Source organism: Canis lupus, chromosome 17 (genome assembly GCF_048164855.1).
Source record: "Canis lupus baileyi chromosome 17, mCanLup2.hap1, whole genome shotgun sequence".
Taxonomy (NCBI): domain Eukaryota; kingdom Metazoa; phylum Chordata; class Mammalia; order Carnivora; family Canidae; genus Canis; species Canis lupus.
Genome location: NC_132854.1, coordinates 24,381,353 through 24,453,441, shown reverse-complemented (window position 1 = coordinate 24,453,441; position 72,089 = coordinate 24,381,353). Strand labels below are relative to the sequence as shown.

Here is a 72,089-nt window from a genome sequence, read left to right as displayed (position 1 = left end):
GCTTTTGTCAAACAAGATGTTGCCCTGCCTTCTTGTTTTAGTTCTTATACTACAAACAAGTAAGTGTCCTTTTCCTGTCAATTTTTTTCCCATTTTTGTTTCTCTTGTTGATGATTTCACCTTTAAAATGTCTCCCAAGCATAGTGCAGAAATACTGTCTAGTGTACCTAAGTGTAAGAAGGTTCTCATATAGTTTATGTATAAAATACATATGCTAGATGAGCTGTTTTTCAGGCATGAGTTCTAGTGCTGTGGCTTAAGTTCCGTGTTAATAAATCAACTATATATTAAATAAGATGTCTTTAAAAGAAACACACACAAAACAAAGTTAGGTGTTGATTTGTTGACAAAAAAAAGTGTTATAACCTGAACCTAATCCTGGATTTATCCTAGAAACAATGGTTCAGTATTTCCTAATTCAGCTTTTGTGGTGACTTCATAGAACTATTCGGAATAACAAAATCGACTACAATTAGCATTTTTCCAGATCAGAGTGAGTGAATCTAGGTTTAAATGTGCTGATAAGGACTAGAAATTTGAGATTATGCTTTATCCCAGTCCCAAAGCAAGTACATTCTATCAGTTGTAACAGTCTAGAGAAAGAAAACACCATCCTAATGAAAAGGAAAGATTTAAAGATCAGCAGAACACGAATAATACAAATTCTAATGCAGGTCCATGACACATAATGATATCCTGACATTATTATTTGCAAATTATCCTCCTTATTATTTTCTTTCTCCCTCATTCTCTATCCTTGCACTCCATCTCACGGTATCAGTACTCATCAGAACTTTTTGATTACTCCTTTATAATTATTTATCTTTTCTTCATACTTTTTTCTCTTACTGGATATAAACTAGATTCTGTTATTTCACACAGATTATTGACATAGAGACTTACCCTAAATATTCAATTAAAAATCATTCCTCATCCCATCTCATATTGTTATTGAAGGTAAGAAATTTAAGCTCCCTGAATATGATTTTTTGAGGCCATATACAGAAATCTAATATGTGCACAACTATATATTTGTAAAATGCCACCTTGTTTATATTATTCGTTTGGTAAGAAACCTCTATGATTTACCACTGGATGAAGAATGATCCCCAAAACTATTGAACAGTTTGTCAAGGGCAAAACAAATTTTGTCCTTGGTGATAATGAAACAGATTTTCCTAGTGTTTGCTTACACTGTACAGAAACACCTGTGTTGTTTCATGGTGGGATGCATGGAAGCCATAATTACCTGGAGGGGGGACCTATGCTCCATTGACAGAAATTAAATAATTCCAACTATATTTTAATATCAAGGGCCAGAAACACTTTGTCAAAAAAAAAAAACAGTTTGGATAATCTGCTTATAAAACTTAAACTAGAACAACTGAGTCAAAGTTTAAATATCAGTCCTTCATCAAGATATTTCATAATTTGGGGATCCCTGGGTGGCTCAGCAGTTTAGTGCATCTGCCTTTGGCCCAGAGCGTGATCTTGGGGATCCGGGATCAAGTCCCACGTTGGGCTCCCTGCATGGAGCCTTCTTCTCCCTCTGCCTGTGTCTCTGCCTCTGTGTGTGTGTGTGTGTGTGTGTGTGTGTCTCATGAATAAATAAATACAATCTTTTAAAAAAGATATTTCATAATTTATCTCATACCTCTCATCTCTGCCTCCTGAAAATTGAATCACTGCAGTTGAAAAACACATGCTGTCATAAGGTTCATATAAACCCCAAACTAAACACAAGCATAAGTGAAATATATTCAAAGCCTGCTTCCCATTGGCACTGATTAGGCTGTTTGTCCATTTTTTCCCAAAGAGAGAGACACTGAATATTTTGATTATTTATGACAGTCACATCTTACATGAACTAATATAATTTATTTCCATTTAATCTTTCAAGTAGCTCAGTGAAACTTTTATTCATTTTAAAGATTTAGAAACTCAGGTTTAAAGGCATTTAGTGACTTAGCTGGTAAGAAGCAAATTTATGATTAAACTTAGCTTCATTGCTTCCACAGATCATGATTTACTAGCTGCTTTTCCAAATCAGAAGGTAATAATATGTTTTGAAGCCCAATTGCATAATGAAAACCATATGATCCCAGATAACACCATAGATTGTCATCTATGTGTCATGAAAGGCATGTATTTAAAATTGAACTTCTCTAACTCTTTGCTTTCAGAACTGGGCATTATTATATGATTAAAAGTGTGACTTACATTGAATACTAAGATTTATTTTTCTTTATAATAGACAAACACAAAACACGAGAGCAAAGTGTTCTGCATATATATGCATATGTATTTATGTTATGGGTTTTTAAAAATATTTATAATCTTTCATGAATCCCTGAAATATTACTCAATTGTTTGGTAATGTCAAAGTTATGATATCTTTCTATGCTGACTTCAATTTTCAGTTAAAACATTGAGTAATTAAGATCCTGATTTTTAAAAAGGAAATACTTTTATGTAATAAATAACTCATGCAAACAAAATATAGAAAACAATGAAGATCAGATATATTGTTATTCTGAGTATATTTCAGACATAAATTGTTTCTCCGGGATGAATGTCTATTTGTAAAGAAAAACATGAAATGAGAAATATTTCTAATTACATTATTGGTTAGCACATGGACAATACATAAACAGTAATTATAAGTCAGGGTAGAAAAATATGCAAAAAATCGCCATGGCTTTTGGTCATAGTTACTCAACATATTTTAAATATTTTTTTTTCTTCTTTCAAAATTATTTGTTTACATGTATATAAATTCTTATTAATATGCTTTATATTTAAACCATCTAGATTTCGGAGCAGAAATTTGTATTCATTTCATATTTTTACTTGATTCAAGCTGACATTTCTTAAATATACATTTAATTTAGTGTTATTTGATAAATCACTATTTCCGCTATGTCTTTTATCACATAATCTGACGCCAATATCCATATCCATTTTTCCCAAATTAAAGTCCTTTTTTTTTTAATGTTTATTTATTTATGATAGTCACAGAGAGAGAGAGAGAGAGAGAGAGAGAGAAGGCAGAGACGCAGGCAGAGGGAGAAGCAGGCTCCACGCACCGGGAGCCTGACGTGGGATTCAATCCCGGGTCTCCAGGATCGCGCCCTGGGCCAAAGGCAGGCGCCAAACTGCTGCGCCACCCAGGGTTCCCTAAAGTCCTTTTTATTATTTTATCAGGTTTCTTCTCTATTCAACATGACAAGGGTATAGCAGTTATTATTCACTCTTTGACCATTGGACCCAACTTCTGTAATAGTTTTTATAATCTGGTCTCAGAAATCATATGGCAGCTTATCTTTTAGTGGAGGCAGTCACAAAGGTCCACTTAGATTCATGAGAAGGCATAGATTCTTCTGATAGGAGTGTGGTAAATTCTTAAAGTACATGTGCAATGGGGAATACAGCCATTTTTGGAAAATGCATTCTGCTGCTGCAGCTGTTTTCTTACTAAGTGGGATCTCAGAGATCAGCTATAATTGAATATGGGTGTCACAAGTGTAGTGGTTTTCCTGGTTTTTTTGTAAGCTTAATTTTTTTTTTTTTTTTTTTGGCATGGTTCTTTGTTACTAGCTGTTGGGTCATAGTGTTTTTTCTCTTTGCTTTCTTAGAATTTTTCTTCTTTGTAGGCCTGTAATTTTCAAACTTGTTGTTTCCTAGTGAATTAAAATAGAAGTTACTACATGTTTGAAAATTTAATATGATTATTTGAAAAATATTCGCAAGGTATAACTCCCTACAATTCTACTGTTATATGTTATTTAATTTAGCCTCAAACTTTTGAAAGATTTTGCTGCATTTAGTATAATCCATATTCCACTACAATTTTTTCTTTAAATTATGTTCTTTTAGCAAGTGTGGCTACATTGTATACTAAAAATGTATGATTATTGATATTAAATATACCTGAGTATATCACCCAACCAATCTTTTTTTTTTTAATTTCCTCTTTGCTTTTTTTTTTATTTTTATTTATTTATGATAGTCAGAGAGAGAGAGAGAGAGACAGAGACAGAGACACAGGCAGAGGGAGAAGCAGGCTCCGTGCACCGGGAGCCCGACGTGGGACTCGATCCCGGGTCTCCAGGATCACGCCCTGGGCCAAAGGCAGGCGCTAAACCTCTGCGCCACGCAGGGATCCCCCAACCAATCTTTTAAATTGATGAATTATTAATATAAAGTACTAATAGATTGAACTAGATGCCAAATGTTGCCTACCTGGTTAGTGGCAGAAAAAAAAGCCATTAATAAAACACCTATTTTGATATACATTTGGTGCTGCATGCTGTGAACATAAATAATGTATAAAGTATTCTTCTTTTCTTCTTCTCTCTCTCCCTCCATCTTTCTCTCTCTTCCTTCATTTTATCTTCCTTGTCTATAAGATTTTTTAACATTTTTAATGAAAAAAAATAAGCAATCATAAATATAATTTTCTATGAATAAAATATAGGCGATGATTTATAAATAACTGGATTTTTCCTCCCAATTTAGCTGTTGATTAAATTCTCATTTATATAATTTGTGGGTGTATGAAATTTGAGTCATTCATACATACAGTTATAATAATAAAACTTTAACTAAAAATGTTAAATTTAACAAAAGCAATTGTACTTAAAAATATATAACTCTCTATCTATACATCTCTGAGAGAAATTGCTTATCAATTCTTCCTTTGCAGATTGTAGTTGAAGAAGATAATACAAATCAGATAATGTATTTCCTTCTAGTTTTGTTGGTGGAACAAAATACTTAAGACAAGTCTACTGTGATGCATTGAAAGTGCAGAGCTTGTGCAATTTTAGATAAGCTAGTCATGAGCTATTTGGTAATTACATTATATTAACCATCTCTTCTTGGTTCTATTCAGAGTGTTGCACAAAACTGACTAAATAGAAGGATTAGTTCACTGTTTGCAGAAGGATAGACTATTGTTTGGAAACTTGAATCACTAAAAAACCCAAATATTTGGACAAACAATAAATGCACAAGAGACTTCACAAAATTTATGTACAAGATTTATTTACCTAATAATTCTATTCATGATTTTTATTTATAAAATTTCCAAACCAATATATTCTTAAGCAAACCTGTTTGAACAATTACAAATGGATGTTTTATATTCTTTATGCTTAAGCCCTAAGGATTATAGAAAGATGTAATTTTTTTTCTTCTTAAGGTATGAATTGTGTGATTGTGGTAAGGCATAGTTACAATTATTGGCAAGATAAAGCTACATAGGAAGATTAAAGTTTTAGGAGAGTCACTTATTTCTCTGAATCTTTGTTTTCTCATCTATAAAATGAGGATAATAAACATAACTATTTCACAGTGCTACTGGAAGCAAATTTATAATCACAATGCCTAATATTTAATAATCTCTTAAAAAGTGGTTTATATTCTAAGCCATACTATTGTTGTCAAAACTGAAAGCTATTTAATCCAAAGCAAATTTAGCAAAACAATGCAATTTTTCTGTAAGTGGCAGAGAAGATAACCATCCAATGATGAGGGTTGAGTGGGGTATTAAACTATCACCGCCTGAAGCCATATCATTTTATATTAAACACAAATATTTGTAATGATAACGATTATAATTATTTGGCCTAAGAGTGAACCAAAATTGCCTTTAATCTAGAAATGAAACCTTTTTCAAAGATTATTCCCTATCCACTATGGTCCCTGGACATATTGTATGTATTACATATTGGAGAACAAAAAATAAAGAAGAAAGATTGAAAAGGAACAAAGATAAGATGATTGTTCTTATGTATAATTAGAAACCACACTGGTTCAGGAAGGAACAGACTGACATACAGAGATGTAAGAAGAATATACTCAATAACTTTTCATTCCAGGAAAATCAGTAGCTGAATTCTTTTTTCTCACTGTATGGAAAGTTTTTCAACTTATCCAGTTGACTGCAGTCTTGAAAACAATGGAACTACATGGGCTCTATTTTTCTACTTGTAAAGAAAAGCAGACTTAAGTTATTCTAGCATAAACACTTTTTGACCGACAGCTTATTGCTCTCCATTGGCTCAATGAAAGGGCAAAATAATGGATAGTATGTTCAGTTTATGAAACAATGGAAATTATATAAGTAGCAATGTATTTCAAACCTTTGTATTTATGAATCAACTGGAGATGTTGCTAAAATGCAGTAGGTTTGGTTTAGTACCTGAAAATGTGCATTACTCACAAGTCCCCAGGTGATACATATGCTACAGGTTTGTGAACCAAAATTTTGGTCAGCAAGAGCTTAGGAAAGAGTATCAAAAAAGAATCACATTAGTCTGAGCTCCAGTACTCTTTTCAAACTCAAATCCTTCGAATATACACATTTTTATTTGATTCACATCTTCTTTTTTTTAATCATTCATGCATCTTTTTAGTTTTTGTATTTCCTGATTAAAAAAATGTGTGGCCTAAGGTTGGTAATTTCCTGGATAATTCTTCCTAAAGGAAATAGTGAGTAAACCAACAAGTCGCCAAGTGCATTAGCCAATGTATATTTTAGAGCAAAAGATACATGTAGTTACCTCAAACACATTTTGCAATAAGCAGAACATTATATAATAAATAGAGTTACTTGCAGCATTTTAAAATAATTCAAAAACACGTTTCCAGTCTATTTCCTGAAGAAGCTAGAGATAATCTATGTAATGAATGCTTAGTCATGGTTTCCAGACATTTCAATTCTAGGTCTTCTGCCAAATAGGCAATTGACAGTGGGATTGTTTGGGCATTATTTTTTCTTATTTTAAGATGAAGAAGCCTAGGCTTAAAGGGATAAAATCACTTGTCCAAGTTCCCAAAACTAGCAAAAACAAAGTCAGCATTCAAAAATAGATCGGCTAATTCCAAGTACCTTATTCTTTGGACAAATGTGCCTGAGATTATTGGAAAGACTTCTGATGCATTGTTGCATCAAATTAGACATTTGTAGCTTCCAATCTGAATTCTGTGAGGAATTTGGGGTCAAAGTTTGTGCTTGTTTTAGGTATTTTTTCTAAAGTTTTATCTTCTGACATAATTCTTTATTTCTCTTTATTTTTGACTATTTGGATAATATATTTTATTCTTCGCCAATGGATTTTAACCTTATATAATTTTTATTGCATCCTGTATCAAATTTTATAAATCTAATATTGGTCAGTAAATATTTGTCTTAAATTTTGTTCTCACAAGCCATATATAATAATTTATGATCTCTTTTTTTTTACTACCCATAATAGATCAGTATTGACAAAGATAACTCTTGATTTCAAACCAAATTAAACCTTAAAATAAATTAATTTTCTTTATATTTTATAATACATTAAACATTTTGGGGACATTTAAAGAAAATCACAATTTTTTCTAGGAATATTTTATTCCTCTTATACAATATGTGTTTCACGAATCTCAAAGTAACATAATATTTTGCTTCCTTTTATATCACATTATACAGTAACTGATTAGAAATATGAATACTAAAAATTTACCTATTTACCAGTGTTAACCATAATGGATTTTCCCCATTTCACATTGTAAAGAGATTTATGCTGTGAGAAAGAAATGCTTCAATGCAGTATGACTCTACTTCTCTTAAAGAGTCAAACTTAAATGTGCAGTCAGAAAAAAAAAAAAAGAAACTGTAGTTATCAGCAAAGCCAAAACCATTCAGAGTTCACCCGTTTTTACATAATAATTGGAGTCATGACCTTAGCATAGAATAAGAGATAAATATATTGACTTTCATCCATAGAAAATGCTGGCTTCTAATATAGAATATTTCTAAGTAAGTATTGGCTATCTTTAAACGCTTGCCTTTCTCTAGCAGTGACATTAGCCCTGCTAGAAGTCTTCCCTAATGTGGTCTAATTGACAGTCTGAATGTGAGGCCGAGACACCTCACCGCCCCTTATGCTAACCATCCGGGCCTCTGTCCCTGGACAGAGAACAGTTGACGGTTTCAATTATGCCAGGGTCAGAAGTTCATTGGCTCGTTACTTTTCAAATGCTCATGATCATATTTCCAAAAGTTCATTTTTATCATTTCATATGGAATGTCATCACTTACATAAAAGTAAGGCAAGAGAGTACTCGGTCTTTTTATGAAGCTAAAAATCTCCATAGAAACCATGAATTTGATGGATTTAAGCATCTGGAAATGCAGGAATCATGTGTTATCATCTGATATTTGAGGAAGCCCATATAGAGTTATATTTGAATAGGAAAACATATTTTAGCAGAAGTACATTCTTTTTTTTAAAGATTTTATTTATTTATTCATGAGAGACACAGAGAGAGAGAGAGAGAGGCAGAGACACAGGCAGAGGGAGAAGCAGGCTCCATGCAGGAAGCTCCACGAGGGACTCGATCCCGGGTCTCCAGGATCAGACCCTGGACTCAGCTCTAAACCACTGAGCCACCCGGGCTGCCTGAAGTACATTTATTTTTAAAGTTTCCATCTCATTTGTGTATCTATGGATACAAAAAGTAATGTTTAATAAGGTAGCTTTTTAAATGGTGACAAAATAATTTTAGATTTACAGAAATAAAGATGCTTTAAATATTTTTATATTTGTAGATATATATAAATTAAGTTCTAAAATGAAAAATTTAAGCAGAAAGTTTGAAAAGTCTGTAAGAAATATTTTTCAAAAGCCATAATATGTTCCTTATACTTTACCTTTTTTGTTCAATTATATTGGCAATCATTATTAAAAAAAATAAGTATTGGTTTCCTTAGTTATTGCTGGTAGATGGTAGAAGAAATAGCAAGTCTGTAAATGGTGAGGGAAGTGGATTACTTATTTTGTATGATGAATTCTTTATAAAACACAAATTGAGTAGCTTCTAGTTGAACATATATTACAGTCTAAATTTAGAGTGCCATCTAGTGATGAATAAAAGTTTCATCATTAAAGAATTCAAGAAATATTAATGTTTGGATAATGTTAACTTCAACGTAGAATAGATTCATTCCATTGTTAATATGGTCAATATGATTAAGACTCTTCAGTATGAATCTAGCAGACAACATGATAATTTAAGAAACTTTATAAGAACTTTCAAACTTGAAAAGATTTAGAACTCTTTCCACATGTCTAAACTTAGTAACAGAAAAGTTATTTTTATGTAAATAAAAACTAAATAAGATACACCAACATTTGCCTTAAAACGTTTGCTGTTAATTAACACTAACTGACCATATTCAGGGTCTTTTTGGTACACAAATGGTCCTCAACAAATTCTTTTTTGATGGATTAAATCATAACAAATGAACAAATATTTCAAAACACATTGTTTAAAATGTCAGTTTATAAAATAGTAACAACAGTTTTAAAAATACAACTCCTCTTTTACAAAATTTGACAGCTTTGTATATTTTCTCCTTATTTTGAGTGACTAAGTACTTTTTCTAGGGTATGAAAATATGCATTGTCTTTGAGATTAAATATTAATAATTCTTGAAAAGAAAAACAGGGTAAAGAAATAAAGAGGGTTAGCAAGAAAAGAAATAAAGGAAGAAAGAATGAAAAAAGAAAGATAGAAATGAGAACAAAAGAAAGATCAAGGAAGAGAGAGCAGGAAAAGACAAGGAGGGGAAGACAACTTTATCATGCTATGTACCAGCTATTGTAACAAATGCTATATCACATATCACTCCGTTTCTTTCCACATCACAAAACTCATTTAAGTATGAAGGCAACTAAAATGTAGTCAGGTCAAGTAACTTTTTCACCTGCTTTACATGTTTATTTATTTCATTTAATTTTATTGTTCTTTGAAAATAAGGGTTGCATAATGCCCATAGTCAAAATCTGTACCATGAATATCAGTTAAAGAATTCAAGAAATATTAATTTTGCAAGTTTTACTCATTTAGAGGTCTAGATTCAGTTCCAGATTTGCATTCCGGTCTTGAGTTTATTATTTATTTTTCATGGGATTTTACCAAAGCATTGGTAAAGGTGACAGCTTTCAACCACGTGTCCATGTGTCCACCTTAGATTTAGTTTATAATGTTAATTTAGTATTTAAGCCCATTCCCTGTGGTCTGGGTGACCCCATGTTGCTTAATTATGATTTTTGTCTGTCAACAAACAGAATGATCCTTTTGCTATAGATTAAAATAATTAAGCCAATCAAAGAAACAAAAAAGCATGTGAACCATCCTGAAAAGTGTCAGGACTGATTTTCCTTCAAGTTACTTAAAGCTCTTCTTGTCATAAATGTCCTCCCTTTAAAATCACTCTGGTTACTATACAGTGAAAAAGCAACAGGTTTCAGAGGATTTCCACAGGTCTCAAAGACTCAGTGGCCCCTTAATCTAACCTGACTCAGTAACTGTATCCTAAATCAATATGCTGCCACAATCACTGATATTAATGCTCTCCTATTATGCTCATTCATGGATTCTAACCAATATTAGGAGTGATTTTTCCTCAACAGGTTACTATTTTTCAAAACAAGTAACATGGGATTCATATCCCAAATGAAAGAATAAGCTTCTCTACTATTTTTAAAGAGTTCCTTAATCTGACCAAGTTAATGAAAGAATAATATAGTTGATGCTTTAGGGGCACTTTCTTGAATGGTACTGATATGAGATCTATTTTATGCCAGAAAAATGGTTTCAACTCCTATCAGGCCAAATAGCATTGTTCTAATTTAGTATCAAACTCAGTGTGATGATATTTCTGTGGAGATTTGCCAATAACCTGCTGTCATCATAGGAGTGACTTTGGCTCAGGCATTTAGTCAGTGAGCAAGTCACAGGGGACATTCCAAAATGAGCAAGGCAGTCTCTGCCTTCAAGGATATGGAGAATTTTCTGTACAGTATTACTTTATTCATTCCACCTTGAGAAAAAGAAATAAAAAAGGAAGGTCATGCTAAACATGTTTTGTTTTAGAATGCACTGTTTTCAGGAAATAAATTAGGGAAAACTTTTTACTTGTCAGTAAAAGCTGGCCTTGAGCAAATATTCTCTAGCAAAAGTTGATATTTGTTTTTCAGTTCCCATTTCTAACTCCACTTTATTTTTGGAAATCACTGCTTCCCAATTTGTGTAACTTTGATAGAGTTGTAAATCTAGCTGCCCATCCTACATGCAGAATCCTAGGGGAGTTCCTAGAAGGTCCCTTTGTCTGATCAGTTTTTCCTAATCCCTTCTTCCACTGTCAAACTATAATTCATGTTTAGTTAATTTGATGCCCTTTTTAAGGATCTTAAATTTTTACAGTGCAACCATGGACAGAGGAAAGAAAATGTCCTGAGATCATGGTTCCCAAATAAGAAACTCTGAGCAAGCTTTTGGTCTCAACTGTATTAACATGATTCCTTGCTAATCACACAGAGCCAACATGAGGATTGAGATTTGGGAATGATGTTTTGTATTTCATTATTAATCACAAATGTTCACCAGAGCCCATAAAACCTCATTTTGAATAATCTGTGGCTTGCTCATAAAGTAGCAATGCATCTTCTAAGGGAAGGGAATGGGCATTAACATAAAATAATTTCAGATAGGTAGTCTTAAGAATTTCCTGCCAAATATTTCTGACTTCCAGACTCCAGAAAGACAGTATGACTGCACTCAGTTCCTTTAGAGTTGAATGGGGCCTTGTGGCTAAATAAGACTGAGTGTGAGCAGAAGAGATAAGTGCCATTTTTGGTCAACAATATTTAACTGCTAATGCAAGATCCTTCAGGACATTCTTTGCCTCTCACACAGTAACCAGCAAAACTAAAAGTGGTAGCTATTCTGTCCCACAGTTCCTTCAGGGACTATGTTGAACAGTGATCCCTGATATTCCATGACAGGTGTATAGCCTGAACAGAAGTAAGCTTTTATCATTTTGGCTACTGAGATTTGGGGATTCATATTTCAACATCGTAACATTACATAGGATACTCTGACAAATACAATTAGCTATCTTCACTGTTCAAGTATATGTCAAGGGCTCAGCTGAGCTGGAGAGAAAGAATGGAGCTGTCAGCTATCAATTAAAATGATAAGCCAAAATGAGAGTAGTGGTCAAGCCTTTAATCACTTACTGTGATAGTATAAATAAGAAATTAAGAGAATGCACTGAGTTCCTCTGTCCCATTTTCCCTCAATTGAGGATTAGCTGGATCAACCCAGTTATGGGTATGGTATCACTGCTGAGGGAGCCTCTAACAAAAGGCTCCCAGGGTTTTATGAATCCAGGTGCCGGGGGAAAGAGAGTAGATGGCTAGGAGTAGAAAAATACTGGGAATTGAGTCAGAATGGAGAAAAATGTTTTCATATTTTCCTCTCCTTCTCCCTATTAGGACATCTCCACAAAAGTACCTGAGGAAAGCCTTGTCCAAAGGACCTAGATAAGGAGGCTTCTGAATGAAGGCAATTGGATGAGGAAGGTGGTATGCCTAAGATCAAGGCCTGCCTGGTGGTTCTGAGCCCCTTACTAAAATTCCTTTAGAGACTGCAATATAAAACACAAATTGAGTAGCTTCTAGTTGAACATATATTACAGTCTAAATTTAGAGTGCACTTGCTGTGCACCAAGTATGTTGTCGCGAGGGCAGATTTCCTGAATGAAGCTGTCAGATAAAGACTTTGTAATTTCCTGTGGTCAAGCCTGAAACATCACACATGATTTTTTTGTCCAGGAGCTGGACGCCATACTGTAGACTCACAACATCAAGAATATATCTGCTTTGACACTAGAGGTAGAAGATTGCTGGTGATTGATTGATTGGTTGATTTTTTTTTTTTTTTTTTTTGGTCAGAGGTTTTTTTTTTTTTTTTTTTTTTTTTATTGGTTTCTTTCAGTTATCTATGATTGCAAAACAAACTGTCCCAGAACCTAGTGGCTTAAGCAACTATTTTTATTTGTTCACAATTGTAGGATAAGCAAATTAGAAAGGGCTAAGTTGAGCTCTTTTGGTATCATATGGACAGCTGTGACAGGTTGCCCTTCTAAGAAGCCTCTTCATTCGCTTATCTGTGGCCTCAGTATTTGTTAGTCTCTCTCTTTCTCTTTCTCTGAGTCTCTTTCCACAGTTAATCCCATGGTTTTATGGAATCTCATCTTCCAGAGTCTTTCCATGTGACTAGGGTTTCTCACAAATAAATTGTTCCAGGGTAAATAACATTTCTTCTATGGTGGCTGGCTTCCAAGAGGCAGGAAGTAGGAGCTAACAGGTCAGATAAGGAGCACACCTAGATAGCACCACATCACTCCTGCCTTGTTTTGTTTTGTTTTGTTTTGTTTTTTGTTTTGTTAGTGAGGTCATAAAACCCACTCAGTTTTAAGTGAGTAGGGAATTAAATTCTACTTCTTGCTGGAAGAGTGGCAAATCACACTGAAGTAGCACATATGGAATGGGAGATATTGTTGTGGTTATCTTTGGAAAACAAATCTGCCATATAGCCCATGTTGGTAAGTTTAGGAAGACTGGAATACAAACTAGCTCAAAGAACTTCTGTAGCAAGGTATTTATATGTCCTAAGGGTAAAGAATATATACAAATTACTACAATGCAACATATACAGGTATGTTATGCAAGAAGGAAGAGGATAAAATGTTTATTGTAAAAGGACAATATTTATTTCTAAGGAAGGCTTTATATTAGATTTTATTGCTGCTGTAAGAAATTTTCACAACCTTAGTGACCTAGAGGCCAATGCCTATTTTTTTTATCTTACAGATCTGTAGGTCTGAAATACTAGTGGGTTTAGCTGGTTTCTCTGCTCCATGTCTTAAAACGTCAAAATCAAGGTAATCAAAGGTCTGGGTTTAGTGAAGGATTCTTTTCAAGCTCATTCATGTTGTTGACTGAATTAAGTTTTTTGGAGTTGGTCAGACTGAAGTCCCTGTTTCTTTGTTGGCTGTTAGTTGGGGGCCATTTTTTGATCCTAGAGGCTTCTCTTACTCCTTATGCTTTCCATGTGGATGCCTCCAGCAACAGAGTTGAGTCATTGTTATGCTACCAATGCCGCTTTTTTATTCTGTGTCATAGCTCTCTAAATTCAGGTGGAATGTGTTTAGCTTCTAAGGGCTCATGTGAATATAGTGCACCCACCCAGATAATCCAGAATAATCTCACTATTGTATCATTTGCAAATTTAACCACATTTTTAATACCCCTTTTAGCATGTAACATAACACAGACTGCAGAAATTGGGGCATGAGCATATTTAGAGGGATTTTCCGTCTACTACAGATTAACAAAAAATCTATTTTTTGACAGATGAAGAGGATATTTCAGAGCCACAGAAGGTGAAGATACAGCAGAATGTGGACTGTCTTGAATTTATGCTAAAAAGTTTAAATCTGCTTCTACTCGAGTTAATATCAGTAGTACTGGGGGAGACAATAATACAATCTTTGTGTTTTTAAGAGGTAGATTTGGTGCAGATGTGAAAGAATCTTTAGATGCAGGTAGCTGGTTCAAGGTTTTTAAATTCCAGGAAAAGACAATAATGTTCTATATTGTGGCTTACTCATAAGACTGAGAATAGAAAAAGAATTTCAAGGGAGGGTTAGGAATGAAAGTATTTTGCAATTAGCATTTTCTCTTATAAAAGGGGCTTTATTGATTTTTAAAGTTTTTGTAAGTTTATTTAGAAACATGAGGGTGTTTTTTTTTTTCAAAATTGGGGAGAACATCGAAAATATTACTTTTTGTTGGAAATACAATGATTTTGAGATGTGTTTACCTTAAGGAGATATTCTTGAGGTAACTAGATGTATTCACAGGTTAAGAATTCAAGAGAGATAAGAATATACAGACTGTTTTCTTTTAAATAATAGAAATAATAATTATGTTGATATTTGGTGGACCCATGTTTTCTAAAAGTCTATAAGGAAAATTTAGGAAACATCATGTATCTTGTTTTAGTCCATTTGGCCTGCTATCAGAAAAAAATCACAGACTAGGCAGTTTATAAACATCAGAAATTTATTTCTCAGTTCTAGAGGCTAGGAAGTCCATGATTAGGGTGGCAGCATGATCTGGTGAGAGTCCTTTCCCTAGTTTCACTGTGACCTCACAAGATGGAAGAAACAAGGAAGAATTGTGGAATCTTTTTTTTTTTTTTTTTAAGCACTTATCCCTTATGAGTACTCCACTGTTGTGATTTAATTACTTCCCAATGGACTCCATCACTTTAGGATTTCAACTTATGAATTTTGAGGGGACACAAACATTCAAATCATACTACACCTTTTTCCCTAACATGCCCTAAGTGGCATGCTAAGTACTTTTCCTTATAATAATTGTTTTGATTTGGTTTGGTTGGTTTTAATAATGCTTGAACAAAAACATGTCTTGAAGTTTTTATAATTTATCTTTTTGGCATTTAAAGCTCCATCTTAATTGACAAGATTTTGACTATGAAATCGAAAATGTCCCTAGATGACTTATTTTGCTGCATAAAAGAAACTTGTTGTTTATTAGAATTGATCCCCAAATGGAATGAATAATGTTAAAATGCCTACGTGGGATAAGGTTAGATCTTCAGTACAGTTTGGGAGGTAAGTAAAATATCAAGAATTAAAATAAACTTTGATATTTATACTTAGTAACACACACAAACACACACACACGGACATGCTACTATTTGAATTTCAAATTGTGACGAGGTAATGAAAAGTCACAGAATTAATGGTACAAATACAGTTATGTGGACAATAAAATTTTGCAGTGGTAAAATTCTTTTAACCCTTATTGCCTATCAAACTGTTCTCTGACATCACAGTTACTCAGCATAAATGCTCAAAAATAAATGTTCTAACCCAGGCTATTGAACTTATGTAACTAATAATGTTTCCATGTCCCATTACTCTGCTTGTCTGTTTCCACATTTGTGTAACAATTATGGGTTAGTTAAGCTTTTCTACAAGACTTTCTCTTTGAGAAGAGTATAATGCATAAAAAAATGATCTATGTCTAAGACTTAATATATAGTATGTATATAATATATATTTCATATTATATATTTTTTCTTGAACAACGTGGGTTTAAACTGCACGGTCCACTTATAAGTGATTTTTTAAAATATGGTATAGTTCTATAAATGAATTTTCTCTTCCTTAGTTTTTTTTAAACATAGCATTTTCTTTTCTCTAGCTTGTTTCATAAGAATATAGTATATAATTCCTATAACATACAAAATATATGTTAATTGACTGTTAATGTTATCATTAAAGCTTTTGGCTAATAAGAGACTATTAGTAGTTAAGTTTCAGGAGAGTTAAAAGTTATACAGGAATTTTTGACTATAGGGAGTGTTATATGTATCTATCTACCTAGCTACCTAGCTACCTACCTATCATCTATCTCTCACCAATCTATATAAAGCAAGATTTGAGCCATTATTGGACAATTTTACCCTAGAAAACAGATAAAATATAACTATCATGGGAATTTTTTCATAGTGGGGACATTTGATTTTCTTTATTCCTGTTTAGTTTGGTAAATTCTCACATTATTTGAACATATTTGCTTTCTTTCTGATTTTTGTATGTTTTTGTTTTAGAAAATTACTATTTTGCCATGTGAAAAATTTCAGAAGAAATATTATGAAGCTTATAAACAACATTAAGTTACTTTATATACTTGCAAGTGTCTGAAAGTTAAATTAGTATTTATAAAATTGGCACTGAATAGATAAAGCCGTTAGGGACCCAGAAAAAAAAATAATGTGGGCATAAGCCCATCATTATTGATAATAGTCCTTGTTAAATGTCTCTAAATCTTAAGAGTCCCTGGAACAGACCTTCGATTTGGTCTACACCTGGGTTTTTTCATAAAAATACTGTAATATGTGAATATTGACTAATAGCAATGTGCTGGACACATTGTATGATTTTCTTATTTCTGGTATTCACATAATGCTGCCTAATTTTGATAGGTTTTCAATTATTGACCAAATATAGACTGATTGAAAATACACCTTCAAAATTTTCCTACATTTTATTCTACAACATTAGGCTCTACTTTTACTTTTTGCCTCATTCTCTGAAAAAAAGGGGGGAATAAAAATCAGATGACTTCTATCTCATAATAAAGGGGATTTTCCAACAAAAAGATCTAAAATTTATAAATATTTATACACTCAACAGAGCAGCACCCAAATACATGAAACAATTAATTAAAAAACATAAAGGAATTTAATTTATAATAACAATTCTAATAGAGGACTTTAATATCCCACTTACAGCAATGGAAAGATCATCTAGATAGAAAATAAACAAGAAAACAATGGCTTTGAATGACACATTGGACCAGATGGACTTAACAGATACATTCAGAACATTCCATCCTAAAACAGTAGAATACACATTCTTTTCAAGTGCACATGGGATATTCTTCAGAGTAGATCACATATTAGCTCACAAATCAGAACTTAACAAATACAAAAAGACTGAAAGCATACCATGCAATAAATATGAAAGTAAAATTCAACCACAAGAAAAAATTTAGGAAGACTACAAATACATGGAGATTAAATAGCATGGTACTAAATGATGGAAGACCTCAAATACATGGAGATTAAATAGCATGGTACTAAACAATGGATGGGTGAACCAGGAAATCAAAGTTGAAATTTAAAAAAAAAAAGGAAACAAATGAAGATGGTCCAGAACTTTTGGGATGCAACAAAAGTGGTCCCAAGAAAGAAGTATATACACTACAGGTCTATCTCAAGCAAGAATATCTCAAAAAAATTTTTAAAAAATCTCAAATAAAAAGTCTAATCTTAAAATAGTTAGAAAAGGAATAACAAATGAAGCCTAAAGCCAGCAGAAGGAAGGGGATAAAGATTAGAGTAGAAATAAATAATATAGAAACTAAAACACAAAAACAAAAATTAAAAAAAAAACAATAGAACAGATCAATGAAAACTGAAACTCATTCTCTGAAAAAATTAGTAAAATTGATAAGCCTCTATCCAGACTTATCAAAAAGAAAAGAAAAGGGACCTAATTAAATAAAAATCACAAATGAGAGGATAAATAGCAACCAACACCACAGAAATGCAAGCAATTATAAGAGAATATTATGAAAAACTATATGCCAACAAATTGGACAACTAGAATAAATGGATAAATTCCTAGAACATATAAATTATCAAAACTGAAACAAGGAGAAATGGAAAACTTTAACAGACCAATGACCAGCAAAGAAATTCAATTATTAATCAAAACTCTCCTAATAAGCAAAAGACTAGAGTCAGATGGCTTCACGGGCAAATTCTACAACACATTTAAGGAAGAGTTAATACTTATTCTTTTCAAACTAATCCAAAAAATAGAAAAGGAAGGAAAACTTCCAAACTCATTCTATCAGGCTAGCATTACCCTGATACCAAAACCAGATAAAGACTCCACTAAAAGGAGAATTACAGACCAATATCCAGGATGAACATGGATGCAATAATTCTCAAAAAAACACTAGCAAACCAAATCCAACAATACATTAAAAAAAGTATCACTCACTGAAATCAATGGGATTTATTCCTAGGTTGCAAGTATGCTTCAGTATTCATAAGTCAATCAACATGATGCACCACATTAATAAAAGAAAAATATAAGAACTATGTAATCATTTCAATAGATGCAGAAAAAAGCAGTTGACAAAGTACAACATTCCATCATGAAAAAATCCCTCAATACTGGAGGAGAGGTGAGTAGGGGAATGGAATAATTGGGTGATGGGCATTAAGGAAGGCACTTGATGTAATGAGCACTTGGTTTTATATGCAACTGATGAATCACTATATTCTACCCCTGAAACTAATAATACACTATATGTTAACTGAATTGATTTAAATTTAAAATAAATAAATAAAACAAAACAAAGTAAGTTTAGAGGGAGCATCTTCCACACAATAAAGGCCATATATGAAAAACCCACAACTAATATCATCCTTAATGGGAAAAACTGAGAGCTTTTCTACTATAATCAGGAACAAGACAAGGATGTCCACTCTCACCACTGTTATTTAACATAGTACTTAGAAGTACTAGCCACAGCAATCAGACAACAAAAAGAAATGAAAGGCATCCAAATCAGCAAAGAAGTCAATCTTCCATTATTTGCAGCTTATATTGATAGTCTGTATAGAAAACCCAAAAGACTCCACTAAAAAATTGCTAAAACTGATACACAAATTCAGTGAAGGGTCAAGATATAAAATCAATGTAAAGAGATCTTTTGCACCATAATGAAGCAAGAGAAAGAGAAATCAAGGACTCAATCTTATTTAAAATTGTACCAGAAACCATAAGATGCCTAGGAACAAACCTAACCAAAGAAGTGAAAGATCTGTAGTATGAAAACGATAAATAATCACTGATGAGGGGCACCTCAGTGGCTCAATCAGTTGAACATCAGACTTTGGTTTCTGCTCAGGTCATGAGCTCAGGGTTGTGAGAAGCAGCTCTGTGTCGGGTTCTGGCAGTAACAAGGAGTCTGTTTAGAGATTCTCTCCCTCTACATTGGCCACCCCCCTTTTCTTTTTCTCTAAAATGTAATTAATTAATTACTTACTAAGTAAGTAAATAAATAATCTTTAAAAAAGAACACTAATGAAAGAAATTGAAGATGACACAAAGAAGTGGAAAGACATCCCATGCTCATGGATTGGAAGAGCAAATATTGTTAAAATATCTATAATCCCCAAAGCAATCTACACATTTAATGCAATCCGTATCAAAACACCACCAGAATTTTTCACAGAGCTAGAAAACAACAATCCTAAAATTTGTATGAAACCACAAAAGACCCTGAATAACCAAAGCAACCTCGAAAAAGAAAAGCACAGCTGGAGGCATCACAATTCCAGACTTCAAGTCATATTACAAATCTGTAGTAATCAAAACATTATACTATGGCACTATAATAGATATACAGATCAATAGAACAGAATAGAAAACCCAGATATGAACTCACAACTATATGGTTAATTAATATTTGACAAGGCAGGAAAGACTATCCAGTGGGTAAAAGACAGTGTCTTCAACCAATGGCATTGGGAAAACTGCTTAGTCACAGGCAAAAGAATGAAACTGGACCACTTTCTTATGCCATACACAAAAATAAATTCAAAGTAGATTAAAGACCTAAATCTGAGACATGAAACCATTCAAATCCTAGGGAACATAGGCAACAACCTCTTTGGCATTGGCCATAGCAACTTCTTACTAGATATGACTCCTGAGACAAGGGAAATAGAAACAGAAGTAAACTATTAGAGCTTCATCGAAATAAAAGGCTTCTGCAGGGTGAAGGAAACAATAAACAAAACTAAAAGACAACCTATGAGATAGAAGATATTTGCAAATATGATAAAGGGTTAGTATACAAAATATATAAAGAATTTATAAACCTCAACACCCAAAAACAAATAATCCAGTTAAAAAATGGGCAGAAGACATGAATAAACATATTTTCAAAGAAGACATGATGATGGCCAACAGACACATGAAAAGATGCTGAACATTACTCATCATCAGGGAAATGACACAGACACATGAAAAGATGCTGAACATTACTTATCATCAGGGAAATGCAAATCAAAACTACAATGAAATACCACCTTACATCTGTCAGAATGGCTAAAATTAACAACATAGGAAACAACAGGTGTTGGATGTGGAGAAAGGGAAACCCTCCTGTACTGTTGGTGGGAATGCAAACTGGTGAAGCCACTCTGAAAAATGTTCCTCAAAAAGTTAAAAATAGAACTATACTATGACCCAGCAATTGCACTACTAGGTATTTACCTAAAGAATGCAAGAATACTAATTCAAAAAGATACATGCACCTCAATACTTACAGTAGAATTATCTACTATAGCCAAATTATAGAAAGAGCCCAAGTGTCCATCAACTGATGAATGGATAAAGAAAATGTAGCATATATATGCAACAGAATATTACTGAGCCATAAGGAGAACAAAATCTTGCTGTTTGCAACAAAATGGATGGAGAAACTATAATATTAAGCGAAATAAGTGAGTCAAAGACAAATTACAACTGATTTCACTCATATATGGAGTTTAAGAAATAAAACAAATGAGTAAAGGGGAAAAAGAAAGAGAGAGAGAGAGGCTAAGCTATGGAAAACAAACTGATGGTTACCAGTGGAAAGGTGGGTGAGTGCATAGGTTAAATAGGTGATGGGGATTAAGGAGTATACCTGTGATGAGCACTTGTATGGAAGTGTTGAATCACTATATTATATACCTGACACTAATATGACACTGTATTTTGACTAGAATAAATATAAACTTAAAAAATACAGGTGCCTGGTAAGCACCTGGTAATCAGGTAATCCTGCTTTCGTCTCTCATTCTTTAAACTGCACTTATTCACTATTTTTATAATCTCCTGAAAAAAGAGAGGTAACAGAGACAAAAATTAGTTGCATCACACTGATGTATTCATGTCACACTTGACATGTGACAGTTTATTTGATTTACTAATGGACACAAACAATAACATCAAAATACAGAGTATAAGAATTATTGGCAATATTGGCCATTATTATACTGAACAAAAGTGTTTAGAAGTTTGGGGAAAAAATCAATATCTTACTTGGAATTCAGTGGAATACATTAAATCTCTTTTTGTTTATTTTGGCAGTAAAAGTAAATTGCAGAGTAAAGAAAAAAACCCCGCAGTCAAACACTAATCTACTTGCTATCTAAACTTATACATATGCATATACACAGGCGCACAAATCAGTCACACATGTAAGATATCTAATGATTTTCTGTTGCTTAAAAGCTAGAATCTTATTTAATTCATAGAACATTAGAGCTGGGCAAACCTTAAACATTACATCATTTGAGCCTGTCTTTTTATTGCCAAGGTCATAGAGTGAAAGTGCTTAAAATGAGAGTCAATTCGTCTTCCAAGTCCAGTTTCCATTTTGCTGTAACACTTTGTCCCATCTATCTAGAAATCCCAGAAAGAATATAATAAAAGCACATTTCTAAAACCCCGAGATCATTTTAAGGGATAATGCCTTCTTCTACCTTCATGTTCCAGAAGCTTGTTATTCGATTTTTGATCCTCAACATATTAGAGGCTTTGCTAAAGGCTCTTTCCTGTGCTGAATCATCCAATATAAAAAAGTTTCTACATTTAGTGCATGAAAAGGTGAGAATGAGTTTGGAAACTTACATGCATCTGAGGAGAGTGACAGTTATTTGTTTAATATTTTTATTATAGACAAATTTATCTTAAAGGCTTTTATTTTCTATTGGTATTCCTAGACTAGTAACTACCAGTACTAATTGCTGAATTATGTGGTATAGGAAAGCCAATGATAAACAAGAGCAGTTCCATTTAGAGTATTATACTTAAAAAAAAAGTCTGATATAAGTCCATAAGGCTTTTAAATTATTCCATGATGTATATTGAAGTTAAGAAATTTAACTTTGTTAGATGAACTCCATTTTCCATCATCCTATGATTCATTATTCATTCACTCATTAGTTTATTCAACACATATTTTTGAGTGCCTTTTATGTGTATGAACTTTTTTTTTTTTTAATTTATTTATTTACGATAGTCACACTCAGAGAGAGAGAGAGAGAGGCAGAGACACAGGCAGAGGGAGAAGCAGGCTCCATGCACCGGGAGCCCGATGTGGGATTCGATCCCAGGTCTCCAGGATCGCGCCCTGGGCCAAAGGCAGGCACCAAACCGCTGCGCCACCCAGGGATCCCTGTGTATGAACTTTTATGAGTCATTTTATCTATTGAATAAAACAACTGAACTCTTTCTGACTGAGGATTCTTAGACACTCAAACCTGTAGTTTTCATAAACTGAACAAGAGCTATAAATCTTTAAACGAAATGTGATTTGGGTCAATTTATTTTTTTTTTCCAAAAGAGTACTCCATCTGACATAGGTAAATGAGTGTCATTTCCAAGTAATTGTACTAGTTTAGGGGACACAGAGTACAGCAATTAAAAATGAAGGCTCTAGATCCAATCTGCCTGGGTTCAAGGTCCAGGTCTTCCATACACTAGCTGTGTGACCTTGGCCAAGTTACCAATTTCTTCATTCTTAGTTGCTAATATGAAGGTTAAGATCATAATATTGAGTTAATTGATATAAAGACAATCAGATAAGAACCTTGCACACATATATATTAAGGTCCAAATTAGACACAACCACATTATAAATAGAAAAGGTCTCAGGGATTTCAAGGAAGAAACCATAAAGGAAGAATTTAGGGGATCTGGGTGGCTCAGTTGGTTAAGCCTCTGACTCTTGATTTTGGCTCAAGTCATGATCTTTGGGGTTGTGAGATCAAGTCCTGTGTTGGGCTGGGCACTCAGTGTGGAGTCTGCTTAATACTCTCTTTCCTTCTGCCCTTCTCTCAATTAATTCTCTCTCTCTCTCTCATTTATTTTTAAATCTTTAAAAAATAATTGTAGGATTAGGGGAGAAGAAACAGACTGACTTAGCACAACATTGAAAGAGACTCACTTTGGCACATAGTAATTCTTAGCTAACTACTGTATGCTCAGAAAAAGATGTCAAGAATACAGTCAAATACTCATGTGTAAAGCACTCGGAGGAATAGAGATTGTAAGTTTAAGATGCAAAAAGAAAAATGAGAAGAAACTGTCAAAGAAGCACCAAGATAATGAGGTCAAACAAAGAGAGTACAGACAAACAAGGGTCTAGAGTTCCGCAGTGCTGATAAAACCATAGAATGATACAGTTATACAAGGATAGAAATGCTTTTCATTAAATTTAGAACCTAGGAGGCTTATAATTTCTTTACAGAGAATATTTTGAATTCAGGCACGGAGAAAGAAATTAAATTGTTGCATTTTAAAATGTCAGTAATGAGATCCAGGAAAAGACTCAAAATAAAGAAGACATTTTCTGTAATTTGAATGAAAAGTGAAGGAGAAAGAATTTGAGGGTCAGAAGCATAGAGACATGTGTTCTATATTGTTGTCCTTGTTGTTACTGAAATGGGTACATACATGACAAATTGAGAGAGGATGAGAATTTAATAGAGATAGAAGTCTTTCCATGGAGCAATGTTCATGAGGAAATGGGTAATAACACTATCAAAAGCACATGCATCTAGAATAGGCTAATGGACAGAGGGGGTGACATCCCAAAGCAGATAATTTCAAACTTCTGGATTTATTCTCTTTCATGCTTCACATAATTATTGCTTCATAGATAAAATTCAGGATGCCTAGTGGCTCAGCGGTTGAGCATCTGTCTTTGGCTAAGGTCTTGATCCCAGAGTCCCGGGATCGAGTCCGGTATCAGGCTCCTACAGGGAACTGGCTTCTCCCTCTGCCTATGTCTCTGCCTCTCTCTGTGTCTCTCATGAATAAATAAGTAAGTCTTTAAAAATAGACAAAATTCAATTCCAATGAGGCTGTAAATCCTTCAGATTCTCATTCTTCTTCTATGGAGACATTAAATGTCTTGCCCAAAGCCTTATTTGTGCTTTGGGATTTCATTTAACTTTTGAGAAAATAGTGCCCTAACCATCTAGGTAATTTTTAAAAATTGCTTCAATATAACCAGTTTTCCTCCATCTTAATGTTATGCACCACCTGATTTTTTCTTGTTTTATCTCTCCATGACAAAGAAAAAATAATTGGACATTACTAAATGCTCTAAATAAAAAGTGATAGAGACCTTAAGCAGTCCAAAGATAAGCATTGAATGCATGTTCATTGGAAGTATTTTTGAAATCCTTTCCAGTAAGCAAAATGGCTAAATATTCTCTCTCTTTCTCTCTTTTTTTTTTTTAATTTATTTTATTTTTTTTAAATTTATTTATGATAGTCACAGAGAGAGAGGGAGAGGCAGAGACACAGGAGGAGGGAGAAGCAGGCTCCATGCCGGGAGCCTGACGTGGGACTCAATCCTGGGACTCCAGGATCGCGCCCTGGGCCAAAGGCAGGCGCCAAACCGCTGCGCCACCCAGGGTTCCCTCTCTCTCTTTCTCTTAAAAACAGTTCCAGAAGACAAACCATATGACAAGCCTGGAATGTCTCAAGTAACAGTCTTAGAACTTCTCTATCAACATTCAATTTAGTTAAGGTACTGCTACTTGCCTTAAACTTACAATACAGGTTTCAGAGTCCATCTTCATGGGAACCCAGCTCACACTAATGGGTTCCAGCTTGATCTTTCATGAGCTCCCCCACTTTATATCCAACTGTCTTTCTTGACTTGCCCGCCCTCTCTGCTTTTATTTCCAGCATCATACTTTATTAGAAGAGTTCTAGGGACTACTTAATTAGCACCCCAAATTGCTTAAAGCTCAAGTTCCTATAACCAAAAATAAAGGAATAAATGAATGAATGAAGTCTATATGTGTATATATGCAATACAATATATATCATGCTAATTGTTTTGCTTCTCTAACAAAGCCTTGATTGATGAATCCAGTTTTTATCTCGAGCATAAATTCTCCTCTGTAATCTATACTGATACACAAACTGCCTATTGCAATAACCACTTTAAATTTACCACACTTCATTTTTTAAAATTAATTATTTTAGAGAAACAGAGTGAGTAAGCACAGAAAGGGGACCCTGAGATCACGACCTGAGCTGAAACCAAGAGTTGGTCATCCAACCAATTGAAATACCCAGGCAGCCTTATCATACTTTAAATTTATCAAACTTGAAGCAAAACTTCTGAATTCCATTCCAAAAGTACTATTTCACATACATGCTCATATGAATAAACAGATATTACAGCCTGTTCAGTTGCTCAGATTGGGAACATCTTCTATATTGCTCTTTTTCTTACATTCACTATCCACCTATGACTTTTCTAAGAAATAAAATCTGAAGCTCATTCAGTAAGTTATTTCTCTTTATATGCTAATGGAACAATATATTAATTAATGTAATCCATAATATTTTGACTACAGAATGATCTTGTTTCCAATTGTATTTTTAAAACAATAAGACGTAATAGTTCTCTTTACTATTTTAAAATCTAATTGTAGAAGAAAAGATCCAAATAAGAACAACAGCAACAACTATGGATCTTTGGAAGGCTGATGATGAGTCACCTTAATTACAGATGAAGGAGAAACACAAGAAGAAAAGATGGGAAAGAAAATAAAAAGAAGAACCATATTTGGGCACATTGACATAGAGCTGAATGAAAACAGGCTGGAGATTTAGAGGAGCATATTGTGGATTTTGAGATAAATTTTAAAGAACAAATATGGTTTAGATGAAAAGAAAGAGCGGGGATAGGCATACCATTCTAAAGTCCTCAGAAAAAAAAAAGTGCAAGAATAGCAAGTACTGCCAAATGTTTGCTAGTATGCAAGGTTAAGTGATTAAGTTGATATAACAGTAAAATCAAGGTGCTAAAGAGTACTTCAGTTCACGATGACCTCTAGTTACCACCTAATTTGTCATTAAGTTGATATTATTTTAGAGGGAATTATATATTAAAGGTTATTTCATTATTTATTTTATTATTATTATTATTTTAAAGATTTTATCTATTTACTCATGAGAGACACAGAGAGAGAGGCAGAGACACAGGCAGAGGGAGAAGCAGGCTCCATGCAGGGAGCCCAACGTGGGACTCGATCCCGGGACTCCAGGATCACACCCTGGGTCGAAGGCACCCGGGCTCCCCTATTTCATTATTTATTTTAAATGAGCTTTTTAAAATCAGTATATATATATTTTTTAATTTTTGACAGTACTGCTTTTCAGGATATTATGGGGTATATTACTACATTGAAGATAATGTTTACATAATCATTCCAGATAGATTCAACATGATTATTTGGTTGATATATTTTAGATGTTCAGGGAATGGATATTTAAACAAAATAGAAAAGATTTTGAAGTTTATAAATTAATAGATTAGGCCTTTGTAATCATATAAAGGATCAGCTAAACTGATAAATTGGCTGAGAAAAAAAAGTATTTATATGTAAAGTTGTTGATATTTCAGTATGTTCACTAAAGAATTATTTTTAAAAATCACAATAAAACTTTAGAAAAGCATGCTTCTATAAATTAGAAAGCTGAATACAAATAGTAAAGTATTCAAAAAAAACTTTCTTTCATGCATACAGTTTCATTGATCCAAAGTTCACAAATTTGTAAGAAAATAGCTTGAGTTTTCCTAAATCTTATATTCATATTTGATGAAAGCAAAGATTTGCGATGGTTCCATTGGAGGAAAGAGATATCAAGTAGAAGACTTCTGGGACATAACCTGAACTTCCTATGAACAAATGAAGTATTTGTATATAGTGACTTTATGATCTTAGATTTCATTAAATGCTCAGTTTTCTGACCAGAATTAGTAAGAACTTTTATTTCTATTTGAGGTTTCAAAGCTGGTTTAGTGCACCTTCACAAAAACGTCCCAAATTAAGCTAGCAAAACTGTAGATAATATATATGACTGAGTAGACAGAGCCTTCCTGGCCAGGAGAAAGCTGGGCTTTCATAAAATATATGTTGTTAAAAATCCCCCCAAAATTACTTATTTTTTATGTATGTTTGTGAGAAATATATTATCCATTCAAAATTTTATTTGTGAACTCATGCTTGACTAAATGATTAGTAATTATTATATTTTTAGTTAATAAATTTGTTTTTATTAGTAAATGGATTTTTAAAATAGGGATGGGGTTGAGATAAGAAAGAAGATGTGCAATTTAACAATAATTTACAAGCAAATGAGCTACCATTAACAACAGAATTAGAAAAATGCCTTAATAATCTAAATAAAATGTCAGACTACAACTTTTCATGTTAGTAATGGGGGATGGTGAGAAGGAAGAAAACAGCAGTACAGTAGTGAAAAAGAAAGATAGAAGATAGAAGACTTATACTGTTGGTACTTAATGTATGCCAAATATTTTATGCATATAAATCATTTCTTATTATTTATTACATTGATCTTTAAGTGCATATGTACAGTGGGACCTCTAAGTCAGTATGGCAAGAAAGCTATATAACAGTAGAGCTTAAGTCTAAACCTTGATTTGTTTGATGGAACTGTAATATGCTGAAGGATACTCAAAGAAGACATTAAAGGATCCTTCAAAGAAAATGAAAACAGGGGTACCTGGGTGGACCAGTGGTTCAGCATCTGCCTTTGGTTCAGGGCGTGATCCCAGGGTCCTGGGATAGAGTCCTGCATCGGGCTCCCTACAGGGAGCCTGCTTCTCCCTCTACCTATGTAACTGCCTCTCTCTCTGTGTCTCTCATGAATCAATAAATATTTTTTTTTAAAAGAAAATGAAAACAAAATATATTCTTTATAAATTGGGAGATCAGAACCGAAACCATAAAGAAAGAAGAACAAAAGAGCATCTTCCTTCATTTTGTCCTATGCAATATACTTACAACATATAGACTGGACTAAAAATCATTAAAATGTTAAATTTAAACTTTTGTGCATAAAACATACATATATAAAATATATGTGTGTGTATGAGACAGACTAAAGCAGGATGACTGACATTTTCAATATTTCAACATTTTCTAAACATTTGTAATGAATTTAACAACATAATATTTGCAAAAATCTTTAAACAGCAGAAATCTTTAAACTAGTGTGTTTAGTGTGTTTTCTGTTTTACTAGGCAGCTCTTTCTAAATGTGCAATTAATATGCTATTTGTATATAGCTGAATACATTATTGTGAATCCTCTCAACTAGGTACTTCATACACAACGATAAAGGCTATAAGTCCCACTCAGACACTTAAAAAAAAAATGTTTGTTCCTTCCTATATTTATCTATGGGTTCTCTTTTTCACCTGCAATATCCCCTGTGCTCTGACTGATATTTCAGCCTCACACTATTTAAAATTGCACTTTAGCAAAGGGTCAAATTTGGGAAAATTAAAAGTTGAGTAATAGTCACCTGAAGTAGTATTTCCCTTCAAAAAAATTTATGAAATTTTTATTATTGCAACTTAAACTCTTTAAATGTATGTTTCTGAATTTTTATGTAACTTTTAAGAGAGGAAAAAAGAACACATTGTTCAGATTTGGGACATGATATCACTATAGAATTACTGTAAGAAATCTGACAAAAAAAAAAAAAGAGGCTTAAATCTGAAGGTATCTCTCAAGGGAAATATATCTGAAAGAAGTTAGGCCATGACAGTATTAGCAAATTTTTGCCATTTACTGTGTTCTACTTAGCTATCCACACATTCTACATTCTTGACTCATTTTACCTTTATTTTGGAAATACAGACATGCAAACAAAGATGAGTTTGTAAATTCCTCAAATAAGTCACAAATTTAACAAATGTTGGAAATCGGATTAACATCTAACCTCTAACGTATATATACTGTAATAGTCGCCTTTCAATGGGAATATGGTCACCAAGCCTATATATAGTATTATCCAAGTTGAAGATAATACTATCTTCCTATTTCTTCATTCTCCCTACCGCCACTCTTCCCAATCCCTGTTTTCCTGTTTTTATTTTGTCTTTCCAATTCACTGTAGGTCGAACAGCAATTAAAACTGTAGTGCAGAGTTATAATCTTCTGATTTCTGCTTTTAGAGTAACTAGAACTGTGAAAGTTTCCACTCTAATGAATACTTTAGTACAAGTCATAATGAAATGGAAAATAAAAGTCCTGTAAAGATACTGATTTCTCCCAATGAACATAAATTGTGGCAGGAAATAACGGGACATTGTCATTGTCTATATTGTCAATATCTAAATGGGGAGGAGTGTTTAAGTAAAAACAAGGCCAGTCTTTGTTATGTCTTCCACATGGCAAATTGCCATTACTTTTAGGTTTTGAAGTTCAGACAGGTAACAACCTGCTCTCCATTTAGGTAATTTAGTCCTTGTAAAAGGAAGATTGGCAGAAAGGGAAGAAAGTGAAGTACTCTGTTTATCCAAAGAAAAATAGATCCTGGGCATTAAGTGCACAATCTTCTATCATGTTATCCTGACAAGACACTTTTCTTTATACATAGAAAGAATCATTTACAGGACAAAGGGTAATTGAGATATTGACCTTAACCACTCCTTGATCTTAGAAACCTGTCCACTTGGTATACAATGCCAAGGCAGCTGTTGCTACTTTATCGTCCTTCCAAAAAAAAAAAAAAAAAAAAAAAAAGTCCCTTCAAATTGTCAGAGATTGAATGTCTACACAATATAACATTTTTAAATACATACTTAAATTCTGAACTAGCAATGATGACTGGCTTTTAACACATTTAGCAGATGTTGGAAATGAAGTAAAAGCAACATGGGGTTGCTACTTATGAAAAAGTTTCTTAAATCATTATCAAGTGATCTCTGATTCTTTTACTGTTTTTTTTTTTTATCATAAGGTAACAAAGGAGTGCAATTCTAGCATCATGTGGAAGTCCTTAAGAATAATTTAAAGATTGTTAGCCACTATAATACCACCATATAAAATTTTGTTTGCAACCCTGGATTAAAAGAAAAACATTCTATGGTATTTAAAATAGATTGCTCCCTCATTAAGTATATATTAGCTTAGAAAGAACAAAAACATACGAATTTATTATTTAAATATTAGACATGTGTCCATTTCTAAAAGACATGGATTTAAATTTGAGTTAATAGCTTGAGAGCATTCTTTAAAAAATCAGAAAAGAAAGCTATTTATAACAAAGATAGCATTCTAAGACCTTAATTATTTATGCAATATTTACAAGAAGATCAAATAAACTGTGTGTGTGTATCTATGTTTCGGTGGGTCTGGGAAAAGTCATTAATATAACTGTGGTTGTGGCTAATAAAATGGCAAAGGAAAACTATTGATTGAGCATTTACACCATGTGCTAAGAACTTGAATGGAATTTAATGTAGTTTGTTTATCCCTATTAAATCCTCACAGAAGACCAATGGGGGACTGCTTATTACCTGACTTTTATTAATAAGAAAATTGAGTCTGAAATATTAAATATATTTTCACACTTCACAGATCACTGAAATTGAAAACAAGAGACTCTCACTTGTAAGCCTATATTTCTTCTCTGGTCATGTATTATTGTTTAAGTTATAGATCTTTCATACCACTACTTAAGTCATATTCCTACATCATTTTTTCACTGGTCCAAATATTTGAGATAATATACTGTTAAGAAAACTGATGAAATTGTATTTCAATCCCACCATTTCCCTTACTGTAAAATGGAAGTAATTATCCATAACCTGCCAATATCATATGTCTCTTTAACAAGAACTATGATAACAGTTTGAGAAAGTGTATTTTACAAATTCTAAAATGATAGAAAGTGCAAGATATCATATGTAAATTGTTTCTATTCATATGTTGTAATATTTGAAATTATTTTTATTCCTTAACAGAATTACACAAATGCAATGTTGTGTGACTTGTGTTCCTGATTCATATTCATTCAAATCTTCTATGAGTAAGACATTACTTACAACAGAATAATAATAAATAAAAGGTATAAAGGATAAAATGGCTATTTGGTATTATCAACAAATATTAAACATTTTGAATGTATTATTTAGAATATATATCTTTAACTTACATTCCAATATGGCAAAATCAGCATAAAGATGATGGTTTTTTTTCTGCCTTTTCCCAGTATATGAGTATTTTTAGGCATGATATTTCTCTTTACTATTAGACTTCTATGTTATTGGATATAAGGAAAGGAGTTTTATTTATTTATTTTTAGTTTATTTTTTATTTATTTGAGAGAGAGAGTGGGGGAGAGCAGAGGGAAAGAGACTCCAAAGCCAACTCCATGCTGAGAGCAGAGCCTGAGACAAGGCTCAATCTCACAATTCTGAGATCATGACCTGAACTGAAACTAGAGTCCATCACTCAACTGACTCCACCACCCAGGCACCCCTCATGAAGGTGCATTTTAAATCTTACTTTTGCAAAGGATAAAACTCAAAAGTGTTTTGTTGATAGTATTTCTTACTCTACAAAGCCAAGTAGCATATTTCAGATAGCATATGAATTTTTGGCATCCCAGCTTCACACACAGCTTGTGACTTGTACTTCATTAGCCCAATATATTTTGAATATTTATGATTTATATTTTCTTTCTTCTCAGTTTTTGACTTATGTCCTGAAAAGTTGGTAACCATGTAATAATAATAATAATAATAATAATAATAATAATAAAATGAATGGGGTTGTTTTGGGTTGCTTTATATCCATTATTTTAGGGGGAGGGGAACTATGTGTAATCAGATGATGAAGATTATTCTGTTGTGACTATATTTTATACCTGCTTAAATCTGAGTCAATTTCTATGTTTAGAGATTAAAAAAAATTAATGGAGAGATGTTGGTGAAATTCTGATAGGAGATAATGGCTTATAGCTGATGGAACTAGTATGGCTGTGTATTTTGGTGTAGACCTTTATGTGGAGGGCCACAAGTGATAAAATTTTGCAAACTGTCAGAAATAAATTCATCCTTCCTATCTCTCCATAGAAGTTATCAATGTTTGAGTTCTAAGAATACTTAGAAGTTTTTGTAACATTAGTAAAAATAGGCTGTGCATGAACTGTGCATGAATGCTAATATGCTAATAATGGACATCAGCAACAAGGAGGCTTCCAAAATAACTTTGTCACCAGTAGACACAAATAAGTAGAGTCAAAATGGGTGAGGGGGGGGGGGGAAGAAAGCAAACATTAAAGTGACACGGTTTGTTTTGGTTTGATTTTGTTTTTGAGCATCCATGAGATATTTCATTGGGAACTCTCATAAGAATGGAAAGAACACAATGAAGGATGTGTAATTCTCAGCAATAAAGTTCCAGAGGCCACCATAATTTGGGCACAAAAAGGGCAGGACATATGGCCTGGGTTTGTAGTCATAAGCTTGGGCATTCTAGCTAAAATTGCAATAATAGTATTTGCAATGATAAAAGAAATTATTGAGGCACTATTCCTAGTATTCAACATACACTTCCTGTTTTCCATCCTGACATTAATCATGTGATAGATATTACTATCACTGTTTTACAGATGAAAAATTTGAAATTCAAAGATGTTAAATAACTTTTCCAAGGTAACATAGCAAATGGATGGTAGTCAAGATTAAAATCAGTTGCTCTTACTCTAAACATCCTTTCAGTCAGCATTGCTCTAAAATTTGGACTCAATTGGTGCATTTTAACACAAGAAAAGAACTTGTTTTATACATCAGTAAATACAGACTAAAACTGACAAGATGGAGTCTGAAACTGAAATAAAGTAGAATATGAAAATAATATTTATATATATCCTCTATCATTAGAAACTATGTTCGATCAACTAAATTTAAAAAAAAAGATTTTCACTTGTAGCTGTAATCAGTTTATATTTTGTTGTCCAGAACTATATCATACTCCTACTTACAAAGGAAAAGATGTATGTGAAATGCACTTTATTCCATGTAGCCACATTGGGAACTAGTACTCTCTCCTATATATTTAGTGCAAATGAAAAGTGGCAGGGGAGAGATATATGATAGATAGATAGATAGATAGATAGATAGATAGATAGATAGATAGATAGATGATAGATAGATAGATAGATAGATAGATAGATAGATAGATACTGATAGATTCAGGAGCTATGGAGTATGACTACTTAATTAAAGTATAGAGTTAAAAATAAATCAATAGATTAAGCAAAAAAAGTCATTATTTTTCTCTTATTAAGTTGCACATTTTCTATTTTTGTTGTTGCTATTGTTTGCTTTTTAGTTAAATTGTTGCTTGCTTGTTTAGATTATTCACTATTGGCTGAAGTTTAAGGACTAGTATTTCATATATTGTTGAGGAGAAGATGAATTGGTACAAGCATTGTCAATAAGGGAATTTGACAGTGTATGTCAAAAGCATAATTTATTCTGCATGGAATACAATTTCCATGGGGATAGAAACCCTGGCAGTATTGTGGCAGTGATCTGAGATGAATGCCAGCTCTTAATACAGACATACACTAAATATTGTTAGAATGAATTAGCTAAATACCCCTAATTCCAGTAATTGTGATACTAGGAAAGCATTTTAAAGAATAAAGCAGCTTAAAAAAAAAAGAATAAAGCAGCTTTGCATAAAATATATGTAAAAGAGTGCTAAATTTGACCTCTCCAAAACTAAAAATGGAAACAATATAAATGTCTTAAAATACCAGAATGACTAAATTATATTTCCTTTATACAACGGGATAGTAGACATTTATTAAAAACAGTAATAATTATGAATATAGGGAAATGCTCATGATAAATGAAATAGCAGTTGCCAAATATTATACATAATAGGAGAATAAAGTGATAACAGCACACCATTTTACTGTTAATATAAAGCAAATGTCTATTGGGTGTTAAATAATATTCTCAAATTAATTTCAGACATCTTCAAGCCTATGAGGTCACTATTACTATTAAAATGTTAATTAATTATTTTTTGTCTCACATCAGCCCTATGAGATCAATACTATTTAATTCTCCTGGAAACTGGACCACAGGAAGCTTAATGACCTTGCTCTAGAATGCACATTAAAGTCTGGCAAAGAGGGTTTGAAGCCAGGGAATCAAGCTCCTGAGCCATTCATCTTAAACCTTCTATTCTATGCCTGAAGCCATATGCATTATAACATATTTGAATTTCATTTTGTGTGCCCAATTATAATATTTATTTATTTTCTTATAGTGAACACAATCAGAAAGCTTAAATAAAGAGGAAATGAAAAATTAAAAAAAAAGGAATAACGTAACATAAAGACATTTGGGGGAGAAGACGAATAAATTGCACAACAGATTTCAAATGTCAAGGAATCAATACAATTACTAATATTAATACAGTCTGAGGCTGAGAGTGGTGAAGTATCGAGGGCATTCTCTCAAGGAGCTGAGGAGGAACATGAGAGGAGCTGTGGAGGACCATTGCTACTTTTGTGAGCTCTTATTCTATGGTTAATGTTTCAAGCTGTGATTTCCTTGACACTGTTTTTTTCCTTTCCATAGCCCAATAAAGAGCAGCTGACAAGATCAGAACTTAATAATTTATGTTTGATTTTAATGTAATTTTAAAAATAAAGTATGTAATTCATTCAAGGGTAAAAATATTTAAAATGCCCTGGTATATAAAAATAGAGAAAATGTTGAGAAATATATTTATTATGTTCACTGAAACTTTATTTAAATGTTGCCACATCAGAATGCAAAAATATTTGATTGGATGTCCTTAATGCCCTCTGGAGTCAATTTTTAAAAATCAAATTAAATGTTCTTTATATTTTATATTTCCCTGAGTTGTCATTATATTACACTAAAATTTAATTTATAAAGATACTTTGTATATAAATATAGACGAATTTTCTATAAAATGTTGCATATTAAAAATTAGGAATCTAAATAACATTTATGAATGTTTCTATTAAAAACAGATTCATTTTCAATACTGATATTTTTCAGAGTCATTTTGCAACCCAACTCAGTGTTTTGTTAATATTACATTCTTATTTAGAAATCAAATTTCAACAAAGTATACTGTATTTGGCAATAAAATACTTATGATTAAAAAAATCAGTTGCTCTGAAATTGGGATATTATTTGTATTTATTTCAGTTGTCACAGATACACCTTATTAGAGATTCTTTCCAAATGAAATACATGGAACTGTCTTTACGTTTCATAATAATTTAAGTGACAGGGACACCTGGGTGGCTCAGTGGTTGAGTGTTTGCCTATGGCTCAGGGCATGATCCTAGAGTCCCAGGATCGAGTGCAGCATCGGGCTCCCTGCATGGAGCCTGCTTCTCTCCCTGCCTGTGTCTCTGCCTCTCTCTCTGTGTGTCTCTCATGAATAAATAAATAAAATCTTTAAAATAAATACATACATACATACATAATTTAAATGACAGTAAAAAGCAAAATCCTCTTAATCTGTAACTTAAATAATGTCTCAGAGTTTACATTGGATGTAACAGAAAGGCAAGGTATTTCAGCACTGAGAGGCATTTCCAGGCTTCATATATGTACATAAATTTTATATATAATAATTATTCAGATATTAACACACACATATATGAGTGACAGAACTAAACCTGAAAATATATCTCTCTATAAATTTTACATCTATTTATCTATTATCTATGTAGATAGATAAATATATATATATATTCGTCAAAGTCTTTTAAAGTCCCTGAAAATGTTATAGTTATTTCTACTCCTCCAGTGCAATGAACAGGAAGAAAAGCCATTCTCAGCTATTAGGTGGTTGAAAAGAGCACTTTGTTCAAATCTCAGTGGGGGAATGTGAAATTCTTTAATATCTAAGTTTGTAACAGCAAAGCAGCTTCAAATCTTCACAACAGTAACTGAGAACACAGAAGTTGAGTGTCTTTGTACTCTAAAATTATCAATAACAATATAAGAAAGATTTAAAATTAAAGGAGGAATTCTTACTCTATTGAGACAGAGAATAACCTAGAATCAACATAATAAGAAAATAAATAGGCCTTTGAAAGAAAAAAAAAGTGACGTTTTTCCTGATGCTATGTAGAGTTCATGTTAGAGAATTTGCATTGTGATCACAATTTTTTTAGTTTAAATTTTGCTGCAAACAGTCATATGACAAAATAAGTTAATACATAGGTTAATACAACAGTACTCCTTTATTCATTCATTACTTAAAATGTATTTAGTTGTTTACAGGATGTTACAATAGTAAAAATTCCTTTTTTGGAATACTCTTATAATTTGCACTTAGTGAATAAGTGCAAGTACCAATCTTCTTGATCTTGGGACATCTTTACAATTTAAAAAATATTAGAAATTAAAAATTAAGATATTTCAAAATACTTTCTTATCAATTTATTTCATAATAATAATTACAATAAGACTCCATTATATATTAATGCATTTGATTGAAAACAATATTATCCAAAATAAGTAATGAGAAGGATAGCATTACTTTTCACCTTAATAGAAAAGAGCTGAACTCTCATTTCTATTCCTGCATTCAATCTCTTATAGTAAGTTTTTCTGCTCAAAGAATATAAAGAAAAGTTGGCCTTACACAAAAATGATGTTGGAAAATATTAGAAGTATTTTAATAATCTTTCTTCAGATAATTGTGGCTGTTTTTGATACTATATTCCAACTTGACAAGTGGTAGCTTCTTAAAGACCAATATCATGTAGAATCTGAATCCATATCAATAAATCTTTTATACTTTAGTATTGTAAAATTCATTAGCTTATCTTTGAATGGATATTTTACTTATGTATGATTTTGTATCATATTGTTCAATGAATTATACAGATCTTCCCAATATTGACACATTTTATTTTTCATATTAAAAAGAAATTATAATTGTTAATATCTCCATCCTCATCAGAAAACCTCAGTGTTGGAAAGCAAGTTTTGGCAATTCTAATAGTTGCTTGAAACTGACATCTTTTTTTTTTTTTTTTTTTTTTTTACTGTGTGTAATGATGAAGAAAGATGACAATTGGTAGGTATAGTTTGGTGATAAGAAACCAGAAGTGTTATTCACTATTGCTTTTGCATCAACAGTATAAGGTTCATACAATTATTCCAAGATAAAAACGACAACTCAAAAAGGGTTATTCAGCACTTTGTATATTTCAATACTACTTGTGTGTTTTTTTTTTCCATAAACATTTCCATAAACTATCTTCTATGATGGTTAAGTGCACTTATTTTGGACTAATACAGGTAAATACTTATAACCACATCTGTATATTAGTGCATTTGTAAGTCAAAAGTACATCCTGAAAATAAGATGTTAATTCAGTCTCATGTTTTCAGCTAAATCATTAATTTGAAGATTTACTCTATAGTTTAAAGATATACTGACATGCCTTTTTTTTACTTTTCATTTAGCAGGCATTCACCAATGTCAACTGCACAAAGCCTTTTCAATTTCTTAGTCATCATGGACCCTTATCCAACCAATGAAATATCAAAATTTACCAAGCAGGAGGCTATGACTTTTTCAAATGACTTTCAGCTCAATATGAGACCATGTTTACCTTTAAAATATTCAGGATTTTTTTCTTTAAACTCAGAGTTATTAAAAATAATAAACTCAGAGTTATTGGTTTCAAAATGAAGCCACATTTTTACTGACACATACTACTATTTAAAATGTCTGTGGTATACAAAACAATGAGTCAAATGATTAACATAAAGCTGAGAGAAAGATGGTCTTTGTCATATTTTCCTTTCTTAGTTACAGCTGACCCAGTTTATTTGGACTAGTTTCCTTGTTCATGAGTCAGAGTACTCACTGAAATGTCAAATTCATCTTTTTCAGCAGCTATAATCATAGATGATGAAGCTGTGGGTTGAGACAACATGTTGACTCTTCCTTTTTTAGGCCAACATTCTAGCATTAACCATAAGAAAAATATATTGTAAACAAATTTTATTTTATTTCGGAGACAAAATATTTTTATTCTAAAATACATTTCAAATGAAATTTAAGCATTTGGAAAGGTTTTTAGGTAACATTTTGAAAAAGACAAATTCAAAACAGGAATCTGAAATGTGCTTAGTCATGTTTCCACATATTTACATTTACATGGTTACTCAACTATTTTGAGAAATTTCTAGCAACTTGCGATCTGCATTCTTTGTCTCGCCTTTTTCTAATAATATTTTACTCTTTCTATATTGTCTTATTTTTGAATGATTGAGATATTTTGGTGTTATTTTGCCTTCCTTCTGATTCATTTATTGTTTGTTCTATTGTAGTTTAGATATTCGAAAAGAATCACTGGACCTTTTTCCCTCACTGGACTTTCTAGCATATACTCACAAAAGGCTTTTATTTAAACCAAAGTGATGGTTGTGGCAAGAGGAAGAGAGTGCAGGCAAGCACTGAAGACTAAGAAAAAGAACTGTAGAAGCTCTCAGGAAAGTGTAGGTTTGGGCAGATGTTACAGCTAGGTTCATTAAAGCAGTTAGGGCAGCAGCAAACCATTAGTAATGAAAGTGATCATCAGGGGATGTTTGGACCTTCAGTAGCAAATCATAGATAGATCCCAATGCCCTTATCTTGGCCAATAGTTAAAAACTGGACATCCAGACATCCTCACAGTTGAAAATAAGACTTTATCAGTCCATTTGTAAATAAACTCTCTATTTGCGTATGACTTGTTTAATTTGTTAATAGCTAACCTACTTTGTCCTTTCTATCTAATAGTATATAAACAATATCATCATTCTACTCTTGAAAAAATATTTTTCTTTTTTATTATAGCCTTATCCCCCATGTGTTTGGCACCATCACTGTTGTTTTTTTTTTTGTCATAGTAATTGCGATTTCATTTAATATAATATTTGGTTAACTATTTCTACAGTATATTTTCCATTCTATGATAGGTAAGCCATTTTCAAAAAATCAATTCTTCTTGAAATTATTCTTTTCTTCATTAAAAAAATTCTCCAGAAAATGCTGTTTTCACTCCAGTTTCTGTTGTTACAGTAAATTTTGTAAGTATTTCTAGAGAAATACGACAGAATAAGACCTTTTCTACTCGACTATAAGGTATATTTATTATCTTTATGAAGGTGTGGATATAAAAAAACATATCAGATATTTCTCCTATGCTTCTGATTTGTAAAGAAAAGCATTCATTTTATGCCTGATTAAACTGCCATTTAAAAATCAAAATTGTTTTCTACTTTTTTCCTACTTGTGAGTTTACTTAAACATCTACATTCATGCTTGAAACTTTTGAAATTCTAATTCATTATAATTCCCACCTTAATTTCCATTGTTATTCCAGGTTAATGTTTGATACAACATACTTTGTTTCATCAGTTATCTGCAAATACATCAAACTTGATTATATTTATTTACCTTAGTCAACTAGCCACTACTTGTATCTTCACACTGGTCATTTGTCAGATAATGGTATAACTAAAATCATTCAGAAATACTCATGTATAATCTTCTTTACATATAGATATGGTAAATAATTTAAAATATGATTTTTCAAGATTTGCCTTAGATTTAGTAAAACAAGTGGCCACAGATGTGTGTTATTTATGAAGTGCCAAAGCATTATAATAATCTTACTTTTATCCACATTATAAGCACATATCAATAAACTATGGAGCATAGTATTACCTGAAAACATTTCCGTTAGCTTGACATGGGCAGTAGGTGCTTTCATGTGAAAGCTTTCTCCTTTCTCTTAGGCAATTAAAAAAATAAATAAATGGTGGAACTGTCAGGGCATATCTTGGATGGTTTGAATAGACTTGAACATGAGATACTCTTCTAAATTTTGTGCTCAGATAAATTAAATGTCAATATTAATTTGAATAAAAAATTTAAAAATCAAAATCATTGTATGACCAAGATCATACAATGAGCAGTTGACTAGAACTCAGGGGAACAAAAACACAGGTTGGGCTGTAAATTAATCAAAAGGCTTATGTGACTCTAAAACGTGGAAACTAGAGAGGACCTCTCATAACATCTTTGTGAAATGTATGGGTGATGGTAGGGTAATAATAATCTAGCCTTAGTTCCTTTTAAAAATCATTGAACTCTACTAATCATAGGGCCTTTGAGCTTTTCTGGCTATAGGAATTCACTGACTAAGTAGAATATATTTAACAAATATTCACTATTTAACTATGAGCCAGATAAAATTTCATAATTAAAACTGAAGTATGTAAAATTATAAATTTATTTTTCTAAAACATTATCTCATGTTCTAATCTTCTGATTCCAGTAATGAAGTTAATCATTGAAATATATCAATGAATTGAATAATTTTTCATTCATATGTTGTTTTAGCCTAATAAATATAGGATTATATCTATCTTCTACATATTATTACCCTTGTAACTTCTAATTTCCGGGTGGCATAATGTCTTATGTAGTATCCAGATTTTGGTGGGGAATAAGTAATAGGAATTTACTTGGTCTATTCATTTGCAACTGTTTTCAGAAATACACTTTACCTCGTCTTGTTATTCATCATAAGCCCCTACCTTTGTTGCATTCTGATTAGAAGTGTTTATACTCATGAAACTTCTAGTCACCTAAGTAATTTAGATTATTTCAAGCACTAAAGTATTTTTCAGGCCCTCTTGATCATTATCAGATAGTTCTTTACAAATATTCAGATCAAAGGAGGGAATAATGCAAACTGAAATTGTCTCCAAAATTCTTTTGGGGTTGTTCCTAAGACACTTAGTTGGGGAGGGTTTCTTAAGCCTTATGCTTAAGTCTTATTCTGAAGTGCTTATTATTACCACCATTTCTGCATTAAAGCTAGTTTACCATTCTCATATAGTGGATTTCCTTATGGATTTCATTGAGTTTAACCCCATCAGAAAGGGGTTACACTATAGGTAATCTTTAACAAGATTGCAGAGTCTAGGAGGTGCAGTTATCCTCTATTCTTGTTCATACTTCTTTTCTATGGCCAAAATATTAAGCTTGGGGTCCTTCAAAGCTTAGTCTTTTATTTTTTAAATGGCAGACCCTGGAAAATTAATTCCTTCATGTTGAGGTTGTTATCTCTGCCTTAATTGTAAAAATCTAATTTGAAACACAAAGCTAATTTTTCTGTTGTCTCTCAATTCATGAAATCCTCCCTTTACCTCATATTTTGGAAATCAGTGACTGTTGCTGAACTAATTGCAGGAAGATGAAGGGGTGGGGATAGATTTTTGTTTTAGAGGTCCAAGTTTCATCTATTTTCATAATTAAAGTATTTTAATTTTAGGTACAATAAGTTATGTAATTAAGATAGGTATCTTGGATATCTGCAGTTGAGATAGGTATTCTGGATGACACTTTCAAGGAAGTTCACTTAATCCAACTTAATGAAATCTATATCTTTCCTATACTGGCAAAAACATTGGCAGCACATATTGAGGCAGCACATTTTTCTGGACCCGACTGTGCCAGTTTGAGTAGACATGGCATACATGAGAACTCTGGCCAAATTTCCTGGGATAGCTCCAGTAGAGCTGCTGGTGCTCCAGTGGAGCTACTGGTGACCCATCCTGCTCTCTCAGATGCAGTGAGGCAAAAGGTGGTCCAAATTTTATTATAGCATATTTCTAATTGCACAAATTTTCTTATTTTTTTCAACTTAGCATAACACATATGCAGAGAATTTTGTATATTTCAAGTGTACATATAAAAATCCAAGTGAGTAAATGAGTATTATCAAAAGCTGCCTGCATACCAAAGTTAACCACTATTATGATTTCCAAAATAGTAATCCAAATGCTCTTGTTTATGTCTGAGATTTATTTGAAATTTAATTTATGTTAAATTAATTATATTAATTAATTAATTAATTATTAATTAGGTAGTCCTTCAGATTTTTCTTCTTTAGCATTGAAAAATACTACAGAATTTACCAAAAAGAAGTTACCAGAACTACGTGAGTTTAGCAAGTTTGTAGGACACAAGGTTAATCTACAAAAATGCCTATGTATCCACCTTCATTCTTAAAAAGTATTTTTATGGAGTATATAATTCTGACAAACACATTTTTCAGTAGTATTCTGAACCAGTGGAGAGGATCCAAATAAACTACCAAGGCAGGAAGATATGCTTTATCATTGACAATATTTAGAAATGCCAGTGCATGATAATAATAAAAGGGAAAGCTGTCTCTACTCAGTTTCATTAGATATTTAAATTAAATACAAACAGTGAACCTACCTATTGCCTATGCTTGAGACAAAACTCCCTCTTGGGTGTTCCACTGGGTTTTCCATTATTACAAGGATATCATTCAATTTATTTCCAGCTTCCAAACTTTTTGCATAAATGTCAATTGCTATTCTTAATTATAAAGTATGATTATTTCTTCTATGAAGATAAAATAAATCATTTCCCCATATTACTGGATGCTTTATGGATCTCCCTATATATTTGTTTTTAATGTGTGTCAATTACATTTTATATTTTCATTTTTCTCAGGTTTTGTGAGGGTTTGAAAATGTACAATTGATGTATTTCATGACTTTTTCTAGGTGTTCTCATTTTTTTCTTTATTCTGGCCTACCTTCAATTTGCCAATTTTTCTTCACTTATTTAATCTGGTGTCAAATTTACACATGGAGTTTTCAGTTTTGATACTTATATTTTTCAATTGTAGAAGTTGAATATTTTTTCAGATCTGCCATATAGATTTTTCAGATCTTACCACTTCCTATTCCAACTGTAAATATTCAATCTAGTCTTTTGTTTCCTCTAACATTTAAATCTTAGTTATTTAAAAATATAAATCTGAAAATTTCTTTATAGATATCTTTTATGCTTTACTGTCTGTATATCTTCTTTTCCCATGCACATATACACACATAAACAAAACCCAAAATGATTACATTAAAAACTTTCTTTCAATATTTTGAGAGCATATCTATGGAGAAAGAAAATAATCAGTTCATTTTAACTAGAGAAAACAGAAAGCTATCTTCAGAGATTCAGAATTTAATATACAACTTTTTAACAACTCTTAAAAAACTATCAGTGTTTAATTTTAATAAACAAAATATTAGAAGAAGGTTGTGGTAGATGAAACAAACAAGATTAACTGTTTCATGGTGAACTTGGAAAAGGACTTATAATTAAAGAGAGGCATAATTTGCTGAAGAGTCTTGTTTTCTTCTTAAACTTTCCCTCATGTTTCTCTCTTCACGGGACACTGAAATAAAGTCTTTTTGCCAGGATGAAGACAGTAACCCTGAAAGTGAGACTACTCTGCTTTATGGTAGTTCTTGAGCTGCCAAGTTTCAAGGTGGTCAACTGGGACAATGAGACAAACTAAAAGTAATAATCAAGCTAATATACCAATACAGTTTTTCCTTGCACCTTACCCATTGTAATGTAAAAATATCATATGTCAATAATGCCTTTAATATATCTAACCTACCAAACAACACATCTTAACATAGCCTACCTTAAACATGCTCAGTAACTTGAATTGGCCTACAGTTGTACAAATTCCTCTAACATAAAACACATTTTATAATTAAAAATTCAATATCTCATGTAATATGTTGGATACTGTACTGAAAAAAAAAATGCAATGGTTATCAGTGTGTTGCTTTTTTATCCTTGTGATCACGTGGCTGGGTGGCAACTGCCACTGACCACCACCAGGAGAGAGGATCATACCATATATCAGGAGCCCAGGAAAAGAGCAAAATTAAAAATTCCAATTATGATTTCTATTGAATGTGAATCACTTTTGTACCATTGTAAAACTGAAAATTCAAAAATTGAATCATTATAAGTCTGTATTGCAATAGTGCAAGTAAATAAGCAAAGAGTTAAGAAAAGTGATAGCTCTTTAATTTCCATGTTTTCCCCATAGAATGACCAGGGCCAGTGAGATGATATGCAGTGCAGTTGAGAAAAACCGAGAACTGAAGAGAACTGAACAAAAGGCTACCACTGGGGATTTTTTTTTTTAAGCCTTGCAATGTAACTGAAATTTTCCTGCTTGTTTTCAGACTTTCCTAGAACTTGAGACCCCCTTTTCTTCTATTTCTATTTTTTTGGAATGGAAATGTCTATCCTATATGACTGTCCCAACAATATATTTTATAAGTATTTAGCTTGTTTTCTAATTTCACAAGTCCACAGATGATGACAAATTTTGTCCTTGGGTGGACCATTGTTAGATTCTTACCATAACTAATTTAGATGAATTTGAGTTGATTATATTTAGATAAGGTCTGAGATGTTGAGTTGACACTGAAATGGATTAATAATCATTTTAAGGATGTTGGGATGGGGTGAATTTGTTTTGCATATGGGAAAGATATTAATTTAAGGGAGGGCAGAGGGTGCACTGTTATGAGTTGAATTGTGCCCCCCAGAAAGATATATTGAAGTCCTCAGATTAAAATACACTCATGGAAAAAAAAAAATAAATAAATAAATAAATAAATAAATAAATAAATAAATAAATAAAATACACTCATGGTTAAGCAGAAAGATGTAATAATGACTCTACAAAATGATTTTTGTTCTAGGGACACCTGGATGGCTCAGTGATTTAGCACCTGCCTTTGCCTTAGGGCATGATCCTGGGGTCTCGGGATCGAGTCCTGCATCAGGTTCCCTGCATGGAGCCTGCTTCTCTCTCTGCCTGTGTCTCGGCCTCTCTCTCTCTCTCTCTCTCATGAATAAAGAAATAAAATCTTTAAAAACTATATTTTTGTTTTAAATTCAATATACTTGACTATCAGGTTCAATTAATGACAATGTTTGGTTTTTAATGTAAATCAAATTGCTATAGATGCTTGTTCATATCTATTCTGTTAATAAAACAGTCTCACTTCTAGAATAACTTAATTACAATAATTTATTAAGATAATTAAATAGTACGTTTTATTAACATAACTATTCAATTTGATCACAGAAACAAAGATACATTGACTGAAATCTTAAAATTACTATAGCTAGGATCATTTCACTCAAAAGTTCTTAGGATGTCTCTGGTATATGTCCCATCTGCCAAATGTATAATCCTGTCATAAAGTAGGCATAAGTAAGAACAAAAGCTTCAATGTCTATTTGATATTTACAAATGGACTTTGTGCAATAACCTCCTTCAAGTGTGTATGGATATGTTTACTATTGTCTCTATATATTTTTAGATGACCATAACGCTCCCTCTGCCAAATGGTAACTGCATTAACAACTAGAAAACAAAATGAAACAAAACAAACAACAACAGTTAGCCTCCTAAACTGTACTTTCAAGTTGGTTTATTTATGACTAAGCTTTTTATCTAGAAATCAAAGTGCCTATTTTACAGGAAATGTAATCAAGTAGCTACACATGGTACTGTTCATCATTCAGAAATTCGATCATCTTTATCATCCTGTATCAGTAGCAAAAAATACAAGAACAAATAAAGTTTGGACAATTATTTGAAGGAATAGCTGCCATGACCTAAGGAAACCTTAACTTCCTCAGCTATTAAAAAATTCACTGAGTCGTTATCATTCTCTCAACTCTCATCTGATGAGGTCAGCAATTACATGTACAAGAACTTACAACCACCTTTTAAACATTTATTTAAATATTCAAAAGTTTATAACTAATAAATTTAGGCAGATTTACCAAAGGAAAACCTCAAAAACAACATAAGGATGGTCTCACACTTCATTGGAAAAGATGGAATCAGGTCGAGCTAATCCAGTAGTTATCTTTGAATGCGCGGATTCTTGGATTTACATTTCCAAATTCACAATACATCACTCCCATGACCTGGATGTCCTTGATGCTTGCAAATGTAAAAACTGAGAGTCTTTGGAGATTATCTAGAAGCAGACAGCATCATAAATAATTCAACTTTTCCAAAAATTTTGATCATATAAAGAACTTTCAGACACAGATTCTGAATGCAAAAAGCCACTAATTGTTCCTTCTCCTCTCTTTCTTTTTTTTAAATCATAACTATCTTGAAGCCATTTTTTGTAGTTTAAAATTACAGATTTTTAATTATCAAGGATGATAAATTTAAGACTTTTCATTTTATTTCTAATATTTTTAAAAATAGCTAATCCCTGGTATTTGACAACACTTAACTGATAGCCTAAAGAACTAAACAGAATGATGTGAAAACTTGGAAACCTGGCCACTATGCCACTTCCCAAGTTGGGAAATTCAGATGTAGGACTTTTCTTTCCCCCATGACTAGGACTAAGAAGAGTCAATGTTGCTTAAGAAAGCACTTCAAGTTGTAGTAATAATTCTCATGTTCCTTAACATCACAATTCTATATTGTATCTTGCCCAGAGCCATAGGTACTTTTGTATAGCCACTATCTGATGAATGAGTTCATAAGAAAGAACAATCACACAGAAAACGGGTTATCTACTTAAAACTCAAATGTTTCCTGTGCTGTTAGATTTCACTGATCTTCAGACTTGGAAATCTGTATAGTGGTTAGAGCCTGGACTCTGATATTCAGCATAAGGATGCTTTCCTGAGGCAAATCATGGTAAAGAATAATGACTATAAAAGTCCCTAAAATATTAAAAATGTTTTACTATAACCCTTGAAAAACTTGCCTCCAACTATTCCTCCTCACCTAAATTTTCTTAAACTCAAGTTGATCACCCAATTAATAGCTGATAAACTACAACCACCATTTTGCTACTTTACCATCCTATCCTATAACTAATGTCACAGAGTTTCCACAAATACTGAGAATTTCTATAATGTATACTCTTGGAATAAAATTAAAATTTGGCTGATCTTGTTCCATTTGTCATATGACATAATTAAACATCTTGTTTCATTCCCTAACATTCATGCCAAAGTTGGTTTCATTTAGCAACATTTTAAAAATAGTTTATTTATTTGGAGAGCTAGGGGAGAAGAGGGAAAAGGAGGAAGAAAAATTCTCAAGCAGACACTGTACTGGGTGTGGAGCCTGAGTTGGGGCTCCATCTCTTGACTCTGAAATCATAACTGAGCCAAAACCAAGAGTCAGACACTTAACTAAGTCGCCCAGGTGCTCCTACAATATTTTAATTTAAAGCTTGAGATAATGAGTTGGCTCTTTTTTTTTCTTTCCACAATTTGTAATGAGCATTTGAGATGGTTACTAGGAAAAACAATAATAGAAAAATGAACAAGAAACATGAATATGATTTGTAGAGCAAGATAGATGTTTCATTAACAATTGTCCAAAGTAGATGGCCTAAAATAAGCAAATGTAAGATATGCATTCTGTTTCTTCAATTTTATCAAGAACATCAAACCTAAATCCAGAAAACATTGTGTGATTTGAAGTTTATCATAATAGGCCATGGAACTGGTTCTGCTTTGTGTGGGTTTGAAAAACATATATTAATTATTTATAGATCAAAACAAGGAAATAATATAATGGTGGGTGAAATTCTTATTGTAGTTATGCTTAGAGCTAAATCATAGAAAAAATTAGAGTGATGTTAATTATTATGATTTTTTTTCTTAGAAGCAATTTAAAACAGTAAGCTTTTTTAAAGAACTAAAGCTTACTTAGCTATACAGATAATTTTGGGAAAAAGTAAATGATAGGTTGGAAATATTTTAGAAGTAAATAGTTTAGGGGAAGATGATGTATACATGCTTAGGATAGCATTTCAACGAACTGGCAGTTTCCTATACTCTAAATTTGAGACATAGCAGAGATCACAAAAAAGTATTCCAGAATCGTGGCTGAGAATGTTTCCTTCCCTTTGCAAAGGGGCTTATCCCTGTTGTTAAGAAACAGTGATAAAATCAAATGAAACTAATCCTCATATTTTAGACAAGTATTTGTTGAGATTTTGGGGTAAAGGGCAAATCCAGCCCTCATTCTCACATCATATTGAGTTATAGAAGAGTTGTTTGAAACCAAACAAGGAATCAAGTGCCATTTTGTGTGTGTATAAAATGCGTTGTCACACATATATTTTAAGTTGGGAGATGTATCCCCATTCCTTTTTTAAAGAAGATTTTATTTATTTATTCATGAGAGACACACAGAGAGAGGCAGAGACACAAGTAGAGGGAGAAGCAGGCTCCCTGCTAGGAGCCCCGTGTGGGAATCGATCTTGGGTACCGGGATCATACCCTGAGCCAAAGGTAGACGCTCAACCACGGAGCAATGCAGGCATCCCTCTATCCCCATTCCTATCATTTATGTTGCTACTTCTTCGCCTGAGAAAGCTACCTTGTTTTGTTGGCTTGTTTAAGTTAGGACTTTGTACTCTCTGCTTTATTTATTCAGGTTTAATAGTCTCAGTAAATGTCTATTTGGCCAGTATCTGTTGCTTAGATACTGTTCCATTTCTTTTCTTCCCTTTAAAACAAACCCCATTTGCTAATTTATTTTCTAGCTATCATATATGATTTAAGATAGCACATAGTTTACCTGGTGTATTTGTTAATGCACCAGCTTTTGCGAAATACTGAGGCCTTAAATCAAAACAATGAGTCTTAATCATGTGTAAGTTACACAACAATCAGCTTTAAATTTTATTTTAGTATTGTACTTACTAGCTTTGAGATCACGATCAGTGATAGGATAATCTATTTGATTTGGTTTCATCATTTATATAGTGGGAATAACTTGATATGTATGTATGCCATAATATGTTTTATAGTTTAGAAAAAATGTACAGTAACGAATACTACTACTGTTTAATGGTTTACTATATGCTTTTTTGTTTTGTTTTCTTTGTTCTTGCATATACAGTTGACCTTTGAACAACATGAGAGTAAGGGGCACTGATCCCTGTGCAGTGAAAAATCCATATATAACTTGTGACACCCTAAAAACTTAACTGATAGCTTACTGTTGATCAGAAGCCTTAACAACATAAACATTCAGTTAATACATATTTTGTATCTCATAAGTATTGTATATTGTATTCTCACCATTAAGTAAGCTAGAGAGAAGAAAATAACAAGAAAATTATAAAATATATTTACAGTACTATACCGTATCAGTTGAAAAAAAAATCCTCATATAACTGGACTCAGATAGTTCAAGCCCATTTTTGAGGGGTCAACTGTACCTATTATTCTCACTGTAATAAGCTTTTGCAACAATATAGAAAAATACTGGGTCTCTAAACCGAAAATCCATGTGTTCGGCTTTAAGTTGGTTCCAATATATCTTATATCTGGAATTATACAAGTTAGCCATATTCAGAAAATAATAAGTATGAAAATCCCCTCAAACTACTCCTTAAATAAATATGTACATTTTCACTTGGGTTTTAAGAGATTTTTGTTAATTATGATATGGTTTTTCTCTATATACACAATTTTTAATAGTATCACTTTTATATATATGTATTCACCATCTGTATTTCTTCCAGTTCCTAAAATATTTCTGACATATGTTTAAAAGTCATTATCTTCATCACTACTTAGGGATTTAGGTCATTCTGCTTCGTTCTGCCTTTGGTGTCCTTTTACACTGAAAACTCCCACTGAAAATTTTAGGTCTTGTGGCTCTGTAAAAGTCCTATATAAATTTCATGCTGTGATATTCTTTTTAAGTTATAGCCAAAACACATGATAAAGATGGTGCAAGTAATGAGATACTTATTTATATAATAAGTATCAGTACTTAAAAAGAATAGTAAGGATAATAAAAAGAAAATATTAACCTAGATCACTTTTTAATAATGCTTTAGACAGATAACAAAGGAACAGAATATATTGTTTAATGAATAATCATAATGTGAATACTGTGTAAACACCACTCTAGTCAAGAAGTAATAAAATACCACCAGCAACTCATAGTCCTCTCCACTCACCTCATTATTTTTTTCAGTCACAAACTTAGCTATTTCCCAGAAGTCAGCACTATATTGACTTTTGTGATATTCTTATTGCACTTGTCTCTTGTTTTCTCAACTATGTACACATCCTTAAAACAGTATAGTTTAATATTATCTGTTGTTGGACATTTTACATGTAAAATCCATGCTATACTTAGTGTTTTTCTTTGTTCTTTCACAAAGAACATTTCTTTGTTTCTTCACATATTTTTTAAGCTCTTCTAGAATCATTTTTATTAAAATATAGTCTTGCATTCTTGCTTTTAATGATCTTGCCATTTAGAATCAGTCAAAATTCATTTATTCGTTTTATTGACCATTTTTTCCTCTACCATTGAGAATTCTGCTACAATCATTCCTGTGCATGCATTATGCTACCCTTGAATCTAAGTTTATTCTGAGGAGTGAAATAACTTAGTCTTAGGAAACATGTATGTCCACCTTTCCTAAATAAAACAAAACTGTTCTCCCTATACATTTCCATTAATAGTGCCTATATTTTGAACTATTTCTATTTCCTACTATTCTTGGATTAGTCAGTCTTTTATTTATTTACTTATGTGTTTGTTTGTTTGTTTTAGAGAGAGAGACAAGGCAGAGGAGCAGAGGGTAAGGAACAAGCAGGCTCTATGCTCGGTGCAGAGTCCAACATGGGTCTCGATCTCATGACCCTGAGGTCATCACTTGAGCTGAAATCAAAAATCAGATGCGTAACCAATTGAGTTACCCAAGTGCCCTTGACTAGTCAGTCTTTTAAAATTATTACCACAGTAAGTAAGTTGTATGAAAAGGAATTTTATGGTTTTCACTTGAATTTCTCTTATTACTAATTTGGTTAACTACATTTTGATATATTGGCAATTTTTTTTTTTTTACTTCAGAAATCCCGATTTAGTATTCTTCCCATTTTCCTATTAGATTGACATTATTTTTCTTAAAAATTTAGAGCAGTATATTTTCCTCATTTTTTAATAGCAAAGTGTATATACCATAAAATTTCACCATCTTAACCATTTTTAAGTGGCCTGTTTAGTGGTAGCAAGTTCATTCATATTTTTGTGTAGCCATCACCATCATCCATATCCAGAACACTTCATCTTGAAAACCTGAAGCTCTATACTCATTAAATAATAACTCAATTCTTTCCTCTCCCCAGTCACTGGCAACCACCGTTTTACTTTTTGTCTTTATGATTCTCACTACGCTAAGTAATTCATATAAGTGAAAATGTATAGCATTTGTCTTTTTCGTGACTAGCTTATTTCACTTAGCATCATGTCCTCAAGCTTTATCTCTATTATGACATATGTCAGAATTTGCTTTCTTTTTAAAGCTGAATAATATTCCACTGTATGTATGTAACACATTTTGCTTATCCATTCATCGGTTGATGGACATCTAAGTTTCTTCCACATTTTAACTATTGTGAATAATGTTGTTATGAACATAGGTCTATGAATATCTCTTCAAGACCTTGCTTTCAGTTTTTTGGTGGTATATATCCACAAGTGGAGTTTCTGCATAAATTGGTAATTATATTTTAAGTTTTATAAGGCTCTGTCATACTGTTTCCCAGAAGCTGTAACAGTTTACATTTACACCTTATTGCGTAAAAGTTCCAATTTCTCTACCTATTTACCAATATTTGTTACTTTCTTTCATTTTTCTCTTTTCTTAAACTTATGTATCTGAAATGGTATATCATTGTAGTTTTGATTTTCATTTCCCTAATGATTAATGATGTTGAACATTTTTTAATGTCCTTATTGGCCATTCACACATCTTCTTTGGAGAAATGTCTATTCAAGTCTTTTGTACATCTTTAAATCAGATTGTTAGCTTTTTTCTTGTTGGTTGTTACTGGGTTTTAGGAATCCTATATATATTTTGGCAGGAGTTGCAATGAATATGTAGATCACTTTGTGTAGATTAGAAGTTTCAAAAAAATTAAGTCTTCCAATCTATTAATATGAGATGTCTTTCCATTTATGTCTTCCTTAATTTCTTTCAGCAGTTTTGTAGTTTTCATTGTACAAGTCTTTCATCCTCTAAATTTTTTAAAAGATTTTATTTATTTATCCATGAGAGACACAGAGAGAGAGAGGCAGAGACACAAGTAGAGGAAGGAGCAGGCTACATGAAGGAAGCCTGATTCAGGACTCAATCCAGGGACTCTGGGATCATGCTCTGAGCCAAAGGCAGACGCCCAACTGCTGAGCCACCAAGGCATCCCTCATCTTCTCAATTAAATTAAATTCTGAGTATTTTATTTCATTATTTTGGTGTTATTGTAAGTGGAATTGTTTTCTTAATTTCCTTTGGGATTATTCATTGTTAGCATATAAAAATAAAAATGATTTTTTATATGTTTTGTATCCTGCTACTTTCCTGAGTTTGTGGAATTTGGGGGGTTTTCTATATATAAGATTATATCATCTGTGAATAGATTTGATTTTACTTCTTTATTTCCAAATTGGATGTCTTTTATTTCATTTTCTTGTTTAACTGCTTTGGCTAGAACTTCCTATGTTGAATAGTGGTGGCAAAAGCAGGTATCCTGTCCTTGTTCCTTATCTTGGAGGAACAGGTTTCAGGCCTTACCCATTAGGTATGATCTTTGCTGGTGTGATTTTTCTTCTTTTCTTTTTAATATATGGTTTTTATTATGTTGAGGTAGTTTCTTCTATTCCTAGGTTTTTGAGCACTTTTATCATTAAAAGGTACTGAATTTTCTTTTTTTAACTTTTGTGTTTTAGCTTTACCATTGTCACTTTCTTTTCTTTTCTTTCTTTCTATCTCTTTCGAGAGAGAGAGAGAGAGAAAGAGAGAGAGGAGAGCAAGGGGCAGAAGGAGAGGGAGAGAGAGAATCTCAAGCAGACTCCCTGCTATGCATGGAGCCCAATGCAAGCCTTGATCTCATGACCGTGAGATCATTACCTGAGCCAAAAGCAAGAGTTAGCCACTTAACCTGATAAGCCACCCAAGTGCTCGTGGGTGTTGAATTTTCTTGAATGCTTATTTTCATTGATTGAGATGATCGTGCTTTTTTTTTTTTTTTGCTTTATTATGTTTCCTTTATGTGATGCAGTACATCACATTGATCATTTTCATATGTTTTTTTAAAGAACCTCCACATGCAGTTAAGTTCTTTTTTTAATTTTTTTTATTGATTTATGATAGTCACACAGAGAGAGAGAGAGGCAGAGACATAGGCAGAGGGAGAAGCAGGCTCCATGCACCGGGAGCCTGACGTGGGATTCGATCCCGAGTCTCCAGGATCGTGCCCTGGGCCAAAGGCAGGCGCCAAACCGCTGAGCCACCCAGGGATCCCTCATTTTATATGCTGAATTGTCCTTGCATTCTTAGGATAAATCCCACCTGGTCGTGGGGTATTATTCTTAATATATTAGTGATTTTTACTGCTAGTATTTTGTTGAGGATTTTTGCTTTATTTATTTATTTACTTACTCATTATAGGGTATATCAGTCTATCAGTCCATAGTTTTCTTTTCTTGTAGTGTCTTTGTCTGGCTTTGGTATCAGAGTAATGATTTCCTCAAAGAATGAATTAGGAAGTAGTCCTTCATTTTAAATTTGTTGAAATACTTGAAAATAATTGGAGTTAGTTCTTTTTAAGATGTTTAGTAGAATTCACCAATGAAGTGATCAGTCCCAGAACTTTACTTTGTTGGGAGATTTTTGATTACTCATTTAATCTCCTTATTAGTTATAAATCTATTCAAATTTTCCATTTTATCATATTTCAGTCTTAGATGAAATGAACAAATTCCTAGAAACACAAAACTAAGTTACCCATTGGTTGACATATATATTTTTTTAATTTTTATTCAAATTCTAGTTAGTTAACATACAGTGCAATATTGGTCTGGGAAGTAGAATTCAATGATTCATAACTTACATACAATACCCAGTGCTCCATAATATCCATCACCCATCTAGCCCATCTGCCAGCCACATCCCTCCATCACCCCTCAGATATACATTTTTTTAGAATACTGCCTTATAATTGTTCATTAATTATTCACAGTACTCCTTGTTACTTTCATAGAATTAATAGTAATGACACTTCTTTTCTGATTTAAGGAATTTGAGTCTTTTTTTTTCTCAATCCATCAAGCTAAAGGTTCATCAGTTTTTTTATCTTTTCAAAGAATCAACTTTTGTTTTCATTGATTATAGTTTTTCTAGCCTCTATTGTACATATTTCTGCTCTAATCCTTATCACTTCCTTTCTTCTGCTAGTTTTGGGTTTCATTTTTCTCTTCTTTTTTTAGTTCTTTAAATTGTACAGGCAGGTGGTTGACTTGATATTTTTCTTGTCTTTTGATGCAAGTGTTCATAGCTTGTATCTTCCCGTTAGTGCTGCTTTCTATCCCATATGTTTTGGAATGTTCTATTTTTTCACTCATTTCTATCTTCTCATTTCTCTTGAGATTTCTAATTTGATCCATTGATTCTTTAAGATGTGTTGTTTAATTTCTACGTATTTGTGCATTTTCCAGTTTTCCTTATATTATTTTAATCCCTTCTGCTATTTTATTTTCCTTTTCAAATTTCTAATTTCATCTGTTGTGCTTGGAGAAAATACCTTTTAAAAATATTTTATTTATTTATTCATTCATGAGAGACACAGAAAGAGAGAGAGAGGCAGAGACACAGGCAGAAGGAAAAGAAGGCTCCATGCAGGGAGCCTGACATGGGACTCAGTCCTGGACTCCAAGATCACACCCTGAGCCGGAGGCATGCACTATCCCCAGATACTTTGTATGATATCTAAATTTGTAAGTTATTGAGTCCTAATCTGTGGCCCAACAGATGATCTACCCTGGAAAATATTCCTTGTGCACTTTGAGAACAGTGTGCATTGCATTGTTGTTAGGTAGTGTGTCCTGTATATACCTTCTAGATGTACTTTTTCATAGTATTATTCAAGTACTCTATTTTACTATTTTTTTTTTTGTCTGGTTGTTAGAAGATGGAGTATCGAAATCTTAACTATTTTTGTAGAACTGTCTATTGTTCCTCTGATTCTGTCAATTTTTGCTTCATATGTTTTAATAATCTGTTTTTAGGTATGTAAATATTTATATTTTCCTGCTGTTGAAGTTTTATTAATATATACTGTCTTTGTGTCTTGTAAATTTTTTTGATTTAAAGTCTATTATTCCAGATATTATCATAAATGTTCTTATTTTCTTCTGATTATTATTTTCCTAGAACATATTTTTCTATGCTTTTACTTTCAGCCATTTATGTCTTTGGATCTAATGTGAGTCTCTTATAAACACTATATGGTTGAATTTTTATTTCTGTATTCTTCCAACTATGTCTTTTCATTGGAGAGTTTAAATCATTTACATTTAAGTAATTGCTGATAAGGAGGAGCTTAATTCTCTCATTTAGCCATTTATTTTTCTGTGCCTCATAGTTGTTATCCTTCATTTCCTGCAATGCTGTCTTGTGTGTAGCTAATTTTTGGTAGTGAAAGTTTCTAATTGCCTTCTCATTTCCTCATGTATATCCTCATGTATATATTCTATACTTATGAAATTTGAGTTATCACAGGAATTGCATATAACATCTTAAATCCATAAAATTCTAATTGAATATATACCAGATTAATTTCAATTATTTACAAAACTCTGCCCCTTTACATATCCTCACCAACCTCTTTCACATACCAATATTATCACATTTTAGATTATTTTCCTTCCTCCCTTGGTATTAACCAGCCCTGGCAACTGTCTCTCTTCTTATAAAATAATTGTGTGCAGTATAGAAATACAGTTCAGGAATAATTTTCTTTCAATATACTAAATATATTCCACTCTCTTTTCTCTCTCTTTTGTTATAGAGAAGTCAATGTAGAAGGTAGCTGATATTCCTGAAATAGTTTTTTTTTTTTAAATCCTTCTAAGATATTCGTTGTGTTCTTCTTTTCGATCTTCAGATCACTTTCACTCTGAAAATGATATTCATCTTATTGGAAAAGTCACCTAACAATAAGCTGATAGCCAAGCTATTTGATGGAAATTCCATACTTCTCACCACTTCATCACCAGCAGACAATTGGTATTGTTAAATGTTGGAATAACTTCTTTATGAGTTAATTTAAAGAGATTTCTCCTTACCACTTTTTGTTTCTCAAACTAGAGCAGGTTGGTCATTGAATACAGCTCTTTTCAGAAAGAAATCATCTTCTTTCAGCAAGAGATGAATGAATAGATTCTACCCCACTCATTTTATTTCTGAAGATGATGCATATTTCTCTCACCACCAGTAACCTTAGGCCAGCCTGGTTGATACATTCTCTGTGTGATAATATAGTCAGAAGGGGGGAAATGTGGTTCAAAGTTACTTCCAATTAAGTTTTATGAAAATGCATTGTCTGTCTTGCACCTGATACTTTTGACTGCAAGATCTATTTGCTAACAGTTTATTGGGGGGAAAATAAATCATAGCAATCAGAATGATTTTGAGATAATAAAGGAAACACAGTCTGGCATTTGGGGAAGGAATAAAATCAACCTGTTTGGTAGGGAGAAGGAGAAATATTAATGGACTTTGATTTCACAACCCCCTTTGAAGATTTCTTCCAGTATGAAAATGTCCTGGCATGGTTATCCAAAACTGTTGAAAGTACCTTGAACTAACTGCTAACTCTGAACTAACAGTTGAACTAACTGCTAACTCTGCTTTCCTTTGCCAGAAGTTCTGACCACAATTTTGTCACCTTTATCCTAAATATTACTTGTCTATTGGAGACAGCAAAAGATGGTTCAAACTCCTGTATGTCCCACAATAAATACTTTAGAATATTGTCCAAACCCCATTCTTAGACATTGTATGGCATGGACAGATGCTACTTAGCAAGTTTCTTAGATAAACATGGCAGATTAGACTCAACGATATTAGTCCCTCCAAAAACAAGAATTAATTATTAAAGTTGAAACCAGGTATCATAAAGATCACTAATTGGCTAGAAAGTTATGTTGGAGGAACTGTCAATCTGTGCCCTGACTTTGAGATCATGAGTCACATGCTCTACTAAAAGAACCAGCCAGGCATCCCATGCAAATTACATTTTTTATATGTATCTGATAATTCCAATATGTATGATGACTGTGTGGGTATAATCCCTCTATCTAGTTCTTTCTGCTTTTTTTGTCTTTCTATTACTTGTGTGATTAGTTATTTCTAACTATGTTAATTATTATCCTTACAAAACTGCGGGGGCTCCTAAGCAGCTGAGATGAATATGCCTTCTCTAGAGAGATCTTGTGTTCTTTCCTGCCATGTATCTATGGTACTATGATTTAGACAAGTCCTCACCAAATTCAACAGTTGAATTTCCTTGGTCCTTCCAGAATATGTCCTTAGGGTGTTAAATTGCATGTTAGTCTATATTTGTCTTTAAGTTTTTGAGACTGGGGCTGAGGTAGATTTAATTCTAGTTCGAATTTATCCTAAGAATTCAGCCTTCTATTTAGAGAACCTATATTTGAATACATCACCTTAGAAAGCCTTATGCTTTTACTTTTTTTCTTGTTGTATCATATCCTCAAAGGTGAGATAGGGCTCTCAGATGCCAGTAGGCTGCTCACTACTAAATTCATGCTTTTTCCTAAGTTTTTGCCTAATAATTTTTTATTATTTTATCATCTCTGATGCTTCAGTAAAACTAGAAAGTATTTTATCCAGCATCTTTAGTTGTTTTCAAGAAAAGAGTTAGTCTGACTAACAGTGAATGCCACTACAAGAAAGCTTTGGTGGAAGATATTTTACTTTGGATTTGTTTTATTATTGGTTTTAGCTTATATGGCCTAGACATTTGTCACTTCAGTTATTAAAACTAAGTACCTGTTTTTAATCTTTGCAAAAACTGCAAAGAAAAACAAATTTGTGCAAGAAATTCATTACATATTAAATATGAAAATGTTATTTAAACTTCTCAGTTACTCATTTATCATAAGTATATATATGTATATATATATATATATATATATATATATATACATATGCACATGTATATAAAGCACCAAAAGGAGTATACATTTTGTGAAAAGTTCTTTCATTAGCCTGGAAAAAATAATATTTGGAGCTTTACTTATTAAAACTAGTGAAATAGCATATTCACATGTAATACTAATAAAGGCAGTAAGAAATAGCAAAATACAACATGTAGAAAAAGTGTGAAAATGGAAGTCACATTTTATGAAATGGAATCTCAGCTCCATTGTATACTTAACTGGAGCTTCATTCAAGTTACATAACATTTGTACACCCATTTTTCATCTATAGAAGGACAATAATAATATATTATATAAGGGACAATAATTGTTTTATATATTATATAGATAAAATGTTGATATGGTAGACAAAAATATAAAACAGATCCTGGCACACTGCAGTCAATAGTCTGGCCACTGAGGTTGTTACAATTGCTATTTTATTATTTAGAAATGACAATGAGTTGAGAGTCATATATTTATAATTAATTTTTGTCCAAACAATGTAAACATTGTGTTCAATAATGACTCTATCTGGGAGTAAATAATAATAATAAAAAAACTGTTGTAACCAATTGCCACTGGTTCATTACTACTAAAAATTTTTTAAAATTTGTCTGATAGGGATCCCTGGGTGGTGCAGCGGTTTGGCGCCTGCCTTTGGCCCAGGGCACGATCCTGGAGACCCGGGATCGAGTCCCACGTCGGGCTCCCGGTGCATGGAGCCTGCTTGTCCCTCTGCCTATATCTCTGCCTCTCTCTCTCTCTCTCTCTCTCTGTGACTATCATAAATAAATAAAAATAAAAAATAAATAAAATAAAAAAATTTGTCTGATAATCTGGGGTGCCTGGGTGGCTCATTTACGCATCTGCCTTTGGCTCAGGTCATGATCCCAGGGTCCTGGATCGAGCCCCATCCATTGGTGCTCACTGCTCAGAGGGGGGGCTTGCTTCTCCCTGTCCCTCTGCAGCTCCCCCTGCTTGTTCTATTTCTCTCTCTCTCAAATAAATAAATAAAATCCTTAAAAAGATTTTGATTGATACTCATGCTGTGCTGATCAAAACCAGGAAAGAATTCTAATTCACATAAGCTGAAGGTGAGGGACTTATATGAGGAAGCATAACAAATGGCTTCTGTTGAAAAGGAACTAATGGAAAAAGTTTCTAAAAAAATATAACAACTATCCAAAGAATACAATTTGAATATTGAACCACTTTGCAAAACTGCAAAAAAACATGATCTTACCAAAAAACAAAACAAAAAAAGGAGATAATTAAAAAGAGAATGGTCACTCCTATGAAATGAATTAATGTCCAGAAGAACATGAGGAAGATATGGTTGTCAAAAGAATTAAACAAATGAGCAATAAAAACCACACAATTCTGAAGCATGAGTTCAAAGAAATGGAAATCATGACAAAAACAAAAGTCATTTGAAGGATAAATACAAAAGATGTATTACGTGAATAAAAATAATTTCACAAGACACATAGGTATAGAGTAATACTCTACAGAAAGACTTAAATCTGGTAACTGAATGGGTTAACCAAGTCTATGGCAAAACTAATGACAAAAAAGTAAAGACACACATATGCATCCTTTGAAATTCTTAAGTGTACAGGGTAAAGTGCAAAAGGAAAAGCATTTCCCACTTTTTTTTTTTAAACCTTGGAACAAAAGAGAATTAGCCTTTTTTCACTTAGAATTCACATTGGTAACCATGGAAAGAGAAATCAGTGGAATGATATTTAAAGATAAAAGTAAATGATTTTCAAGTTATTGTTCATGTTAAATGATAAAACAAGGTCTTTCCAAAAATACAAGGATTCATAGCATGATTTAATACCCATGTGCCGAATCTGAGGACAGTACTTGACATGTTATATTGAAGAAGGGTCTATTGAAGGAGTATAGACATTTTTAAGAGGGAAGAAAAAACTTACTGGATCAGGAAACAACAGTGAGTACTGACTGTAGATGATGTTTTCATATATAAATTAGAACATACACACACACATACAACATTCTCAACACAAAGAAACATAAGAGATTTTTAAAAATTAATCTAAAATGATAGCTTAAAACCTATGCTAGCCTAAGCTGTGGTTTAAATAGGGGTTACAGTAGAAAAGTAAAAGCATTCTAGACTCCCTAGCCCAGAGACTGCCTTATAGAAAATGTCAAATAAATTACAGCTATAAAAAAAAACAATCATCCAAAAAGTTTCTCTGTGGCAATAAGAGATACTTCATGGGTAAAGTGGGTGATCAGAGAATATATTGAAGGCAGAGGGAACTCTTGTTTTTGTTTGTTTGTTTTTACTTTGTGAGAAGTGGTCTCTACTGCTGTATATATGTTCCTTGGCATGGAGAATATCTGATCATTAAGCTAATTTTCATTGGGATTCTAATTTAATATCAGTATTGAATTTGATGATTTAAAATGCTAACATCCATCAAGAGCAACAAGAGATGGATGTATCAATAGACAGTGGAGAGTCTGAATCCCAAAAATTCATTTTCAAGTTGTTTTTGTGTGGATTCATAAATATATCTTTGTAAGTCAGTTTGCTAAATATAGCACTGACCAAATTAACACTGTATATTAATTGTAAGATATATTTTATGTATATACATATATATACACATATATACGTACATATATACACACACAACATATGTTTTACATGTAATGTACATATTACTTACATAATATATATAACTCTATTGATTTTAAATATATATTTAATTATTGCAGCTTTAATTCCCATGGTAAGAGTTTCATTATTGTAAATTCAATTTTTTCCAGCTTGGAGGTTAGAAAAATCCTGATAGATACATATATATGTTTATAGTATGGATCAATGTCAAAATTATAGAACTAAGTTTCTGATAATATTCAGTAAGGATTGGTTGGTAAACAAATGTCATCCTGAATAATATGCTATGCCCACTAAGTGTGTCATTTTTCACAAAATAATGTGAGCAAACTAACATTAAGGATAGTCATAATAAAGAGGAAAAAGGCAGAAAACAAAACTGACTTTTGTATGATTTAATTCAGAAATAGAGATTCAATAATAAATAATCAAACCAATATCTCTGAATAACTGCAAATCAGACACATTGCCACTAAAAATATCCCAGCTTCATCTTTATATTCTTATACCCAGAATTAAGCTAAAGTTTCTTTTCCCCTGTGGCCACTTTAGAGAAGAGCAGAGGAATCTTGTGACATACTAAGTGTCTCTTGAAAAGTCAGGATGTTTAATTAATTGATTTAATTTATTCTGTGATTCCTTTGAGTCCATTTTGATTAGGGATGAATATAAATAAATTATAATGAAAAGCAGATTCAGCTTGTTAACTCCAAATATATGTCTTGTGTTATTGGCGGAAAAGATGGAGCTGTGAATTAAAGGTAGGATTGAAAAATGTGCATTACGTGACCTGGAAGGCAACACTAATCAATCATTGGGCTTGTTTTCAATGAACATAAAAGACCCCAAATGATTCTCAAGATAGTGATTTTGGAGATCTCTATCAATTGACAAAAGATAACATGAGATTAAACTATTCACCATCATGATAACAGGTATTAATGGCTTTTTGATTTGGCATCATATTTAAAATCAATGCCATTCGTTTTTATTAGTTTGTTTTGCTTTTAAATTTCAAGAATTTAAAAGCGATGTAGATATTTATTTGTCTCATATAAAGCAAGTCTTAGTGCTTTTAAGTTCCATGGTCCCTTATCACAAGTATGTTATTTCCCATTCCAAACATCAAATTCTAAACATTCAATAAAACTCATTTTTAGAATGAGCTTCCCTTAAGACAGATCTTCAGGTGCCTACTCTGTTCTATTGTGGTAGTACCAACCATTCAACATAAAAATAATTTATTCCTTCATGTTCCAAAATGTACCTATATTGTACTTATGGGAGATTATTTGTATGTATGTATGTTCATGTATGTATGCATTTGCCCCTACCGACATATATCCAATCTTAGAGATGACACATTTTGGAAAAAAATTCATATTTTTTAATTTATATATCAAGTGACCCTATAAACATCATTCATATATCAAGGAAGTGACCATATCAAATGCCTTTCATAGAAAAGATGTTTACTTATATTAAATTAATAGTATAGGAACTCTTGAAAGGAGTTTCGTCTGTTGATCTATGATGTATTTATATTATATTTGAAAAAAACATCATCAACATTTCATACCTAATGGACCCAGACAATGAAGAATATTTCAAATAAAAGAGAGTCAAATTTAAATATTTGAACATTTTCTGGCAAAATGGCCTTGGAATTATGCCTCAATTGAAAACTTTACATTACTTTAACTCAAAACATTACTTAACAAAAAAATTACTTAGAGGCAATATCTAGAAGAATATCTGAGCAGTTTAGAAAGAACAATTACTGAAAAATGCTTTTGTATCAGAGTTAGGAATTAAAGAGATTACAAGTATATGCCTTAATTGTTATGTAAGGATATTATCTTATTTTGGTTTTTTTTCCTTCTTTCCTTTCTTTCCTTTTTCTGTGGCTATATATCTATGGTTTGGTTTCTGACAAATATTCACGTTTTTAATAAAAAAGATGATTGCCCCGTGGAAATCTGACATTATATTTTCATCCTGTGAATAATATATTTTTAAAAAATAAAGCCTTCATAATTGTTACCTTTTCCTATAAATATAAAACCTCCGTGGCACCAATAAAATTGTATTACAAATATTATTATGCACATCACTTATTCTTTTAGGAAAAGGATATATAGTTCTCTGGTTTCCAAATCAGTCTCATCTCACCTGACCCTATTACAAACTCAGTGCAACAGATCTAAGCATAAAGAGCTGAAACATTCACATTGCTTTGGAAAGAATATATACCCACATGGGGACAGAATAAGTGAGGTTTTTATAGCTCCAAATATGTTTTCTTATTGAATTTGCACCTGCTTAAAGCTCAGCCAAATTATGGTACATAGGCCAGTTCTATTTTCCATTTTCTTTGTGAATTAAAAGTAAAATAAATGTGCAATTGAGCTTAGACAGCAGATGGTCTGCAATAGGTATAAACATATTGTACCATATGTCTGAATGGCACTTTCAGAAAGTACTTGGCACTGCTAAAATATTTCATTTTCAATAGACATATGAATATACATATACTACTACAATTAAAGATAAAGTGACTGATTCACTCCTTACATTTGGGAGAAGTATAGCTTGGGAATAGATTGTGTACTCCATCTGGAAAACAGCAGTTTCTTTTGCTGACCCCTGATGAGAGAGAGAAAAGCAAAGGCAATGTACAGTGGTAAGTCTGTGGAGACTTTTTGTTTCTTTGATAGTCCACAAACAAGTACATGCAAGGGAGGTTCTCTCTAGTTTTGAAAGTGTCTCTGGAGTATCTGGATATCCTGGGAAGAAAGCTGAATGTACCTGAAGCTCTTCTTTTTCTCTCTTCTGATTATCACCTATCCATGTGCAGATATTTTTTCTTTCCAATTTTCATTGCAAAAAGTAAGAATAAGGAAATTTTGAAGTGACAAAATCACTTCAGTTTAGTTAAACACTTTAACAGAGAGGAAAAACCAAAGTTCAAGAATATTATCTGCCTTGACTCAAAGGTCAATTTATTTCAGCCAAGCTGATGAAGGTTTTAAAATTTTTTTTATTTATTTATGATAGTCACAGAGAGAGAGAGAGAGAGAGAGAGAGAGAGGCAGAGACATAGGCAGAGGGAGAAGCAGGCTCCATGCACCGGGAGCCTGACGTGGGATTCGATCCCGGGTCTCCAGGATTGCGCCCTGGGCCAAAGGCAGGCGCTAAACCGCTGCGCCACCCAGGGATCCCTGATGAAGGTTTTAAATCTCAAATTCAGAATGACACATATATTGTGCATACATTTTTAAAAGATACATAAAACATATATTACCTCTATATTAAGGAGTGTTTTTTTTTTCTTCTTTTAGATGATAAACAAATGCACAGATATAGATTTATTCCTTCTGTGATTTTCCCCTTGGTGACTTTAACCAAGAGATTGGCCTCAGATGTCATCTCTATGCAATCCCCTATGAGCCAGACTAAATCTCCAACCAATGGTTACACATTCACATTCTAATAGCACATCTCACTAAGCTAATATGAAAACATCTCATTTTAACTACCAGGATTTTCTGATGACCCTTATTTCAATCTAGGCTTCTACAATATAGATTTTGGCTGTAATATGTGCATGAGTCATCAAAAAAAACTAGTCATTTTTGTCACTTACCTCTTTTCCAATTACCCATTCAATTTCTGGATAATTCCTTTGATATTATTGTAATGCCTTTCTAATGTTCATTTCCTTGGCACTCACACAGTGTTAGTTTCTGGCATTGCTTTAAACTTTTTACTTTATAATACAGAAATAACTAATTAATTTCCTAAATGTTTAATAATAATTTTACATATTGTGTTTTTTTTCAGGTTTAAATTTTGCCTCTGAATTTCATAAATAACAAAAGTAAATAAATCTGATTTAAAATATAAAAAATTAAAAGAGAATATGTGATTGCTTATTGTATATTTCTTTTTTTTTTAAGATTTATTTATTTGAAAGACAGAGGGAGCACAGGCGGGAAGGAGGGAACAGAAGGAGAGGGAGAAAATTCTTCACTGAGCAGGGAGTTTGACATGGGACTCAATCCCAGGACACTGGGATCATGACCTGAGTCGAAGGCAGATGCTTAACCAATTGAGCCACCTAGGCACTCCTTGTACGTTTTTCAGGCATTTTAAAACTACATTTTCCAGGGATATTATTGTTCAAGATGGCAACATAGGGTAATTCTAAGTTCACCACCTCCCACTGACATAATCAATCTGCAGTTCAATATGGAATAGTTTCCTCTGGAAAAAAAACAAAAACAACAACAACAAAAAAAAAACTAAAAATTGCCTGAATGACTCCTATGCATTAAGCCAATGAGAGAAGGCCCATTGCAAAAAAAAAAAAAAAAAAAAATGCGGAAGCTGGGACACAATCCTGCCATAATCTCCAACCCCAACACAGCAACCCACAATCAGGAGGGAACTCCAAACCTGTAGGTTTTCACTGAAGAGCAAAGAATTTGAACTTCACATCAGGCACCCTAATTTTGAAGACCTGCACTTGAGAGGTGAGCTCACCAAACATCTAGGTTCAAAAACTAATGGGGCTGGAGTCCACACCACAGACTCCAACAACTTGAGAAACAACTCTTCAAGGGCTGTAAGCTCAGATTCACCTGCCAGGGTGCAGTGCCCAGACAGAAGATGGATACTTTATGTGAATGAGACTTATTTGCTAATCTTAAAGGATTGGCCTGAGAGGCAAGCATCTAATTTAACATACATCTAGAGGCTGGTGGGCCCATCATCAAGCTTTCCCTTGCCTTGCTACAGCTTGCTGGTATTTCTCAGAAAGAAGCTTACACAGTCATCCGGGGCCCCAATTTTAGCAATTACCACCAGGGGTCACCCCAGATCTCCGGGCTTTTGTAACCAGAGGGGTTCATGGTGAGATCCCAGAGGATTATTTGTATTGCATACTTTAAAGACTGTTGTCTGAAGGGCTAGCTTCCAATCAGCCCTATACTAGACGTTGACTAGACACTCCCTTTTGGGATACTAATATGTGGTGGCACATCCTCAACTCCTAGGAACCATTAAAAGTAAAATTGGCTGCTTGGACAATCACAAAGGTTTGAGAGACAGCCAAGAGTGAGGGCAGGTAAAGTTCATCTCCTACATGAGGCCACTCCTGTAAGTCTAGGAGAGGTGACTGTTTTATATAATCTTTAAAAACAGAGGGCCGGGCAGCCCCGGTGGCGCAGCGGTTTGGCGCCGCCTGCAGCCCGGGGTGTGATCCTGGAGACCCGGGATCGAGTCCCAAGTCGGGCTCCCTGCACGGAGCCTGCTTCTCCCTCTGCCTGTGTCTCTGCCTCTCTCTCTCTCTCTCTGTCTCTCTCATAAATAAATAAATAAAATCTTTAAAAAAATTTTTTTTTAAATACAAAAAAATAAAAATAAAAAATAAAAACAGAGGGCCAATCAAGACAATGAAATAGAGGACTATATCCCAAACAAAATAACACGATTAAACATCAAACTATTTTTTTGGTAGAACTAAATAGGATCAGGCAATAAATATGCATTCTGTGATTATCTTAACTCAATTAAAACTACACCACAGAGATATTTACACACCACAGATATTACATCACCACAGAGATATTTAAATTATATGTTTGCGGTATTGGCAACACACAATTTAGTGACAAGAATATTTGAGAGATATAATACAGCACTACTTTTCTTTTCCACTGAATAAAAATAATTCAACAGGTGGTGATTCTGGCTATGGTTGGATAGCTACTGTTAGACCACTTTTCCCATAGATTAAAAAAAATATTTATTTTGGTAAACAAAAATGTACCTGAAGGCATTAAGCATAACTAAAAGCACATAGATACTAGTGAATGAAAATCAAACTTGGAAGAAAAGATGGCACTAAGCAGAGTTCCCTCTTTAATAGACATTTTCTTGAAGCTGAACCCCAGGCTTTTCCAGCAGGTAAAGTTCAAACTCTATTAGAAAAGTCAATTTAAGTGGTAGATAATATGACTGATTGTCTAGAAAATAAGACAAGCAATAAAGACTGATCTGAAATGACCCAGTTAGGGAATCCACAAAGAAATAAAATTATAAGAAAGGAATTAAATTACTACAATTCTAGCATTGAAAAAAAATATCTAAAAGATAAAATAATCTTCAGTGGATAGACTTGCAAATGAATGAAAATAGCAAAATAGGATTCATTGAACTAAATAAAGATCAATGATAATAATTCTTTCTGAAAAGCAGAGGGAAAAAGATATTTTGAAAAACTAAAAACTAAATACAGGCTTTTTAAAAAAATGAGATAATATAGTATGGACTGAATTGTGTTCCCTAAAACCATATGTTAAAGTCCTAACAAATAGATCAGTGGCAAGAAAATCTTTAATTCGTTGGAGCTTGACCACCTGGATTTTTAATTCATATATTACCTCAAAATAAATTTGAGATAAATAATATACATGAACACAAATTTTTAAAACTATAACTTTCTAGAAAGAAATAAAAGAAAATATGTCTACAGGTTTGGAGAATCAAAGGTTTCTTTGATAGATCCAGAAACAATTGCTTTAAAAAATATTGCAAATAATAAAAAAATTCTGTTTATCAAATTCAACATTAAAGAAATAAATGGGAAAGGCTTATTCCTAGAGAAAATATTTGTGATATAAATCTGGAAAAAGACTTGAACAAAAAGGTTTACAACAAACTGCTACAACTCAAAAATAAAATGACATACAATCCTATAAAAATGAACAAAAGATTAGAACAGATACTTTACAAAGAAAGATCAACACACGGCAAAATATACAGGGTAGGGGCAGAAAGAAAAGTATTCGAGGCATTAATCCTAATGGAAATATCAACTATAAAGATGGAATGTCACATCTCACTCACTAGATTGCTAAAATTAAAGATATTGGTGAAACCCAAAGTTGTTGAGAATGTAGAGAAAGTGAAATGTTTATGTATTCTTGTACATGGTACTTTTATTTGTGAATATAAAATGGTATACTCACTTAAAAAAACCCTCAAAATTTCTTATAAAACTAAATATACATCTATTCTATTGCCCCTAAATTATACTTGTGATTATTGACACATGTGAAATAAAAATGCATGTCTGTTAAAACATTTCTATAAGAATTGCACTGTTATTTTATTTATAATAATTCAATACTGGAGGAGATAAAGAGTACAATTATCATGATGAGCAATGAGTAATGTATAGAATTGTTGAATCACTACATTGTACATCTGAAACTAATTCCATGCTATATGTTAATTATACCGGAATTGAAATAAAAAATATTAAAAATCTTAAAAAGAACAATAATTCAATAATGAAAGTAGCTCAAGTGTTCCTCAGTAAGAGAATGGCTAAACAAACTGTGATATATTCATGCAGTTAAATAATATAAGCAATAAAACAAACTCCTGAGGGCAGCCTGGGTGGCTCGGCGGTTTAGCACCTGCCTTCAGCTCAGTGTGTGATCCTGGAGACCCAGGATCGAGTCCCGCATCAGGCTCCCTGTATGGAGCCTGCTTCTCTCTGTGCCTGTGTCTCTGCCTCTCTTTCTCTGTGTCTCTCATGAAAAAATAAATAAAATCTTAAAAAAAACCCTCCTGAAACATGTGACAACATGGATAAATCACAGATTTTTATTTTACTGAATGAAAGTGTACTTACAAAAAGAAATGTATGCTTCTATTCATGAAATATTTGTCTTTGAGGGCATAAGGAAATGGATAGACTGGGAATGAGCATGAAACAACCCTCAGAGGTGACGACAGTGTCTTCTATCTTGACAAGAATTTGGATTTACACAAATGTATGCATTAGTTAGAACTCACAGAATGGTACCCTTAAGATTTTTGTCTTTTATTGTTGGTAATTTGACTCCAAAAAAAAAAAAAAAAGAAGTATTGAAAGTACCACAACCAATATGCAAACTAGTTGAAGATGTCCATGCTGAGATATTTAGAAGATGAAACTATTTAATGCAACTAAAGTTGAGAAGCACTACAAGATAATAACATGGACTGAGGAATAGATGGAGAGATAAAAGATGGATAGCATGTGATAAAAAAAAATAAGTACCCATGTAAGAGAAAAACTCTAAAATTCTAACAAAGGACATAATACAAAACCTGAATAAATTCCATTTTCATTGATAGGGTGATCTTATATAAATCAGCCTAAGATGGCCCTTGTATATTGCCTCCCTAGTTTTTCCTTTCTTCATAACAAGCCAAGAACTGTTAGCCCAAAAGCCACGAATGCCCATTTCAAATTTTTACACATCCTTTCACTTTAAAGACAACACAAACGAGTATATTTTTAGTCTTTTAGGGACTGTGTGTGTTTTGCATACCCCTTGACAATATGCCCAATACCTACTACTGATAAGCTGGAAACTTGTATTTATAAGACCCTAAGCCACCATATGGAACTCTGACCTAAAGGCTCCTTACTTTGGTGCTGAGTGACATCACCTAGACACCTAATTCCTGTCCTCTCCTACTGAATGGTGGCTCCCTGGCCTAATACTCTGGACAGCCTCATTCTATGACAGAAATGCTTTCTCCTGCCACTATGTCCAAGTTCTACTTGAAGTCTTTTGTGTTACCAACTCTAGTGGTCATATATATTTTCCTTGATCAGCCCTCAAATCCTGTGAATCTCCTACATATTATTAATATTACAAAATAAAATGTCTTCTTCCCTTAATAAATCAAAAGTCAAAGCAATTATGATTGAACTTTAAACAGGAGTTTTCTGTATCAGGACAAAATAATTCTTAACTCTGTTTAGAAAAACTTTTAAGTACAGTTAGGAAAACTTAGAAAATGTTGAACAATAGTGACCCCTGCCAAATCAGTTAATAGCTACTTACTTTCTGAAGCTTTCTTTTAGATTTAGTTCATTTCTTCAAAAGTTTTTTTATTCTATTTGAAAGTATCCTGGAATTTCTGAGTAGTGAATCTGAAAGACAGCAACTTTTACAAAGCTATAGACATATATTTAATTTCACATGTTACCTTTTAGGTGGCAATTTCAAGAAAATCCATATATCTGTCTACATATTACTGGGATACTGGGACACATTTTTCCCAAGGGCCTTTCCAGCCTATGGTACCTTTCGTATGTACCATTATATGATGAAAATGGCTATCTATTTTAGTGTATTAAATTAAACTGTTCAGGGATGCCTGGGTGGCTCAGTGGTTGGGCACCTGCCTTCGGCTCAGGTCATGATTCTTGGATTGGGGTCCTGCATCTGGCTCCTTACGAGGAGCCTGCTTCTCCCTCTGCCTATGTCTCTGCCTCTCTCTCTCTCTCTGTCTTTCATGAATAAATAAATAAATAAATCTTTAAAAAATTAAATATAAACTGTCCAGAAGACCTATCTAATCCTCGAATATTTCTATGCACTCATTTCTTTTTTTTAAGTTTTTCTGTATGCACTCATTTATTGATCTTAATGTTTTAGTCTTCATTTCTCTCATATATACATAACATTTCTAAAGTATTTTCCAATTTCAACTAAAACTACTAATAAAGCTATACCTGTGATTGATAAAGCAGAACCATTCTCTTTGTATATGGATTGCAGGAGTATTTTTCCCCCAGAATAGTAGAAAATTTCAGCTCTTATTGAAAGAAAGATTTTAGGGGCATCTGTGTGAATCAGTCAGTTAAGCATCTAACTCTTGATTTGGGCTTAGGTCATGTTCTCAGGCTCCTGCGATTGAGCCCTGCCTTGGGTTCCACACTCGGTGGGTAGTCAGCTTGAGATTCTCTCCCTGTGTCCCTCCCCCACTCAGGTGTGCTCCCTCTCTCTCTCTCAAATAAAAAATTAATTAAATCTAAAAAAATATTTTAGTATTCCTATATCAATCACTACAATAGAGTGGGTAATTGTGATAGCATTCCTGTATCAATTACTATAAGGGAGTGGATAATTGTTACAAGTTGTAGATCACTGTAAGAGCACATATTTTGATTTAACAAATTCTTAGTAAAAAACATTCAATGCCTTCTCCATCTCTATAATTACTTTTGTCTTGTAAGTAAACCTATATCCTAGATTTCTGTAAACAAAGAACCTTTTTTTTTCATTAGTTATAAATCTGTTCATGAAAGATGTGAGTGAAAACTTCAGGGTATGTAATTCAATAACTCAACGATCTCAACAAATGTCATAGAAAACCCAGCCTCTTTCAGACTTTGCTTGGCCAACCACAGTGTGTGCTGACCACAATTTCAGGCTGGCTTCTTATTCACATAAAGATGGCTGAGATCCACATCTGGGGTAAGGTGATAATTCATTCTTACTCAGCAAAACTGAGAGATTGAGTTTTTTGTGGGTTTATTTATTTATTTATTTATTTATTTATTTATATTTTATTTATTTTTTCATGATAGACAGAGAGAGAGAGAGGCAGAGACACAGGCAGAGGGAGAAGCAGGCTCCATGCAGGGAGCCTGATGTGGGACTCGATCCCAGGACTTCAGGATCATGCCCTGGGCTGAAGGCAGGCGCTAAACCACTGAGCCACCCAGGGATCCCTGAGAGATTGAGTTTTTATAGATTTCCTTTAATAACTAAAACATTCAATTTTCAGAAGTCCTCACTAGACTTTATTTGACTCATTGTTTGAGACTTTTCTTGGGGGGTGCACCTCTTAAAATAATAGTTTTAGATAAATCAGGTTGTGTGTATTAGATGTCAGGAGTAAATCAATGCTTTAATAGATATCATAAAAAATATTTATGGTAATGATGTTCATTTGTCTTTCTAGCAAAGCAGACATGGAACAATGCCTTGTCTTAATTTCCTTAAACTCTAGAGCCTTAGTCATTGCATATAAATAATATCCCTTAATTTACTTTCAAAAGTAATTTGTACACATTTTGACAGTGAAAAATCTGCCTTTTTCTAAAATTTGTGTTATTATTTATAACACTATTCAGAAAGAGTCTAGAAGCAAGTGTTTACTTAGTTGTGCAAACCTTAAATGAAAT

The 72,089-nt window shown here is 32.8% G+C and overlaps 1 long non-coding RNA gene across 1 annotated transcript; it reads right to left on the bottom strand.

The window, feature by feature from the left end:
• Positions 1 to 45,489: 45,489 nt before the first annotated feature.
• On the bottom strand, positions 45,490 to 70,095 carry LOC140608330 (uncharacterized). The gene is made up of 3 exons (XR_012010345.1): positions 69,958 to 70,095; positions 63,620 to 63,691; positions 45,490 to 46,351 (listed from the first exon to the last, which is right to left on the bottom strand). It is a non-coding gene; the product is annotated as an uncharacterized lncRNA (long non-coding RNA).
• Between the last annotated feature and the right edge of the window lie 1,994 nt (positions 70,096 to 72,089).